At 36.3% G+C, this 72089-nt stretch overlaps 1 protein-coding gene across 1 annotated transcript; it reads left to right on the top strand.

Moving 5' to 3' along the window:
• The first annotated feature begins 20400 nt into the window (after nucleotides 1–20400).
• On the top strand, nucleotides 20401–37459 carry LOC142607343 (CBS domain-containing protein CBSX6). The gene is made up of 3 exons (XM_075778792.1): nucleotides 20401–21022; nucleotides 21111–21481; nucleotides 36295–37459. Exons 2-3 carry the CDS (start codon nucleotides 21132–21134, stop codon nucleotides 37235–37237), a joined length of 1293 nt encoding a protein of 430 aa, XP_075634907.1. The 5' UTR covers nucleotides 20401–21022; nucleotides 21111–21131; the 3' UTR covers nucleotides 37238–37459.
• The last annotated feature ends 34630 nt before the right edge of the window (nucleotides 37460–72089 follow it).

Here is a 72089-nt window from a genome sequence, read left to right on the forward strand (position 1 = left end):
GCCATGTGGTGCTTCCTAGTTGGTCATGTCATTTCAAATACCAAATTTCAATGCCTATAAATAGTGGAATTCCGCTTGTACCCTTCACATTTTTCAATTTTTCTTCTTTGACATTCCTCGTCCATTGCCTCGTCTAGAAGTACTCTAGCGTCATTAGTCCTTCCTCGTCTAGAGCCAGATATTCTCTCCATTTTCCTTATTAGGTTTTCCTTCAGATTTCAACATGTCTGAGATTGTCCTTTCTTTGTCTAGTAATAGCATTGACATGGCTATAAACGAGTATCACGATACTACTAATTCTAGTGGCTCTGGTAGCGATAATAGTAGTAGTAGTAATAGTAGTTCTGGGGGGTACTACTATAGACGAGTACATGTCGGGTGTTCCTGGGTTTCCCGTTGAGGTTTTACAGGTGTAGCTTAAGACGAGGATAGCGTCTGGGTCTAGGGCTGGTACCTCAAGCGCTCCTTCTTTTACCCTTCAAGACGAGGTTAAAACAATATATAGTTATGCTGTAGGGATCCACTCCAAGAGGGACGAAAAGAGGTTGACATCCCTTAGGAGTTGGTACCAAATTCTAGACGACCTAAGCCCTACGCTAAGTGTTCATGGGTAGTGGTGTTGTCAACCCTATTTTGGTGTAGGTTTATGAGACTTACCTTTTGCCCCCTATACTGGAGAGTTAGGAAACCTTCGTCCTGAAGGAATACTTATTATCATTATTTTATTATCATTATTATATATTTTATTTTTTTTTGCCTATAGTCATCTAACAATTTTTTATTCTTCTTTCTTTTCTTTTTTTTTTTATAGGTGTTAGACAACCAACCTTGAGTAGGTTCTATCTTGAACGCATCCAAAAGGCTCATCTATACATTGATAGGGCTTTTCACTCTTTAGTAAGCCTTCAGCATCTTGCCATCTAGGGACTTGGTCCTGAGCCGTCTAAAGAAGCCCTAGCTCACAAGCTCACTGTCCGCAGACGTAAGTTTTCTATCCCCATTTTTTTAAAGAGTTTATTTTTATCACTTCTTGGATGACTATAGTTTTTCCCTTCAGGGATGGCAACCATGAAAGAGAACAAAGGTAAGGACTGGTGGACGAGGCAACTAAGCAGGAGGTCCAAAATCAGCCTCGTCTGGCTGTTGGTGATAAAAGGAATTTATCAAAGGCTATTGACTTGGAGAATCTTCCAAGCCGCCGCAAGGAAAAGAGAGCAAAACATAGGGCATCCAAGAATGGGGTTGTCACGCCTGGTCTCCCTATTCCCCCTACCTCTCAACAGCCGTCCATTCAAATCTAGGACATAGACTCGTCCGAGCCTGCTCATGTTCCCTCGTCTAAAACTACCGTGCCTACCTCATCTCAGCCTCCTCAAAGGGTCCTTATGAACATTGTTGAAAATGAGGATTTGGCTTAGGAAAGATTTGAAAAGGCCATGACTAGCGAGGACATGGCTACATGCTATGACATGTCCTTAAGAGAATTTGAGAACTCAAGTGTTCACGATCTTTTCAAGGTAAGTAATTTTTTTTTACCTCGTCCTCGTCGTTATAGCACATACATACATTTTTGTTTTTTAACAAAAATTTCTATTCACTTGTGTAGGCAATGGCAAAGTTCATCGCTGCATCTAGGTAGGCCATAGAGCTAGACAAGACGAGGATCTTGCTTGAAAAGAGGATCTAGGAAATCAAGGACGATTGCAAGGGCTAGGCTAAAGTAGCAGCTAAGGCAAAGGACAAAGCCAAGGAGCTGCGAAATCTTATTGAAGAACTTAAAACTGATATTGTTAAAAAGAACACTCGTCTTGACCACCTTCAAAAAAGGAATAATGAGCTGAGCAGTCCCCTTAAGAAGGCCAAAAAGGATGCAATGGAGGAGTTCAGAGCTTCCAAGCAATTTATTAATTTACTAGACGCCAACTATGCAGCTAGGTTTGAAGATTTTCATATGGATGCTAAGGAAAACTTTCCTAGAAGTTGACTTTAGCTCTATCAAACTTCAATTTGGTGGTGCTGCCAGCTCTCTCCTCCAGACGAGTTCTGAAGACATCAATATTGAAGACGATGCATATGGTGGAAATATGCATGTATGCAGCGAAAAAATAACGGATCTACTTTATTCATAAAAGTCAACATGTACTATATAAGTTTCAGAATTTGAGAACAAGAGAGTGTACCTTGGAGCGGTGAATTTTAAAACCGAAGATCAGAAGCACTTGGAAAGACTTTCAATCTTCACTCCAATTCCACTAACGCCCAAGATGTGTGGTCTCTCAATCAGTTCCAAAGGGAGAATGTCAAAAATGTCTAACACTTCTTACACCACTTTGCAATAGTGTTCTTACAATTCTCTTGAGAAAATTCTGTATGTTGTTCCCTTTGTATCTAACTGATTATCTAATTGGGTTGGCATTTTAGGCCTTTCCAATTGGGCTTAAGTGTGTGGCTTGGAGTGGGATTAAAAGGGACCAATAAGACATTAGCTCCAATGGGCCTTGGCTTTTCTGTCAACTCTTGACAAGTCCAAAGTTACCGTTAACTATATTTAATATCACTATATTAATTTAGCTGCACTCTAGGCCTTATATATTAAATTATATCCCAAGACTTTATTGTACATGCAACCCCTTTATAAAATATTCGTAGTAATACAATGTTATGAAAGAAGACTGTCACTTTGTAGATTACTACATCTTAATTTCTTGAGTGCCCAATTTAATCCTTTAAGTTATTCATCATATATTTATGGAATCCAATTCCATAAATATATACTTTAATAACTACTTACTGAAGTAGTTAGGCCTAACTCTCTGAATAACAAACCCATTAAACTTATCTCAATGGAATATTTTGTATCTCCGTTAAGAGACTATGAATTCCATCTTGAGAATATATGTTCCATCAACACTAAATGTGATTGCCAAACATAATGAGGTTTTGACCGTAAATATAGATCTCACTCCTGATATATCAAAATAACCTACACGTCATGATCAGGTCCATTTTCCTTTCAGGATTAAAAGTTCATGCAAATATAAGTCGTGACTTTATTATTCAATTGACTGTCGTTAGGAGAATAATAAATCTCACAGCGATCCAGTTCAATATGTTTTAACTCTTAAAACATATCAACATACCAACTAGAAATCTCAATTTCCATAATTAAGATAAATCATCTTAGTTGATATGTTATAGTCTTCGCAGATGAAATGCCCAATTTCACCACCGACTACGAACTACATTTTGAGTTTACAAGGAACTTGTAATTTACATCTTCTGTAACTAAATCACATACAATACATCTCATGGGTATATGATAATGTCCAAATATTCATGTTACCATTATTTTTAGATAATAATAAAACAAATTTATTAAACACAATATTAAGTCATACATCATGTCATACATAATGTCAAACATAATATCATACATAGCATCATACAATAGGATTTCAGGGCACTAATCCTAACAATTTCTCACTTGCCCTAAAGACTATTATGCACTAATCTAACTCCCATCTCCTTCAAATGTGACTCGAAAGTCCTTTGAGGCAAGGCTTTGGTTAAGGGATCCGCTAATTCTTTACACCATCAATCTTTGTTACAACCACATCTCCACGAACAACAATGTCTCGAATGATGTGGTACTTTCTTTCAATGTGCTTTCCTTTCTTGTGATTCCTTGGATCCTTGTATTGTGCAACAACTCCACTAATGTCGCAGAATAATGTAATAGGAACATGCTCAATTCTCACAACACCAAGATTAGAAAGGAATTTCTTGAGCCAAACAGCCTCCTTTGCTGCTTCACAAGCAGCAACATATTCGACTTCCATGGTGGAATCAACAATACAAGATTGCTTAACACTCCTCCAACTTATGGCTCCACCTCCCAAGGTGAAAAAACAACCCGACATGGATTTTCTGAAATCTAGATCCGACTAAAAATATGAATCTGTATAGCCAATGGGAATCAAATCCTTACAACGGTAAACAAGCATATAATCTCTTGTTCTCCGTAAATACTTGAGAATATGCTTTACAGCTTGCCAATGTTTTGGTCCTAGATTTGATTGATATCAGTTGACCATGCCAACTGAATATTAAATATCTGACCTAGTACAAAGCATGGCATACATGAGACTTCCTACCGCAGAAGCATAAGGAACCTGTCTCATCATGTTTTCTTCCTCTTGAGTCTTAGGCCTTTGGTCATCAGACAGAGGAACTTCATGTCTAAAAGGAAATAATCCTTTCTTGGAGTTTTGCATGCTAAACCGTTCTAGAACTTTATCTATATATCCAGCTTATGACAAACCTAACATCCTATTCTTTTGATCTCGCCAAAGCTTGATCCCTAGAATATAGTTAGCTTCGCCCAAGTCCTTCATATTAAATTGGCTTGACAACCAAACTTTAACTGATGACATTACTCCTACATCATTTCCAATGAGTAGAATGTCATCAACATAAAACACTAGGGACATTACTACTTTGTCTTGATGTTTCTTGTACACACATGGTTCATCAAGATTTTGTTCAAAACCAAATGATTTGATTGCCTGATCAAATCAGATGTTCCATGACCTAGATGCTTGTTTAAGTCCATAAATGGACCTTTTCAACTTGCATACCATATGCTCTTGGTTCTTTGCTATGAAATCTTCCGGTTGTAACATGTAGATTTCTTCTTCAAGATTGCCATTATGAAAAGCAGTCTTGACATCCATTTTTCAAATCTCATAATCGTAATGAGCAGCAATGGATAAGAGAATTCTAATAGATTTAAGCATGGCTACTGGCGAAAAAGTTTCATCATAGTCAATGCCTTCTTTTTGTGTATACCCTTTCGCCACTAGTCTTATTTTAAAGTGTAACAACCCAAGGAAAAGTGCGAGCCACATTTACGCTATACCTCAAAAGGACTAGTCACAATTAAGGCTCCTTGTAATTGTTAATAAAGCCCAGATCTACCTAGTAAATACCCGATGTGGGACTCATCACACACCCACACATATCACACAATCAATCAAATTGGGACATCACAATCTCCCCCGCTTAAATCCCTAACATCCTTGTTAGGGCCCACTTTGTGGGGTAATGTCTCTGAGCCCACACGGGGTTACCGGGCCGGCTCTGATACCATATAGAATGATCCAAGGAAAAGCGCTAGCCACATCTGTGCTATACCTCAAAAGGACTAGTCACAATTGAGGCTCCTTGCAATTGTTAATAAAGCCCAATTCATCCCAGTAAATACCCGATGTGGGACTCATCACACACCCACACACATCACACAATCAATCAAATTGGGGTATCACAATCTCTCCCACTTAAATCCCTAACGTCCTCGTTAAGGCCCACTTTGTGGGGTAGTGTCTCTGAGCCCACACGGGATTACCGGGTCGGCTCTGATACCATATGTAACAACCCAAGGAAAAGCGCGAGCCACATTTGCGCTATACCTCAAAAGGACTAGTCACAATTGAGGCTCCTTGTAATTGTTAATAGAGCCCAGATCTACCTAGTAAATACTCGATGTAGGACTCATCACACACCCACACACATCACACAATCAATCAAATTGGGACATCACATAAAGGTTTCAGCCTTTCTATCTATCCCTCTTTTCCTCTTGTAAACCCATTTGCAACCAACAGGTTTAATGCCGTTAGACACCTCTACAAGATCCCATACATCATTGGAATACATAGAATCCAATTCAGATTTCAAAGCTTGGACCCAATGATGTGCATCTATATTATTTATTACTTCATCACAAGTGTAGGTATCCGATTCAGCCTCTTCTAAGATAGCTTCATAAGTTTCTCCCAAACCTATAAATCTCACAAGAGGCCGAACAATTCTCCCACTACGATGAGGCACTTGTGGACTAGACATCTCATGTGTAGTATCTTGTGGTGTATCTAATACAACCACATCATCCTTAATTTTATCCAACGGTTGTTGATTTACAGATTCATTCATTTTAGCCAATACAACTCTACTTCTAGGAGTAAAATTACTCATATAGTCATTTTTCAAAAATCTAGCATTTGTACTAACAAAAACTTTGTTATCATTACAACTATAGAATAAATAACCCCTAGTTTCTTTTGGATAACTCACAAGCAAACATACTTCTGATTTTGGTTCCAACTTATCAGTCTTCCCCTTTAGCACATGCGCTGGACAACCCCAAATGTGGAGATACCTCATACTAGGCTTACGCCCACTCCACAATTTCATGGGTGTTTTGAGAACAAATTTTGATGGAACTAAATTCAAAAGATGTATTGCTGTATCTAAGGCATACCCTCAAAAAGAAATTGGTAAAGTTGAATAACTCATCATGGACCTAACCATCTCCAAAAGAGTCTTATTCCTTCTCTCCGCTACACCATTTTGTTGAGGAGTTCCAGGTGCAGTCAATTGGGATATAATCTCATTCTGAATTAGGTAATTCTTGAAATTCCCAAGAAGGTATTTGTCACCTCGATCAGATTGAATGGCCTTTATGCGTTTGCCTAATTGATTCTCAACTTCAACCCTAAACTCTTTGAACTTTTCAAAGGCTTCGGACTTCCATCTCATTCGGTACACATAACCATATCTTGAGTAATCATCCGTGAAATTGATAAAATACTCATAACCTCCTTTTGCTTGGGTTGACATAGGACCACATATATCTGTATGAACTAATTCAAGCAACTCTTGGGCTCTTTTACCTTTTGCATTAAAAGGTCGTTTGGTCATTTTACCTTCCAAACAAGATTCACAAACTGGAAATTCATCAAAGTCCATGGGCTCTAAGAGTCCATCTTTGATTAGTCTTTGAATTCTAATTGAATTAATATGACCTAAACGCAAGTGCCAAAGATATACATCACTAGAAGGAAACTTTCTCTTTAATGATTTTACATGAGAGTTACTATCTAATTCAGAATTGTATAATTCATGCTTATCAGGAGTTAAAATATAAAGACCATCTACAATATTGATAGAACAGATAAACATTTTATCCTTCTTTATTACAACATTGTCTTTCAAGATAATACAATACCCATGTTTACCTAAATAAGTTGCAGAAATTAAATTCCTAAGAACATTAGGTACAGACAGTCTTCCAATATTAAAACCCTAGAACTGAAACACAAATTAAGTACTCCAACAGATACAACTGGAACTCTACTCCCATCCGCTAAGGTAAGAAATAATTCTCCTTCATTCAGCTTTTTGGTCTCTTGGAACCCCTGCAAAGAATTGCAGATATAATTAGTACAACTTGAATCCACACACCAGGAATCCGTGGGATTCTGTACCAAACATAATTCAAGAAGAAAAGAACTTTTCATACCCTTGTTCTTGGCAGCCTTAAACTTTGGATAATTTCTCTTCCAATGACCTTTCTCACCATAATGGAAACACTTTCCTTTGAGCTTCTTTCCTTTTTCGGCAACTCCCAAGGCAATTTGCTTACCTTCTTGCTTAATGAAGTCATTCTTCTTCTTTTTCTTACCCTTGCCTTTCGACTTAGGTTGAGAAGTAGAAGCTTCATTCATATTGACTTCAACACTAGAAGTACCAAGGATGCCTTCCGCCGCCACTAACTCATTTATTAATTTAGACAAAGAATAAACCTTCTTGTTCATATTATAATTTAGTCTGAATTCCTTGAATGATTCCGGTAGTGACTGGAGTATTATATCCACTTGGGATTCTCCATCAATATCGGAACCTAAAACCCCTAATGTATTCAGATTAGAGATCATTGTAAGACAATGCTCTCTCACTGAAGTACCTTCAGCCATTTTGGTATTACAAATTTGCCTCATGGTTTCTTGCCTTGCAGAACAGCCTTACTCACCAAACATCTCCTTCAGACTATGCATAATGTCCGAAGCTAGTTCTACATCCTACATTTGATACTGTAGAACATTTGAGATAGATGTTAGGATATAGCACTTGGCCATTTCATTAGATTTCTGCCAACGATCATATCGCTGTTTTTCCTCAAGAGGAGTATCTAATGAAGGAAAGCTAGGACATGGTTGAGTAAGCATGTATTTGTGCTCTTCAGGAGTTAAAACAATGTCTAAATTTTTTTTCCAATCAACATAGTTAGATCCGGTCAGTTTGTTTTGATTAAGAATAGAAACATATGGGCTAAATGATGCCATATTCAAATCTGAAGACAATAAACATGAATATAATAAGTAACTAAATATTATCAATTTAGCATATAAGCATATAATATAGAACCTTAATAAAACCATAAAATAATATATGCAATGACAACTCAATCTCATGTTTAAAATTCCTTGGAAGCAAGTAAATTATAAATATTATGATTGATTGAGAACTATTCTCATTATTAGTGCTATCATGATAACTCTTATCAAACACTAATAATATGTCATTTTTCCTTTAGCCTCTAAGTAATAATGACATAGCTCCGAAGGGAGGTTAACATTAAACTTAGTCTAGTGTACACCATTGACTGAATTCTACGTGAGTTATTAAGTAATTCCACAGTAGCGTGGTCGTTCTTAATGTAAAAACACATATTATTCATCATTAAGAAGTTTAACTTGTAGTACCATGAATTAAACATCCTCTGAAGGGAGCAAGGCATATACGCCAAGGCGAGGTGCTTAATCACGCTACTATAAACTGACAATGGAGGCCGTGAGATACAACCTTTGTATCTCTCTCCCACTAAATGTTTTAAAATAAAGGCTTTTAAATTTAAAACATGCATAAACAAATTACACATGGCCTTACTCTTTTATATATGTAAAAACACTTAGGGAAAATTCAGATCCACAGTCCTCGATCGATCCTCGACAGATGCTCGATCGATCGAGAAAAGTTTTGGATACTCGATCGATCCTCGACAGATTCTCGATCAATCGAGAAAAAGTTCTATGAAGGTCGATCGATTCTCGACAGATCCTCGATCGATCAAGAAATCTTCTATCAGCTTGATAGATGCTCGACAGATTCTCGATCGATCGAGCTTCGCAAATTTTGAATTTTCCAGAATTTTTTCTAAGACAGTTTTTAAATGTTTTCGTGTACAAAACAACCAACATACGATCATAATGAACATAAATTGATATCAAAACTGAATTACATTGATGATATAGCCTTAAAGTTCAGTTTAGCATACTTAAACTAAAATTTAAACAACATCATAACATCAATATCAGTTTTTATCAAACAATAATTTCAACAATCATGCAGAAAACTATTTTCTAACAAAATGAAACCATTGTTATCAATTCCAAAACTCAAAACATGTTAAACAGATATGAGAATGAAGACCACTCTAATACTATTTGATGGAAATATGCATGTACGCAGTGGAAAAATAACGGATCTACTTCATTCATAAAAGTCAACATGTACTATATAAGTTTCAGAATTTGAGAACAAAAGAGTGTACCTTGGAGTGGTGAATTTTAAAACCGAAGATCAGAAGCACTTGGGAAGACTTTCAATCTTCACTCCAATTCCACTAACGCCCAAGATGTGTGGTCTTTCAATCAGTTCCAAAGAGAGAATGTCAAAAATGTCTAACACTTCTTACACCACTTCGCAATAGTGTTCTTACAATTCTCTTCAGAAAATTCTGTATGTTTTTCCTTTTGTATCTAACTGATTATCTAGTTGGGTTGGCCTTTTAGGCCTTTTTAATTGGGCTTAAGTGTGTGGCTTGAAGTGGGACCAAAAGGGACCAATAAGACACTAGCTCCAATGGGCCTTGGGCTTTTCTGTCAACTCTTGGCAAGTCCAAAGTTACCATTAACTATATTTAATACCACTATATTAATATAGCTGCACTCTAAGCCTTATCTATTAAATTATATCCTAAGACTTTATTGTACATGCAACCCCTTCATAAAATATTTATAGTAATACAAAGTCATGAAAGAAGACTGTCACTTTGTAGATTACTACATCTTAATTCCTTGAGTGTCCGATTTAATCCTTTAAGTTATTCATCATATATTTATGGAATCCAATTCCGTAAATAAATACTTTAGTAATTACTTACTAAAGTGGTTAGGCCTAACTCTCTAAAAAACAAACCTATTAAACTTATCTCAATGGAATATTTTGTATTTCCGTTAAAAGACTATGAATTCCATCTTGAGAATATATGTTCCATCAATACTAAATGTGATTGCCCAACATACTGAGGTTTTGACTGTAAATATAGATCTCACTCCTGATATATCAAAACAACCTACACATCATGATCAGGTCCATTATCCTCTCAAGATTAAGAGTTCATGCAAATATAAGTCGTGAGTTTATTATTTAATTGACTGTCGTTAAGAGAATAATAAATCTCACAGCGGTCCAATTCAATATGTTTTAACTCTTAAAATATATCAACATACCAACTATAAATCTCCATTTCCATGATCAAGATAAATCATCTTAGTTGATATGTTATAGTCTTCGCAGATGAAATGTCCAATTTTATCACCGACTACGAACTACATTTTTGAGTTTACAAGTAACTTGTGATTTACATCTTCTATGACTAAATCACATACAATGCATCTCTTGGGCTATATGATAATGTCCTAATATTCATGTTACCATTATTTTTAGATAATAATAAAACAAATTTATTAAACAAAATATTAAGTCATACATCATGTCATACATAATGTCAAACATAATATCATACATAGCATCATGTAATAGGATTTAAGGACACTAATCCTAACAGCATCCACTCAGCCAGCTCAAGACGAGCCCAAGACCGGAGAGAATCCATCAGGAAAAGTAAAAAAATTTGATCAATTTACTTTCTCCTCGCTTTTTTTTTTTTTTAAGTAGAAGGTCTGTTGTTTTGGACCATCCAAGTTTATTCAAGTACATTTGTCTTGTCTATAGTTTTTAAGACGAGCTTCCAAACAATTGTCTTCTGGGCTTTAACTTACAAGGGTTTTTGGACGGTGGTCGTCTACCCTTTTTAAACTTTGATGAATGAATGAATGTTTGTTTTCGTTACTTTTTTATCCATTATTGATTGTTATTGTATGGACGAGTTCATCTCTTGCTTACACCATTCATGTTATATTGGTTTTTAAGTGGCCCGTCCACTCATGGTGTTTTGTTCATTTATATTCAACAATTTATTCGTATTCAATGAATGATGTTGCATTTTCCAGCTTTATTCATCCAGAAACTTAGCTAGTTTTTTCCTCGTCCATAAGCTGGATATTTCACTCTTGTCCTTGAGTGCCACACTTCCAGCATTTACTCGTCCATAAATTGTACTGTTTTGGCTAGTTATATTTATCCATGGATTTCAAGTATTCTTATACGCATGCTTTTCCTTGTCCATTTCTTGGACGCTTACGCTTAAGGTTTTATCTCGTCCTTTGGACGAGCATGCATCTTCTTGTCCATTGTTTTGGACCAGTATGCCTTAAGCTTATTTTTCTTTACTTTATTCTCATCTTAAGGAAAGCCCATAGACGTCACATCCCTGCGTCCAAGGATTTTTCTTGTCTTGGGATTAGGCCTATTACAGAAGACTTTATGGGAGTTAGACTTATGTATCACATACATTGGAGATTTAAACTGCATATACATAGTATAAAACATCATCCACAAGCATGGCACATGCTTAGAAGCCAGTGCCTTAGGGAAATGAAAATACTTATACAAACAGATAGACTAAGTACGTAACTGTTGGGGTTTATGCCCTAAAATCCAATTTGTTGGCATGTCATTAATAATTAAATTGTTTAATTATATGAGACTATTTATAAATGAACTAATGGGACATTATCTTAGTCTAGGAGATGAATTGTATCTGATTTATGTGATTTAGTCACAGAAGATGTAAATCACAAGTTCCTTGTAAACTCAAAATATAGTTCGTAGTCGGTGATGAAATTGGGTTTTTCATCTGCGAAGATTATAACATATCAATTAAGATGATTTGTCTTGATCATGGAAATACAAATTTCTAGTTGGTATGTTCTAAGAGTTAAGACATATTGAACTGGACCGCTGTGAGATTTATTATTCTCCTAACGACTGTCAAATGAATAATAAATCTCACAACCTTTTTTTACATGAACTCTTAATACTAAGAGAATAATGGACCTGATCATGAGATGTAGGTTGCTTTGATATATTAGGAGTGAGATCTATTAGTCATGGTCAAAACCTCAGTATGTTGGGCAGCTATATTTAGTGTTGATGGAACATATATTCTCAAGATGGAATTCATAATCTCTTAACAAAGATACAAAATATTCTCTTGAGATAAGTTTAATGGGTTTGGTTATTTAGAGATTTGAGCCCAATCACTTTAGTAAGGAGTTACTAAAGTATATATTTATGGAATTGGATTTCATAAATATATAATGAATAACATAAAGGATTAACCGGGTATTCAAGGATTAAGATGTAGTAATCTTCAAAGTGGCAGTCTATATTCATGACTTTGTATTACTACGAATATTTTATGAATGAGTTGCATGTAAAATAAAGTTTTGAGATATAATTTATAGATAAGGCCTAGAGTGCAACTATATTTATATAGTGGTATTAAATATAGTTAATGGTAACTTTGAACTTGTCAAGAGTTGATAGAAAAGCCCAAGGCCCATTGGAGCTAATGTCTTATTGGTCCCTTTTGGTCCCACTCCAAGCCATACATAAGAGCCCAATTGAAATAGCCCAATTGAAATAGCCCAAAAGGCTAGCCCAATTAGATAATCAGTTATATATAAGGAGAGAAACATACAGAATTTCATTAAGGTTTTGATGAGACATTTTCATAAGAGTTTTCATACAAGGAATGAAATGGATTGTATGTGAGTGTTGGACACTCTCCTATTCTTTCTTTGATGAAAACTGATTGAGAGACCATACATCTTGGGCATTAAGTGGAGTTGGAGTGAAGATTAAAAGTCTTCCCAAGTGCTTCTGATCTTCGGTTTTGAATTTCACCACACCAAGATACGCTCTCTTGTTCTTAAATTCTAAAACTTACATAGTGCATGTTATCGATTGTGTATGAAGTAAATCCGTTAAATTTCCGCTGCGCATGTTTTGTATGCGATACAAACACGTGATTTTCCAACAGTAACTTTGTCCACCATAAACTTGTCCTTAGACAATGCATAAGTTAGAGTCTAACACACTTAGGAGATAAAAACACTCAAAACACACAATAGTAGTTATAAACGTAGAGTAGTAAACATGGATAAAGACGAGGAAAACACTTCAACTTCACCTATGGTGCTGCTCGTCCAGGTTGCCCCTTCATTGATAGTACCTTATCAGATGCTTAACGTTCCAAGGGTGCTCCAGCTTCCGTCCGTCCAAGGCTTCCAAGTAGTACGATCCTTGTCTTTTTCAATTAATGACCCTATATGGTCCTTCTCAATTAGGCCCCAGTTTTCCTTGAGTTGGGTTCTTGGTTGCCAAAGAGACCCTTTTAAGGATGAGGTCCCCAATGTTGAAGCACTTGGGTTTCACCATCGCATCATATTGCCTAGCCATAAGATTTTTGTACCTTGCTGTCCTTTCTTCTGCATCCATCCTTACCTCGTCTATCAGATCAAGGCTAAGACGAAGTTGCTCTTCATTATCCTCATCTTAATACTTCATCACCCTATGATTTGCCATGCGCACTTCTACAGGTATCACTACTTCACTTCCATATGCTAACTTAAAAGGAGTTTCCCTTATGAGGATTCTCATAGTTGTCTTATAAGCCCATAAAACACCTGGTAACTCATCTGGCCATACTCCCTTTGCCTCCTCAAGCCAGGTCTTAATGATCTTCAATAAGGACTGGTTTACAAACTTCTACTTGTCCGTTCGCCTATTGGTTGGAAGGTGAGGAGTAATGATTCCTGATTTCAAGTTGCTTACAAAAGTCCCTGAAAGGTGTGTTGTTAAACTGTCATCCGTTGTCAGACACCAGTACCCTAGGTGCCCCGAACCTGCATACAATGCTCTTCTAAACAAAGTTTTTGACATTTTGTTGAGTAATTTTTGCTAAGGGTTCGATTTCCACCCACTTAGTGAAGTAATCGATCCCTATTACCAAAAACTTCATCTGCCTGGTTCCATGCGGGAAGGGACCTAAAATGTCTAGTCCCCATTACGCAAATGGCCATGAGGCTGTCATCGAGGTCAAATACTCCGATGGTTGTCTAGGGATGTTGCTGAAACACTAGCACTGGTCACACACCTTAACGTAAGCCTTAGCATCTGCTTGAATAGTTGGCCAGTAGTAGCTTGCACGGACAAACTTATGAACTAGTGCTCTTGTTCTTGAGTGATTTCCGCATGCTCCTTCATGAACTTCCTTCAATACATAATTCGACTCGTCTGGAGTTAAGCATCTTAAGTAAAGTTGAGAGAAGCTTCGCTTATACAGTACCTTGTCCATGAGGACGTACTTGGTAGCTCTGATCCTCAACTTCCTAGCTTCGTCTCTGTCTTCCAGAAGTCTTCCATCTTTGAGATAAACTATTATTGGAGTCATCCAATTTTTTTTCCCCTTCTATTTGTTGTACCTCTAGAAAGTCTATGCTCAGCATGTATTGGACTTTGTCATACTCGTCCATAACTCCTCCTGCCAAAGCTGCTTTGCTAAAGCGTCCACTTCCATGTTTTTCTCCCTCGGGAGTTGAACAATACAGGACTCTTTAAAATTTTGGACTTACTTTGTTGAGATATTTTTTCATCTGATCTTCCTTAGCTTCACACATTCTGTTCACTTAATTGATAACCAACTGAGAGTCTCCTTGGACGATTACTGACTCCGCTTCTAAGAACTTAGCCAATTATAATCCTTTAAGGAGGGTTTCATACTTAGCTTCGTTGTTGTTGGACTGGTATTGTAGACGGGGAGCGTATTCCAACTTATATCCCTCCGGAGACCTGAGTATAACTCCAATCCCCCTTGCATGTATTGTGGATAAACCATCCACATTGATGACCCATCTTTGTGCCCCTTCTTCTTTGTTTAACTCGTCCTAACTAGGAGTGAACTCCGCGATAAAATCTGCCAATGCTTGTGCTTTTATCACGCTTCTTGGTAGGTAATTGACATCAAACTCACTAACCTCTAAAGGCCATTGGACTAGTCGTCCAGTGGCTTCCAACTTGTTCATTGCCTTCTTTAGGGGGTGATCTGTCAAGACGTTGATGACATGAGCCTAAAAATAATGCCTCAGCTTTCTAGAGCAGTCATACTCCTCTATGGTAGGAACTAAGTCCTCATCTCCGATGGTGACATACCACAAAGGAAGGTCATAACAAATGGCTATGGCCTCCAGTAGACTCCAATCAAGAGAAGTGTGAATAGTGCAGTGGCCTCCGATGAACCCTTAGATGAAATCTTGGTCCTTAAAAGAGAATGAAGACCACCACCTCATGAGTTCCCTCTTAAGGAACATGTCGATGCCTAGCAGCAGTCGACCACCTTATGCAATGATACTCGCGCCTTGTTGTGGAGCTCGAGTGCTATGAAAGAGGGTTAGAAAAAGGGTGAACCTCTGGTGTGTGACTGAATTAAGTCAATTTTAATCTATTATTACCAAAGGTAGTGAAGCCGCCGCTAATCATTGAGTTTTTTCTAAGCTGTGATTGGTCACCTAAGTCTATTTTATTTTATTACCAATCCTAGGCTAAGAAAAATAGTTTTTTTTCCTAATCTAATATGGATGGTAAAAAAAATTGATTTTTGAGTTTGAAAGTCTAGTTACGGATGGGGAAGGTGTTAGGCATGGATGTATAGCTTCCATAACACTTGACATTTTGGAAATTCAACGGTTAGATCAAAAGTTATGGTCTCGAGAAGCAAGCTAATGCACCTAGTATGATTTTCAAGATCTCAACCGTTTTAACTGTTTCAACCTTGATTTTCAAGGGAATTCAATTGTCTTCGTAATGACATTGGTTCCAACCCATTCTAACAATCGGATCAAAATTAGGGTTTTAGGTCAAACTTGGTCAAAGTTAACAAAAAACTATAATAACCTTGGGTTTGATGTAAAAACATGGAAAACGTTGTTTTAGAGTGGTTTTGACCAATTTTGATCTTTGGTCAACCCTAGGTTGACTAGGGGAATTTTGGTCATTTTGACCTAAAATGGCACCTTAAATGCTCCAATGTCCAAACGGATTGTACCATGTCAATCTAGATGTTCCCACAGTCCTTTAGTGAAAAATTGATATTTTTGGAATTTTCGGGGTCTAACATGCAAATCAAGGGTGGACAAAATATGGTATCTACATCGACCCCTTCTTTATCTAGCATCTCGATTGCAATGAGAGGTGTTGGATAAATAATGTAATTCCGCATTTTGTTGCCCCCAAATTTCTTGTGGAAAACAACACTGTTTATAGGCCAAAATTAGTCTTACCCTCATAAGGCTGAGCTACTGTAGAGGATCTAAAAATCTTTTTCTTGATCTAGCATCTTTGGCACTAAGAAAAGCTTCCCTCTTATTTATTTATTTATTTATTATTATTTTGGCTAGTCAACACTGACCCGATTAGCTAAGCTACCCCTGAAGGTGTGCTAGCCAGCTTGTTCCAATGAATAGCTATAAATGGGCCCCAAACTCTCATTTTGATCATTTCAAACTCATTTCTCACTTTCTCACCAATAATCCTCTCTTCTTGGAGGTGAGTCTTGGTCTAGCGAGTCCAGTTCTTGTCTTTAAACTCCTACTCTGCATTTGAGGTGAGTGTCCATTTCTTTTTCTTTCTCATTAATTCTTGCAAATATGTTCGTAGCAATGCGACTAGGAAATAATGCTAGAATTTATTTTATATTTGGTTTTTATTTTCGGCATTTGTATTTTTGTTTTTATCATTTACGCTATGATGATGCTGGAAAATATTTTTTGTTCCTATGCATAAGTAGATTTGTAAACATAAACATATTTGTATGCTTTCATATGTGCATACATGCATGCACAAAGATATACATTGATACATATACATGCGAATTGCATACATGTATATCTAGGTTTATGCAACTCTTACACTTGGGAAAATTTTAATTTTTAGGCAACCTAGATGAACATGTAAATGCGGGATGTTATGAAAACATGGGTAAAAGCTTTGATAACTATGAAAAATGTTTGGTAAACATAATTAATGCTATGCATGATGAAATAGAACATTTAGAAAATTTTAAAAATGATGATTAGAATACTTTTGATTTAAAGGGGAGACTTTTAAATGGGAGTAGTTTTGAAAATGTGGGATTAAATGAGCACGGCTGAATTAAATCCCGGGAGAGAAATTTTGGATTAAGATAGGATTAAACTAGCACAGCCGATTCAAATCCTAGGAAGATAAATTTTTTAGAGGGGTTTCTACACCGTGGAAGTGGGGAAAGATTACTACGCTGGGAAAGCGTGGAGAGGTTCCTACACTGTGGAAGTGTGGAAAAGGTTTCTATGCTGGGAAAGCGTGTAGAGGTTTCTACCCTATGGAAGTATGGAAAGGTTTCTACACCGAGAAAGCATGGAGAATGAAGTTGCTTGATTTGCAAAGGAGATGGGACAAACCCTTTCAGGTGGACGTTAATATAGGGTAGACGCTCATCACTAGCCTTGATCAAGTCTTGGCCTTTTTGAAAGCAGGGGTATGAGGGCCAGTACTCGAGGATAAGATGGTTGCTTGAAGTTAACCGTCCTTGTGTACGTAGATCTTAGAGTGAAGGAGCTTGTTGAGATTTTTCACCTCTATAAGGCTTTCTTGCTTCTGAATTGCGCTTGGATCTGCAAAAGCACATACCTTATATTAGAATCCCATTAATAAACAAAGGTAAATAAGTACAAGTTAAACCCTATAGACCTAGGTAACCCACGGTTGTGGAACAAAGGAGGGATGCCATTTTCCCGAGACCATGAGGTAGCTACCATCCGTCACCTTGTTGGATATGAAATTGATGTCGTGATGGGTAAAGCTTAGCCCTATCCTTTTGTTCAACTTATCCACACAACTCACTACTCAGAAAATGTTTTGGGAACACTGGTTAGGTCCCAATTTAAAGTGTTTAAGGAATCTGATGAGGAAGTCGCTCATTGGAATCTGAACTTGGCCCTTTAAAAAGGCAATTAAAGGTATAACGACTCTTTTGTGGCCCCTATTTTCTGCTACCTCCTCATCCCCATAGTGTCTTATGTCTACATCGTTAAGAATCCTATATTTAGCCCTAAAAGATGCTAGCCTATCAGGGGTGTTAACTAAACTAAAGAACTTCCCCCATGGTATTTTTTGAATTAGTAAGAAGCAAAGGAAAAGAAGGAAGAAGAAAAAGAACCTAAAAAGATAAAGATAAGGAGACTTACAGGAGACGGAGAGTTATGCACTTGGGCAAAGCTTCAAAGGGTAGCAAGTCTTCAAAGTGAATAGAGAAACAGGGTAAAGAAAAAGCCAAGGAACCTAAAGCACCTTAAGTAGTGGGAGAGATAGGCGGGAAAAGGTAACTCCACCCTTTGGGATTCCCGCTTTTTGACACTATCTTGAGGCAATCATCACCCTGGGTGCTAGAAAGTGTCGTCGTTGCTTGGAAGTCTACGAGTCATGCCCCACCCATTAAATGGCCTGATGTCTACTCTCCCATCAATGTCAGGAAAATACAGCTTATAAGTGGCTCCTTGGAACTCTACCACAATCCCCTCCCACGAAGTAAGTGGGCATGAGATCGTGGGGGGCTATTGTGCTGAAATGGCCATAATTTAGGAAAGTGTTAGGCTTTATGAGGGGACAAGCCCATTTCTTGCCAGCCTAAGCCTAATGATGGGCCCCTTTGAAAGAATTTGACCTCGGAACATGGAAGATGATCAAATACTTTCTTCCTTATATGGGTCGGAGATTTATTAGCCAAGGGCACGATTGCTTCCAAGCTTCCAAGGAAGAACACAGAGAAATGCAGAAGTTTCTGAGGAGACATACTGAAGTTTCCTGATAAAGCAACAACCACCTCTACATTAATTAGATTTACCTGCCTGGCACAGTTCCATTTATTAATGAATGATTGGCCTGAACCATACTTATGTCCCCAAAAGTCTTCCTTTATCATGAAAATAGTGAAGCAAATGCCTAATAGGACAATCAACCTGCCAACTGTGTGAGGATGGCAGATTCTAAAGGATAAGGGCAGAGGAAGTATAAAAAAAGACTAGAAAAGAGTAGAGGGGGGCACACATAGAAAAAAAATAGAGAGAAATATAGGGAGAAAAGCTAGAGAGTGTTTGTAAACTTGTTCTTTAGCACTTGGCATCAATACAATATATTTAAATCTAATTGTTTGGGACTAATTTTTGTTTTTGTTCAAATCTCCCATTGTGGAACCTTTGTAACTCATATCAATCAAATTTTAGATTTTTCAACTCCCACAATAATCATAGTTAAATTTGATTAACTCAAAGATTTTTGTTACTCAATTAGCACATTTTGGTATTTGATGCTTAAAATCAAATCTATTCCTCTATAAAAAAAAAACTCTTACCCTATGGAATTCCTTAAAAAAAATGTAAAAAAAAAAAACTACAAATATGGAAATACTGGGGGAAAATGGGCTTTTGCTCTTAATTTTTAAATTATGCAGCAATTTGTCATTGTTTTTAAACTATTTAGGTGAATGTCTCTGTTTTGGAACTTGATTTTCTGAGAATCGAGTTTCCCTTACAACTCAATTTTCTAAAAATCGAGTTCTACTTATAACTCAAGTTTTCTTATTACCAATCCAATTATTACCGATTAGTATTTCGAATTTTCTTATTAGTGCCGATCGGTATTAATTGGGAAATTATTAGTACTAATCAGTACTAATTGAAATCTGATTAATATCAATCGGTATTAATTGGAACCTAAATAATACCAATCAATATTAATATGATTTTCCTTTAGAAAATGCTCAAAAACCGTCACAATTTTTCAATAGCGACTTGAATCACATTTTCAAATATTGAAATTTGGTTTTCTCTATTTCTAGAAAAGTTGTCGAGAATTATATTTTCGTTTGAAAGATACTAATCCTGAATCAATTGGAATTATGAGTAGAAAGTTATAGCCAAAACACCAAATAGGTGTAGAAAATAACTAAAAATGGTAAAGCTAAGTTATGAGAGGAACTCGATTTCAAGTTCCAAAAAAGGGACGCGCTACCATATAGTTTTAAAAGTAAAAATAAATTGCTAGATAATTTAAAAATTAAAGTCAAGGATGTATCACCACCGCACATTTTTGATGCAATGTTTGTAGAGCGTAGAATTAAACACAAGGTGTATTTTCTCCGAAAATACCAAATCACATACTTCTTTTTTCGTTTTCGGTGAATAATCATATAAAGGTAGTCTAGTCCAACAAAATTTTGACTCCCCCCACCTTTTATTCTCATCCACACTCTTCCCTTCCCCCCAGACGCCTCTCTCGCTCTCTCTCTCTCTCGCCAAAAGGCCACCTAAATTTCTTCATTTTGAGACAGAGTCGAGACGCACGCACAAAGATTGGTAGATAGTTGGGTAGATAGATAGAGATTAAAGAGAGAGAAAGTGTTGGAGAGAGATCTCTTCTTTCATGGGCCTAAACCTTAGGGAGTTTGCTATTACTTTTCTTCAGTTACTTCTTGTTCATCAATGGCCAATCCTCACAGCCTCTTAGCTCCTCTGATCCTTCACAGACGTCTACCCATTACTGGCTTTCATCTTCTCCTCATCTTTCTTCATTCCCTTTTATAGCTCTCGCTCTCTTTACCGGTTCTTCCGGTATCCCATCTCTCTTCTCTCTCCTCCTCTCTCTGTGCTTTGTTCCTGAGAAAACTACACTCAAGAGGAAAGTAAATTAATAGCTTATTGCTGGATTTTCTCGAGCAAAAATCGAGCTTTTGTCTTGTTCTAGTATTTCATTGATACCATTCTTTTTTCTCAGAGAAAAAGAAAATCTGCCAAAAGGGTTTTCTTATAACTGCCCATTATCCAAAACAGAGTGATTTAAGGTAAAATAATTTTTTTTTTTTGGAAAAACAAAAATTTGATTTCACTTTCTATCTTATTCAACATTTTCTTTGCTTTTTTTCTTGGCAGCCAAACAAGGACTTATTGAGAATGGCATCGGTGTTTCTGTACCATGTGGTGGGGGATCTGACGGTGGGGAAGCCAGAGATGGTGGAGTTTCTGGAGACCGAGACGGTGGAATCTGCCATACGTGCTATTGGAGAGTCTACTGAAGGTGGAATACCTGTGTGGAAGAGGAGACCATCACAGCATGTTGGTGTGTTTGAGAATGGGGAGATGAGGCAACAAAGGTTTGTGGGTATTCTCAATTCTCTTGACATTGTTGCATTCTTGGCAAGGAGTGAGTGTTTGGAGGATCAGGACAAAGCCATGAAGACACCTGTTTCTGAGGTTGTTGGGCCTAATAATACCTTGTTGAGGCAGGTTGATCCTGGGACAAGGTTAGTTTTTCATTATCTTTTTTGACATTTTAGTATCATGGTTTTATTGTGAGCATACTTTGGCTAATCTTATAAAAACATTATCTCTTCTAGAATGGTAAGATATGTTATCTTCCTTTCAAATAAGGAAGTAACAGAGAGCATTTCTTCAGATATAATAGAATGGTGGAAAAGAATACGTGGCCGGTCCTGACTAGTTTATTGAGGATTAATAGCCGACTCCAAAATTTTTGAACTAAGACTTGGTTGTTGTTTGTTATTTTTGTGTATTGGTAACTATTTGAACAGAATTTTAGATTTGATTGTCATAATGTTGCTATTTATTGGTAATGCTATAAGATTAGATGATCTTGCGCTGGAATGTAAAAGAATTATGATTAGCGCTGTTATATTATTGTGTTTGGTGTACTTTACTTCCAATTTGGCTAATTGGATCTGAAGAGTTTTGGATTACTTGTTTGATGGTTGTGTTGAATTTGGTAATTTTTTTTGGGTCTTGTAAATTGTGGTGTGTAGTTTTATGTGAAAAGTTCCCAATTGTTTCTAGAACCTATTTATGAAACACAGTTTTGTTACATTTGCTTACTTTATCTGTCCGTTCTTCATTGTTTTCTTATTAGTGGTCTTTATGATATTTATCATAAGTTTTATAGTAATTTTTACCCAAACAGTTCTCTTGGATGTGGTTTCCTTCGTTATTAACATCGTTGTGCAAGTGTGTGCACATCTTCTTCATGCGTGATCATACATGTAACATCTTGGAAGTGTAACATGTTCGTTTGGCTGGAAATTTATTCTTGCTGTGCATCCTTATCTCCAATTGGTAAGAGTTTGACCAATGACCTACCCCCTTCCCCTACCCACCATTTGCCATAGCCTAGGCCTTGTCCAACTGATGTTCTGTGGTCATATTAATAGTTTTATTTCATTTGTTGTTAGAACTTCAAGCAAAAGTAGAGTAAAAAAGAATTACGTATCCCTAATTTTATATGGAATTTTTTTAACTCGGAATGTGCCATTTCTAATTTTCAAATTTAAAGAAGGCTTTTGTATGATAGAAGGCTTTTGGCTTAGGCACTTATTCTCTTTAGTGTTTGTTTGGCATCAACTTATTAGGCTTTTTGCTGAAAGTAGGCTAAAATATACTTGTACTTAAAAAAAATGAGGTTTTAAAAGCTCTATACATTTGACAAAATATATATGAAATTTTTTTAACTCGGAATGTGCCATTTCTAATTTTCAAATTTAAAGAAGGCTTTTGTATGATAGAAGGCTTTTGGCTTAGGCACTTATTCGCTTTAGTGTTTGTTTGGCATCAACTTATTAGGCTTTTTGCTAAAAGTAGGCTAAAATATATTTGTACCTAGAAAAGTGAGGTTTTAAAAGCTCTATACATTTAATAAAATAAGCTAAAAGCTAGACAAAAAAGCTGCTGGTGTTTGGGAGTTCATTTCATTGGCTTATTTTGTTTAAAAAATGTGATCATGTTATGCTCTTGTTTTTCTAGTCTTATACTCTTATTCAAAAACCAAAAAGAAGAAAAAAAAAAAAAAACTGTTATAGAGCACATTTGTTCTTAAAAGCACAATAAAACTGATCAAATTGGAGCTCATATTATTGGGCACTTGAAGTTTAGTTGAAACTTCTATAATTACGGATGTACATAACCTAATAGGTCTTCTACATGTGTGCATAACCTAAAAATGTCTTAGTTTTTATTATATATATATATATATATATATATATATTCTTTACTCTATTAGAGTGGATGGAATTGTTAAACTGTGGAATCGTAGGAGTTTAATTGGCTTGAGATAGTTTCTATAAAATGGCATGCTTCATGTTGTTTTGTATCTATGTTAGAGGAAATTATTGTGGAAGGAAATCTGTGTGTTGAAGGCTAGTATTAGAACAAAGGTCTGCATCTATAATTAATACTACCTTCTATTTTATAATCTGAAGGCCTGCTGTATTTCTTTGCTACTTATAACACGGAAAAGCAGAGTATGCAAATTTCTATTCTTGGTTTGTGGGAGCTAGAGCTGCATCTGGAAAGCTCTTAATATGATCTGTTGAGTTCTTGCCAAGAACCTGAAATCAATTTATTTCAATCAACCTGTTAATGAAGCTATATCTGAAATTGATAAAAAGAAAATGGTTCTAGTGGTTATAAATAACTTTCTTGGTTTTTTATTTTATTTTATTTATTTATTTAAATTTTTTAAAATCATTTTTACTTGAATTGGATTTGGCTAATTTACAAGAAGGCAAAAATGCAAAATTGACCCTCTAACTTTCACTCTTTTTCATTTCAGTTCTCTAACTTTCAATTTTTGTTAATATAGGATTCCGTTAAATCCTAGTTATGGGCTGCCGTTAATGTCATTGAAACAACGCCATTTTGCCTCTTTTTTTTTTTTTTTTTTTTAAAAAAAAAAAAAAATTCGGAATTAAAAGAAAAAAAGAAAAATCTGTAAAAAAAAAAAAAACATTTAAGGGGAACGATCGTTAGAAAAAAAGATGAGCTGATCTTATGAGTTTTTGCCGTAATAGAAAAAAGATGAAACTGGTTTCTGCTTTGGTTTTGGATGGAGCTGATCTGATGCTTTTTGTTTTCAGCTGAGCTTTTGATTTCAGCTTTTAGAAATGAATTGTTGATAATATTTTTTTCCGATCATTTCTTGAAAACCAAAAAAGAGAGAAGGAAAATAGTTTGGCGGAGAAAGACAATGAAGACGCCGGCGAATGGTGCCGGAGCTGCCTCCGCCACGTCAGCATCCAATTCCAGCGAAGGCCATCTCTCTCCCTCTCTCTCTCTCTCTCTCTCTCTCTAGCATTGAAAGAATTGGTGGACCTTGGATCAGATAGTATTTAGTTTGTTTTTGTACGGACTATCTAAGCTATAAAAACAATCGATTCATAAATTTTCTCTTTTTTGATTTTCTTGGGAAACAAACGGGAAGCTGGTAATACAAAGAGTTAATTAATAAAGGATGAGTGCAAAAAAACAAAAAAGGAACGGTGACATTAATGGCAGCCCATAACTGGGGTTCACGGAATCCTGCATCGACAAAAATTGAAAGTTAGAGGACTGAATTGATAAAACTGAAAGTTAGAGAACTGAAATGAAAGAGTGAAAGTTAAAGGGTCAGTTTTGCATTTTTGCCTTACAAGAATCTTGTGTTTCATGCTTTTGATATATTCATTTTTCTGTATGCCTTAACATGTTTGCTCAATCTTTTGTCTCTATCGGCTTGTAAATTGAGAACACATGTTCACCATGTGATCTATAGTCTCTCTCTTTAGAATCTTGACAATTACCATTTGAATAATGTACAAGTGAATTAAATTTCAGGTCTGATTTGTTTTGAGGGTTTGAAAGATCAAGTTACCATTTTAAAGGAACTACAAAATTGCTCATTAAACTATGCTCTCATGATGAGATTTTTCTAGTTTAAGCTTGTCCTTGAATGTAAGTGTAATTATGTGGATTGCAGCAATGATGGAGACCTTGTTTGTTGCTATAAGGAGATACAATTTATTTAACTTCTTTATATCACTGCAATTACAGTGAGCAATCTATGTTGGATTAGCTTTGATGCATATTAGGCATTGTGTGCTTCAAATGGCCTTTTGAAAAAATAGTAGACAGAATAACATTGCAGTACCAAAAAACATGAGAAGAACAACAATGTGATAACTGATAATAAATATAATTTTCTGCCCTTTTATTTTTTTTTGGAGAAGTTAGAGATTTAAGTTGATTAGATGATACTTGATCCAGCTTGAAATATTTTATTTGTCCATGTAGCAGAAAACAAAACTGCAATTCTTGCAATTTTTGTTTGAAACAGAGATGAACCCAGCCTTATAACGTTGGTGGCAATTACATGGATCATAATTTGTGCTCCCCTCACCCCCCCCCCCCCCCCTCTCCCCTTTCCAAAAGAAACTCTCCCCAATATATCAGAAAGGATTAGGAGAATTCCTTTGGCTGAAAAGTATGCATAATTTTATGGTTTTATGTTGTTTTCTGTATTTCGTACTTGTTTTACATATTAGATGTGAAATAATTATTAGTTGGTAAAAGAAGTTATATATAAAATTCTTGTGTGAAAGTTCGGATTTGTGTTAAAAACACGAGCTGTTTAGATTCCAAATTAATAAATTACGGCTCGGTTGATTTTACTCTAACTTAAACTAAGTGCGGAATAGAGTAAATGCGAGTGAACAAACAATAAAACTACTTTAAGCTATATTCAACAAATAACAGCAGTTAAATGAAAGCTAAGAGTAGGGAAGAAAAATGCAAATACTAGATAATACGCCGATGTGTTATCGAAGAGGAAACCGAAGAACTCGACGAAAAACCTTTTTGCCTCTCTCCAAGCGGTAAATCGATCCACTAGACAATAAGTTGGGATACACAAATAGCAAGAGACCTTCCAAGCCTAATCTACCTAGTGCACCTAAGCCCTCCAAGCTCTTACTTCAACAAGGCTTTTTGGAACCGTGTCTTGTCTAGCTTTCTAGATCCTACAATGCGCCCGATTGCATCCGCCAAAGCTTAGCTTCTTCCAATACTTCTCAGCAGCACCAAAACCTCACTTGACATTTAGTATGGGTGTGGTAAGTGTTTGAGCTATAAACCTCAATGATTTGGAAATAGAGAGGTAGGAGTAGAGGAAAACCACAATGGATGGTGTAGAGAATTGTGAGTATGACAATCTCTCTCTCGAGGGTTTGTGGCTAGGGTTTTCTCTTTGAAAAGCTCTCTACTCAATATGTGGGTAATGATGGTATATATAGTGTGTATGAGGAGGTAGTGAAGCAGATATGACAAAATAGCAAAACAGACTGTTTTGCGGGTATCTTGCGAGAAGGCCTTAACCGCGACACTCTCAAAAACCAGTTGTCACCATCTGTCTTGCCTCTTCGCATTCCAGTTATGTGCTGAGTACATGCCTCACTTCGCGGGAAAGCTACTCGCGAGCTACCTGCGAAAACTTCTTTTATCTTCAATAGTTGCCTTGAGTCTTCACACACTATCTCTCTTACACAACCTTTACAAATAAGTCCCATATGAAATACAGGGTACAAAAGATTGAACAAAATTACAATCAAATTTGGCACGGAATTAAAGCCAACACAAAATAGTTGTAAATTACAACTTTACAATCTCCCCATTTGGCTATTCCGTGACAAAACACCCTATAACAGACTCTAGACTTAAACGTGAGTTTGGGAACAATGGCAAAACTCACTCACACTTAATCTAGAAGTTGTGAAGCACTTGCACAACTACACCTGTATCCTGAAACACTCGCACACAAACAAAACTTTCATTAAGCTCATAACAAGTTGAATACAAGGAACGTATAGGAGCAAGTATAATGCGATCAAAGTAAACAACAAGATATAAACTATGAAGCATAACTTCATCATATAAGAACAATCATTAAAGGATGACTACAATGATCATCTAACTAGTAAACGAACCTTGTATACTAACAAGGCCATTCCTCATTGTTTGTTATGGTGTATTTGGAAGGAGAGAAATAGTAGATGTTTTGAAGACATCGAGAGTTCCATGCCTGATCTTAAGTATCTTTTTTTCCGAACCTTACTTGATTGGTTCTCTGTGTGGAGAAGCCATCATTTTCTTTCTATTTTGGATTTTCTTGACTTTTGTAATGTTCGTCTTTGATTTGTTCTCCCTTGTATACTCCCTGTGTACTTGGGTGACTCTCTTTTTTATATCAATGAAATTATCTTTATTACTTATAAAAAAAAAAAAGTAAACGATCATCCGGACACGCAAGGCAAGAATCAATTGCATGTCCAAACGCACAACCAATGCAAAATACCAAAGTATTTGCATTAAGGATACAAGATCCAACAAGGGCACAAGTGTGTAGTACTCAAGATAAACTAAAAGTACTAAAAAAATGCTACAAAGCAATGAGATAAACACAAAGTTCTGAATATTAAACTGGAATTTAAACCAAAGTACTTAAAGCTTTAAAAGAAAGCAATGTAAATAAGCATGTTCTAGAAACTATGGCAAAAGAAAGTAAACAACTAAACCACCAAAAATTAACCAAAATGTCTATGAAGTGCATGTGCTACGCTATGCTCCCCCTTAAAATGTGCAACTCCCCCTCAAAACTTTCTCCCCCTTTTTGACTAGAATGACCAAAGGAGCTAGAATTGCTCAGATTCTGAATCGGATCCTTGCGCCATCTCCATATCCTCAATCTGCGATGATAATGCAGTGATTTGACCTAGAATGTAAGCAAACTAATTCGTTGTGTGCTGCACATGAGATTCGAGCATGCCATACATTTGTTCTACCCTTGCAATAAGGCAATCAAGACGATTGGGTCCCTTTGGTTGTGTTTGGGAAGATGGCTGTGTAGAACTCTCTGGGGCTAAGGTGAATCTGTCAATCTCATCCTCTCTGTCCCCATGTTCTGCTTCAACATTAGCCCTTGGGATTTGAGAAAAACCGGTTTTTGATCCGGTGATGTGGGCTTGGCTCTGGGTCATTGTATGAGGACCAATGGGATAAGTCCCTTTGCACGATGGTAAGTCTGCTTGGTACCTTCAGCTTTGTCTTTGCAATGAGACCCATGATGAGAGAAGGAAATGGCAATACTGTCCTTGAATTCCTTTTGGTGATGCTCTTTGTTAGGAGGTGATAGATATGACCACATATGTCGATCTCCTTATGTGTGAAGAGATTATGCAGGAAGATAGTTCTTGGTGCGGACAATGTTGTCAAGTTCGTCACTAGGTAGAGATTGTAGATCATTACATAAGCCAATGTCCTCATTTCCGCATTGAAGGGAATGGTATTCATTGACCTCTTTGTGAGAGAACCACCGAGGAGCTCTGCCATTGGCTCAAGAGAGTCCAATTGATCATCATATTGCACGGTAATTGGCTGAGAGGGTGGAAGAACTTTGAGGAATTCTTGGATTGAGTCCCTTGTAATCACAAATTCCTTGTGACGCACCCAGTAGTTAATGTGGTCTCCTTCCACTAGGGCATTAGCGAAGAATTCCTTGATGAGTTCAGCATACACATTTCCACTTGGATTCAACAGCTTTGTCCAAGTTATCTCATTGAATATTTCAGGAATTGCAGTGTTTTCAAGGGTCTCCATTCGAACAACCCTCTCCATAATGATTGTTGCCTTTTTGTAAAAGTCATTGTAGGCCATGTCTGTCTCAATGGAGCGGAAATTTGTTGAGTCCGTGCGAGCACGCTTTAAGGATTTCTTGATGGCAGAATGTTTTGTAGGAGACATCTGCACAACAGACATAAAGCACAAAGAGAAAACAAGTGCAAAAACATAGACAAGAACACAAACTTAATTAGTGTCAAGTTAGTTCATAAGAAATAAGCACAAAAACTAAAAACAGAGCACAACAATGTCAAATGAACATGCTTTAAGTGCTAAAACATGTGAATATCACTAAAATACAAAAAAAAATTCACGCGTGTGCATGAGGTGTGCATGGTGTGCCTAGGAGATGCATTGGCAAGGCATGGTGAGGCACATGTGGGTCAAATTGTGTAAAACACACACCCAAAGATCAAAACATGTTAAACACGTTCAATCAAGGGTAAACCCAAGATTTGGAACTCATTTGAGTCTAGACAACTCAAAATGCCACTTGAGCATTTTATCAAACACATGGAATGCAACACTACACTACACAAATGAGCAATGCATGAACAAATGAGAATATGCCTAAATACAAGATCAAATTGCCAGAAGGGGCCAACACAGATACAAACAAGACGAGGGGCAAAGCCCAATAAAAAATTTGAATTTTTTTTTCCCAAAATCATAGTTCCCAACCCCTTTTTTGAAAATCTCCAATTTAAGAACCCTAAACCAAATTCTGCATTATCTAAAACGAAAAGTTGAAAAGAATGTTAAGAAACATACCTTTGAAGAGATTTTGCAGAGATTTGGACTTGAAATTGGAGGGTTTTGAGTGAAAATCAAATATGGGTTCAGAGAGGTTCGAGTGAGGTGAAGGAGGGAACTCAAAAGTGTTTTAAAAAATCAGTCACATCAGCCCTATTAAAACTGGAACACGTGTTTTTCGTTGGTTAGATAGTCGCGAAATTACTCTCGAAAAACACATCTGAAGCACAAGATCTTTCGTGGGAAGCCTTTAGTCGCGAAGCAGTCGCGAAAGTCTCTGTATGAAATTTGTGTTTTCTAGTTTTTGCCTTAACCTCTTTTCGTGAGAAGTGCTTAGTCGCAAGCTTCTCGCGAAAAGGTCTCTAAACAAGTTTTTGAAGAACAACAAAAACAATGCATTTTGAACAAAAACTTAAATCACGAAAGTATAAAAACACTTTCAAAAACATATAAAATACTCAAAAATCTTTTTGAGTTTGATCGGCAAGCAATTGAGCATAACATCAAATTTGATCATGTACAATCATACAAATGAAATAAGCATTCATTGAACAAAGTCTTCTGTGTTGTGTGCGAGTATCAAAAATGGAATAGTCTTTAATCTAGAGTGAAGCTTCAATAATCAATTCAATCAAGTCATACATAACTAGTACTAAGTCAAGTGGACTATCTCAATTATAGAAATGAACATATATGATCTCCCACAAGAAAATGATTACATCTCTTTGAAGCTTTTCATTTGGCTTCTTTATAAATCATAACATTTGATAATTTTTGAACAATACATCTCATTTTGAGATCGATGCTTGAAATTTGGAATATTTTAATTTTGAGAGTAAGCTTTTGGCTATTTGAGGCACCATACATTTCAATACAAGTCGCTTTCCCTTTTTCTTAGTCAAATACTAGCATGTGCGACGACTTTTGCAACTCAATTTATCTTTTCGAGATTAGACATATGATGATCTATAAACAAAAATATAAAAACGTGGGAAAAAATATAGGCATAAGTCTATGCATGTATTAAGACTAACAAGACTATTGACTAATCATTCATGACAAGTTTGAAGATCGATTTACAACATCACACATAAATTTCAAGATTTTTATCACAAAGATAGATGTGCATACAAAACAAGCTAAGCTCGTAAATGTACTACGCTATTAGTACGAAGGTACTAGACCAAATTCATATGTGATATACACAAAACAAGCGATCAAACTTCTCAGAGATTTTTCAATTTTTATTGGTTTTTGAATTTTTCAACACACTAAAAAACATAACAAGAAAAGTAAAATCAACAAAAACAAGAACAAAACGCAACTTGCAAAAGAAACATGCTATGAACCGGAAGCAATAACACAAGAATATTTTGCATGAAATGATGCATGAACTTATGACTCTAAACATTGGAAGAATTAATGCATGGACATAGGGAGTAATCATGCATGAGTACCCTTCTTTACCCACACTTTGCGAGTGTTTTGGGTGAGAACCTTGGATGGAGGGGTACGACCAACATAGCTTTCCAACCTCGGAGTGTAGCTAGCAAGGCATAGGGAGATGTTCTTCAACATTTCCATGACATCGCCAATGAGATGTCCTTCATTCTCTTCTTTAGGTTGTGCTTACTTTGACCTTTTCTTTGGACTTTCTTGACCACGCATGGAGTTAGCCTTCTTGAGTGCATGAAGTTTGAAACAATTGGGTCTTGTGTGCCCTTGAATGCCACAATGATGACACACATGCTTCACTTGAGACCCCTTTTGGTTTTTGTGTAATGACTTCCCTTTATCTTTTGGTTTTGCACTAGTGGTTCTCTTCTCAACAGCAGAGGTCTCAGTCTCAGGCTTCACTTCTTTAAGTTTCTCAACACTCTTGGCTGAAACAAACCTCTCTTCCTTCTTGGGTTTGCTGTTGGAGCTTCTTTCTCCGGTATAACCCAAACTGGTCTTGTCATGTGACGATTTTTGTAAGGATAACACGCTGTCAAGTTTCTTGGTGGAGATACGCTCAACCTTGACATTAGCTTGGATTATTTCAAGTTCGAGAAACTTGATCTTAAAGTAAGCTTCAACCAGCTCTCCCTTGAGTCCTACTTCACATTTTGCCTCTTTAAGTTGCACAAGAGTACATTTATGCCCTTCTTCATCTTTCTCACAGCATGGTTAGCAACCTTGGCATATTTTCCAGAATCTTCTAGCAAAGAATCATATGCTTCTTGAAGGTTGTTTTCACCTTCATTTTGACATACATCTGCATCTTCCGATTCTTCAACTTCCTCTCCCTCGGAATGCTTACCAAGTTCATTTACCAAATTGCTCAATTCATCCCTAGAATCAACGGAGGTAATCGCCATGAAAGCCCTGTAGTTCCCGTTACTGTCACACTTTTCTTCCGTGTCTGAGTTTGAGTTTTCAGAGTCGCTAAGAGTAGTGGCAAACACCTTACCCTTTCCTCTCAAGTAATTAGGACATTTTTTCTTGATGTGTCCATGGCCGTTGCATTCGTAGCGCACAACTCCTTGGGGGGAGTTGAGTCCTTCCCATCTTTCTTCCTGAACTCCTTCCTACCACATTTGGATGATGAAAACTTTTCTTTGCTGAAAGACTTCCTATTGTTCTTCATGTTTAGAAATTTCCAAAAGTTCTTCGCAAGGAATGCTACTTCCTTCTCCACATCATCTTCTTTGGAGGAGTCATCCATTCTCTCATTAATGGTTTTGAGAGCAAGTGATTTTCTTGGCTTGAGAGAAGGCAGTCCAAGCTCATATGTTTGGAGAGATCCAATAAGCTCTTGAATCTTGATTTCATCCAAATTTTTGTTTTCTTCTATAGCAGTGACCTTTGCACGGTAGCTCTCCGGTAATGACCTTAAAATCTTTCTCACCACCTTAGCGTCCTAAATATTTTCACCGAGATTGAGCTTGGCAATCACGATTTCATTGAGCTTCCCATAGAATGAGTCAAATGACTCATCGTCACTCATCTTGAGTTCTTTAAATCGGGTGGTAAGCATTTGGAGCTTTGTGTCCTCGATTTTCTTGGTATCTTCATAGGTAGTCTCAAGAATCGTCCAAGCTTCCTTGGCGGTCTTCACATGCGATATCTTGTGAAATTCATTAGTAGACACACCACAAAAGATAACATTAATTGCTTTTGCTACTGACATTTGCCAACACAAGAGCTGCCTTGTCCCATTCGGACTTGGCTGTTGTGGGTCTAACATATCCATTCTCAACGGAATCCCATACAGACTCATCTATAGCACAAAGGAATGCCCTCATACGAACTTTCCAAAAAGCATAGTTGCTCCCATCAAAGTATGGTCAAGCATTGAGAGATTGTGACTGATCCATCACAAAAGGGGTCTTGGGTCGCACTTAGGTAATGAAACCACAATAAGTGCACCTGCTCTAATACCAATTGAAAGCTCGGATTTGTGTTAAAAATACAAGAATTGTTTAGACCCCAAATTAATAAATTACGGCTCGGTTGATTTTACTATAACTTAAATTCAGTGCGGAAATAGAGTATATGCGAGCGAACAAACAATAAAACTACTCTAAGCCATATTCAACGAATTACAGCAGTAAAATGAAAGCTAAAAGAGTAGGGAAGAAAAATGCAAACACAAAATAACACGCCGATGTGTTATCGAAGAGTAAACCGAAGAACTCGGCGAAAAACCTCACTGCTACCCTCCAAGCGGTAAATTGATCTACTAGACAATAAGTTGGGATACACGAATAGCAAGAGACCCTTCAAGCCTAATCTATCCAGTGCACCTAAGCTCTCTAAGCTCCTACTCCAACAAGGCTTCTTGGAATCGTGTCTTGTCTAGCTTTCCGGATCCGGCAATGCGCCCAATTGCATCCGCCAAAGCTTGACTTCTTCCAATACTTCCCAGTAGCACCAAAATCTCACTTTTGACACTCAGTATGGGTGTGGTAAGTGTTTGAGCTATCAACCTCTCAAGGATTTGGAAATAGAGAGGTAGAATTAGAGGAAAACTACAATGGATGATGTAGAGAATTGTGGGTATGACAATCTCTCTCTCAAGGGTTTGTGGTTAGGGTTTTCTCTCTGAAAAACTCTATTCAATATGTGGGTAATGATGGTATATATAGTATGTATGAGGTGGTAGTGGAGCAGATATGACAAAATAGTAAAATAGATTGTTTCGCGGGTATCTCGCAGGAAGGCTTTACCCGCGAGACACTCGCGAAAACCAGCTGTCACAATTTGTCTTGACTCTTCGCATTCCAATCATGTGCTGAGCACATGCCTCACTTCGCGAGAATGCTACTCGCGAGCTACTCATGAAAACTTCTTTTATCTTCAATAGTTGCCTTGAGTCTTCACAGTCTCTCTCTCTCACACAACCCTTAAAAATAAATCCCACATGAAATACAAGGTACAAAAGATTGAACAAAATTACAATCAAATTTGACACGGAATTAAAGCCAACAAAAAATAGTTATAAATTACAGCTTTACATTGTGAATCCTGTGGATGTGGGTGTTGCTTTGAAAATGTAGAGGGATAAGTAGCTAAGTTTGAAGTTTGTGTATTGTCTTTCTTCATGTTTACTTCAGAGAATACTATGCAAGTATGCTTTTGTATACATAATAGGAAGTTTGACCCTAATATAACATGCATTTAAGTACAATTAACTACCATCAAAATGCAAAAATTCCCAATGATAATCATAATATATTAACTTTTGATTTGGAAGACAATAACAGGTACCAGAACATTTAAAAAAATTAAAAATTAAAACTAATATTCAAGCAATTATACATATGAAATTAGCATATATGTAAGAGTATAAAGTAACCATCTCCAATGTTTAGTGCAGGGGGTACTTAAGCACGAAGGCCTCTTGGAGCCTAGGCACAAAGCACAAGCATGTCTGATGAAGTGAAGCATATATTTTTAAAAGTATAATATAATAAATTTGAAATTAACTTTAATTGATTTATATAACAATCAAGCAATCAGCTCATCACGTTGAAATTAAGATTTGACTGCTACATATCACATTTGGTTTATTATTAGTATTATCTTTAAAAAGCTCCAAAAAGTGCGCTTCAAGCTTGTTGAAAAAACTACAAAAAAAAAAAAAAAGTGTGCCTAAGGCGTGTTCCTGCAAATGCACCTTGCTTTATGTGCAGAAAGTGCTGAACTTCTGGTACTTTGCCTAAAGTGCTTAAAAGTGCACTTTTAGCAACAGTTCCTTAATGTACTCTATTCCTAAATCCCTAAAGTAACATTAATCAATTTGCTATTTTGTCCTTCAAATATAATTCAACTTTATATTCCTTTTAATGAGATTTTATCCCAGATAGTTTTAAAATAGCATTAAGTTTTTATTAAGGGAATTTTATTTCGACCTTAGCCATGTCCCAACCGTATACCAGCTGTGTCCCAACATATCTGACTTTAAAATTTAATTTAATATTTTTTAAATTCATGGACGCATATCCCAGCTGTATGGTATCCATATCAGACACGGATATATGAGCACTTCTGAAGTATCCGTGATTCCTAGACCTGGACTTTGAATGCTCCAGTAACTCTGATCTTCACCCTTATAATCATGATTTTTTTCCCCTCCAGTTTACATGTTCATTGGTGTGTTCACCTGTCACAGAACTACCAATTTCAATGTAGTGGCTTTGTTTTTGGATGTTTTTTACTTCTTTCAAATGTGGTTCAAGTCATGGTTAATTGAACAAAGGAATTCCTCTGGTTTAAATTTGAGATTGTTTTCGTTTTTTTTGTTAATGTAGCGGTACACCATTACAATCACTGGTGCTATACGGAGAATGTGTAGTAATCATACCAATGGTTTGATGTGACAGAACATTGGGAAAAAGGTTCTTTCTTGTTTGGCATCTACCAAACAATGGAGATTTTGTGGAAATCTAAAATGTACTGGAATTATTATTATGTTTTTACAAGTTATGCTTAATTTATTAATTAAAGAGACACCCTAGTACACAGGCAGGGTATGTAAGGTTTTTCTTAGGAATTACAATCTGCTGAAAGAATCAATGAAGTTTACAAAAGAATTGAAAAAAACATTTCCAAAAGCCCATGCCCTCCTGAATAGGGAATGTTGGAAAAGTGATTATTTACTGGTAGTTAGGAAGAATGTAGGTTCCCCTTATTATGATACCCAGATTATGTGGATTGGATTAAATAAGCGTGTGTTGTGCAGGTGTGTGCTGAGTGCCTGAGTCTCACATTGAGTGTTTACTGAGTTGAATGGAGGCAATGTAAGTGACTATGAGGAGTTCCAATTGTAACTTAACTAGTTCTTTTAGGGCATAGTGTACATGTGACCAACGCTTCCTCAGGCTATTACTAATAGTATTAGCGCAAACCTCGTACTTCCATGTGATTTGGGGGTATGCTACACGTGGAACTTGATGAGAACATCAAGAATTTAAGTGGGGGAGATTGTGCTTGCATTATGTGGATTAGATTGAATAAATGCGTTATGCGGGCATGTGCTGAGTGTCAATTGTAACTTAACTCTTCCTTTCGAGGTATAATGCAAATGTGGTAGCGCTTCCTCGAGTCATTACACTTCTAATTTGTTATGTGAAAAAAAATTGGTGAGATATTCATCATGGGTATTTAGCAAGCCTTTATTTTTAAATAACACCTGGAGCATATGCTTTTCTTTGATCTTGACATCTATGGGAACCTATTATCTTTTAGTTGGATACTGACTAAATGAGAAACAAGAAAGCACATCTTTTAAGTTTCTGTTTGTGATCCAGTTTTTCTTTAACATGTCATATGATGCTCCTTCTCTACCTGTATCTTGATTTTCCCCCCTTTTTATTTCTGATGCAAGATTGATTGATGCACTGGAGATGATGAAGCAAGGTGTGAAGCGTCTTCTTGTTGCGAAAAGTGTAGTATGGAAAGGCATGAGCAAGCGATTCTCTATTCTCTACAATGGTAAGTGGCTCAAGAATATTGATACTGCTACTGGCAGCAGTAATAACCTCAGTGCAAACACCAATCGGCCATCCTCGTCTTCCACCCCCATTCGTGATAAGTTTTGCTGTCTCTCAAGAGAAGATGTCATTCGTTTCCTTATTGGTTGCCTTGGTGCTCTTGCTCCTCTCCCTCTCTCCTCCATCTCCTCTCTTGGAGTCATTAACCCAAACTACTACTGTATTGAAGCCTCCCTGCCAGCCATCGAAGCAATTCAAAAATTTCCCAAAGACCCCAGTGCAGTTGCTGTTGTGGAGCGCATGCCAGATGGTCAGTGTAAGATCATTGGGGATATTTCTGCCACAAAACTATGGAAATGTGATTACTTAGCAGCAGCATGGGCTTTAGCCAATCTTTCAGCTGGACAGTTTGTGATGGGAGTTGAAGATAATGTGACCTCAAGGTCATTGCCTGATTTTGATGTAAATTCAACAGTTGGTGGCGATGACAAGTTAGGTAACGGAGGCGGTGGGTTGGCAAGATTGAAGAAATTCAGTAGTAGGAGTATTGGGTTCTTTAGCAACAATACTAGCCCCAGTTTTGGTGTCAGTAGGAGCATGTATAGGGGCAGAAGTGCACCCTTGACATGTAAGGTTACTAGTTCATTGGCTGCAGTCATGGCTCAGATGCTGTCTCACAGGGCTACTCATGTTTGGGTGATTGAGGATGAAAGTGATGATGTTTTAGTTGGGGTGTTGGGTTACGCGGACATTTTGGTTGCAGTGACCAAACTGCCTGCTGCGCCTATTCCTTCCAATAGGTCATCTGAGGCATTTGGCAGTGAAATTCAAACTTGAATTCTTTAATTTATTATTATTATTTTTATTTCATAGTAGTTGTATTCTCAGCAATAGTGTCCCTTTTGCAATTGTCCTCTCAGGATGTCTTAGAAACTTGGGCTTGCGAGACTCGTATGTTTGTCAAGATTATGTATAATTTTGTTGTGAAAAATGAAAATGTAGTAGTTTATCCAAAAAAAGAAAAAGAAAAAAGAAAATGTAATAATGAAATCATTCAGTTGTGATCCTGTACTATATATGCTTTAAATTTACTATTGGGGTACACAAACAAAGAGAATATTCAAATATATCTGAGGATTTGTTTGGTAGAGGAGTTTGAGTGATGTTGTTTGGGTGTTTTTGATATACGTGTGGGTGAAAAAGTGTGTTGAAATATGTGTAAAGTTGTTTAAAATGTGAAAATGTGTGTTAGAACCACACAACCAAAATGGCCTCAATCTTTATGAATGTTTCATCTTTTTGTACGAAACGACTTGATGTTCTCCTTGTCATATTCTTGATGGGGAAGCTTCAAGTCGTTTATCATCATCCTTTAACAGTTTTCGCTCCAATTTGCTTGTCGATTTTACCCTTCTCAAAACAAGAGCTGATGTAGGGATAGCCAAAACAATTGGACTAGATTGGAGTTAGCACCAAACCAAAGGTCATTTTTATCATTCATCAAAATATCAATTAATTCCAAAATGAGTACAATAGTTTACTTATAAAGGACTGTTAAACCCCATTTCTAATTGGCGTAAGAAACCCTAGTATTATTACAAAAATAATAATTCTTTCAAATATTAAAATGCTAATAGCTTAATAAACTATTAGGTCTTAAAATGTAAAAGGTAAATTTCACAAAACTACCTTGAGGTTGGAGGTATATTTTAAAATGGATAACACTTGTTTTTTGTCATCTACAAATATCTGAAGCTGAGAGAGAAGAGAGAGGTTTGAGAGTGAGAGAGACGAGAGAGAATAGAGAGTTTATATGTTTAGGGACAAAGTTGTCTTTTGAGGACCAAATTTGTGGGTTTTAAAATGTTTTGGACCTAGTTGGTATTATCACAAATCTCAGGGTAGGTCTGTGAAATTTACCCAATATAAAAATATGTAAAGTTGTGATTTACAACTATATTTTATACTAGCTTTATTCCATGACAAAAAGTGTTGTAATTGCTTTAATTTTGTTCCTTGTATTTTGTGAAATTTTTATTGTATTGGGTTTAGTATTAAGTTGGTGAAGAATCAAGCTTGAAATGAAGAATCAGTGCATTTTTGCGATTGGCTTGTGAGTATCTCGCGAGAAGAGTATCCCACGAAAAGGGCACATGAGAAGCACATGCTAGAAGCTGAAGAGTCGTGCCAGTTTAGAGGATTTCGCGAGTGTCTCGCGGGTAAGGCCTTCCCATGAGATACTCGTGAGATACTCGCAAAACTCTCTGCCTAGAGGTTTTTTATGTGTGACTGTCTTACCCTTCACCCATACTATATATACCCTTATTACCCACAAATGTGTAAAGAGGCCATTCAAAGAGAGAAACCCTAGATAGGTTTTCTACAACACACACACACACCCATCTTTTAGAGAGAGAGCTACCCATCCTTAGTGAGAAATCATTGTAACCTCTTCTCCTTCCCTCTCCCATTGTCATACCTTGAGAGGAGATTTGTACCCAAACACAACCCACACATTTTCAAAGTGTAGAGAGTGTTTTGGATCTTGGGAAGTTTTGGAGATTTGCCAAAAGAAGCCGGTGAGGCTTGGCAGAAGCAATTGGGTGTATTGTGGGATCCAGAAAGCTAAAGAAGACATGACTCCGAGAAGTCAATTGGTAGCAAGAGCTTGGAGGGCTCAAGTACATTGGGTAGACTAGGCTTGGAGAGTCTTTTGTTATTCGTGTACTCTAACTTTATTCTCTAGTGGATCGATTTACCACTTGGAGGGCGGCGGAGAGGTTTTTTGTCGAGTTCTTCGGCTTCCTCTTTGATAACACATCGCGGTGTTATCTTGTGTTTGCATCTCTCTTCCCTTACTCTTGTGCTTTACTTTTATTGTTTGTTGTCCATGTTTATGCACTAGAGTAGTATCGGTTCATTGCACATATTTACCCTTGTTTCCGCACTTTGATTAAGTAAGAGTAAAATCAACCGAGCGTAATTTTTAATTTGGGGTCTAAACAAGCTCTTGTATTTTAACACAAATCCGAGCTTTCAAAATACAATTGACTTAATACCTCTGTAACACCAATCTGAACCTAAACTTGGAATTGGATGGTGATTTCAATGTTGTGATTTGATCAAGGAGCTCGACTAGTATGGCTACAACCCATCTAATTTACCAAATGTGATGTGCTAAAGCATCAAGTAATGGACATGGAGGATGAAATATGCACTAGTACTATTAGACGAGTAGGGTCATGAAGAAGAGCAGATAAGGGAGGAAAAGGAAGACAAGAAGTGGGGAAGAGAAAAAAATAAATAAAACATCAAGTTGAAATTTAAATAGAATAAAAAGTAGAGCTTTGTACATAACTCCAAGGCAAACTTGGGTGCTGACGTGGATAGAATTAGACCTTACACGAGGGCCAACTGTGAGGAATGGGGGAAGAATGTTGGCTGAAGGCCACTTTCATCCCATGTCAACGGCATGACTATCTTGGGGAAGAGTGAAATATGCTCCTAGAATGGACACCCAATACTAGCGTAAAAGGGAGATAGTAACCTCCTATGGCTAGAAGCTATAAAACACCTCTCATTGGCTGAACTTGTGCTAGAACATTGCTAAGGACATGTGCATCACTCCTAACCTCCTTGAGGTCCCTTTCCTTGTTTATGCCTTTGGCCCCCTATGTTGTAGCAGAGCCACTCTTCATCCCACTACCCTGATATTGGCGTGTCTTCTCTCTCCTCTAGCCATAGTATACTACAATAGCTGTATTAGGGTAAAAATGGGCGAATGAGGGCCTGACACCTATCCTAATGTACCTAACAACATTCCTTTTACTATAAGAGGAACATGTTGCTGAACAATGAGGGTAAAAACATAGAAAAATAGAGAGAAAGAGGCAAAAGTTTGGGTAGGAAAGTGAGATAAAAAGAGAGGCTCTCTTTGGAAGAAGATGACCATTGTGTAAAAACCTAAACTTTCATATAATAGAAAGCTTTAAGGAGTGAAGGATATTCTATCCTTCACTCAATCATGGTTTTGCATCCCTTCTCAAGGGTTTTCCATGTATGTTACACATCCTCTTTACTTTCTTTGCTTTGCCTTTACATTTATCTAGACATTAGAGTGTTAGAGTTTCCATTTTTATTGTTCATGAGCTCTTGCACTTAAATGTACTGTTAGATCCATAGCTTATTTTCTTTTACAAGCTTGATAGTCTAACTTGCACATACATATTTAGCAACTCCACTGGGGAGAATCTCTAGCTGTTTTCCCTTTATTATATTCTGGTTATTCTCTCTTTGTTATATGTCTAGTTATCTTTCTCTTTGGTTGTTCAATGCCTCCGAGAAAGAAGAACGCAGTGGCATAGACAAGTTTAGGTGAAGAGCAACAGGTCAAAGTAAGCATGGATCATGTTTCCATGCACACTGAAGGTATAGAATCCTCTAAAGTGGTCAAACAACCCAACAACCGAGATCTCGTGGCAGCTATAGAGGACCTTCAACATTCTCAAGCCACTATGTGGGCAGAGTTTCAGTCCTTGTGCCAGAGGACATCCACTCCTTATACGCCACAAGGAGGCTAACCATCTCAGGGAGAAACCGAGAGGTCAAATGCAGTTCCACCTCTAAACCAAAAGCAGAGGGCACCATAACAGCCCAATGAGCCTCAAGCATCTCCATACTTGAGTAGGGAGGATATTGTGGCCATTTTACTTGAGGGTAGAAAGGTGGAGAGTTTTGCTTACAAGACCTCCTTTTCTTGAGGAGATGGCTAGAAAGCCTTATCTCGCTAACTACACACCCTTTATCTTTCCTAAATATGATGGTATGATTGGGAATGCCAAAGAGCATACTAAGAGGTATGTAGATGCTTTGGCAGCTCACTCTCATAACCATGAGTTGAGACTTGGGTAGTTTTCTAAATCCCTGGAAGGCCGGGCTTTTACTTGGTATACCAACATTTTACTGAGGTCGGTCTTAAACTAGAATGATATGGCTACTTAGTTCACGAAAAAGTTATTTGCTTTGGATGAAAAGCTTATTCTACCAGATTTGCAATAGGAGAGGTAGAGGATCTCTTGGGAGTTATTGGACTACCTTTGTAGATTTAATGACCTCTCTCTATATGTTATGACCCCATAGAGGAAGAAAGATTAGTGGATATCTGCATTGCTGGGATGTTGCATGAATACTGCCCTTATTTAGAGAACTTGTAGATCCTAAGTTTCACAAGGCTGATGGAGGCTTCCAGAAGAACCAGCATGTCAGTGAGAAAGCCTTCCAAGAGCTCAACTTCACATACCACAAGTGCTCCTAAACAATCATTAAAGCGAGAGAGTAAAAAGATAGAAGAAGCTGTGGTTGAAAATGATGGAAAATACATGTTTGCATCACATACAAAACATACACAGCGGAAAATTAATAGATCTACTTCATTTGCAATTGATAACATGTACTATGTAAATTTTAGAATTCTAGAACAAGAGAGCGTACCTTGGTGCAGTGAAATTCAAAACCGAAATCAGAAGTACTTGGGAATACTTTTAATCTTCACTCCAATTCCACTTTACGCCCAAGAAGTGTGGTCTCTCAATTAGTTTCAAAGGGAGAATGATAGAGTGTCTCACTCTCTTTTTCACACATATAAATTCTGTATGTTTCTCTCCTTATAACTAATTATCTAATTGGGCTAACCTTTTGGGCATTTCCAATTGGGCTTTAGTGTGTGGCTTGGAGTGGGACCAAAATGGACCAATAAGACACTAGCTCCAATGGGCCTTGGACTTTTCTGTTAACTCTTGACAAGTCCAAAGTTACCATTAACTATATTTAATACCACTATATAAATATAGTTGCACTCTAGACCTTATTTATAAATTATATCCCAATACTTTATTATACATGCAACCCCTTCATAAAATATTCGCAGTAATACAAAGTCATGAATGTAGACTGCCACTTTGTAAATTACTGCATCTTGTCCTTGAGTACCCGGTTTAATCCTTTAAAGTTATTCATCATATATTTATGAAATCCAATTTCATAAATATATACTTTAGTAACTTCTTACCAAAGTGGTTAGGCTTAACTCTTTGAATAACTTATCTCAAGGGAATATTTTATATCTCCGTTAAGAGACTATGAATTCCATCTTGAGAACATATGTTCCATCAACACAAAATGTGGCTGCCTAATATACTGAGGTTTTGACTGTTACTTTAGATCTCACTCTTGATATATCAAAGCAACCTACAGTTCATGATCAGGTCCATTATCCTTTCAGGATTAAAAGTTCATGTAAATAGAAGTCGTGAGATTTATTATTCATTTGACAGTTGTTAGGAGAATAATAAATCTTACAGCGGTTCAGTTCGATATGTTTTAACTCTTAAAACATATCAACACATTAACTAGAAGTCTCCACTTCCATGATCAAGACAAATCATCTTAGTTGATATGTTATAGTCTTTGTAGATGAAATGCCCAATTTCATCACCGACTATGAACTATAATTTTGAGTTTACAAAGAACTTGTGATTTATATCTTCTATGACTTTTCACATAAATCACATACTATGCATCTCATGGACTATATGATAATGTCCCATATTCATGTTACTATTATTTTAGATAATAATAAAACAACTTTATCAATCAAAATATTAAGTCATACATCATGTCATACATAATATCACACATAATATCATACATAGCATTATACAATAGGACTTAAGGGTTTAATCCTAACAGAAAAAAAAGCAGGTTACCAAAGGCAAAAAGAGGGAGAAAAGTAGTATTCCTCCCCCCTTCTTTGTCTCAGCAGAAGAACTATATAGCATCCTAGATGCTTGGGTGAAGGATGGTGTGGTGGTCTTGCCTAACTATAAACATTAGCCAACAGAGAAAGAAAAATGAGGTGCGCTTTACTATAGGTATCACAGAAGAAATGACCATTACACCATAGATTGCTACGCTTTAAGAAATATTTTTCATGAGAAAGTGGCCAAGGGTGATTTGGTCATAAAAAATGGAAAGTGTACAAACCATAGAATGCACAGACTTGAGGTAGTTATGACCTTTTTCATAGGCTGTAAGGGTCCTATGGAAGAAGAAGCCGGGACTGTGGCCAGTAGTAGTTCTGTACCCCTACCTTGGTAGGATAAAGAAATGGCGTTACGGATCCAACAAGATGACAAAATTCATTCCTTTCTTAAAGGGATAGGCCTCAGACTATTGCCTAGGAGGGAGGCAGCATAGGCCTTGACCCGAGTGGTGGAAAGAAGCCAGAGAATGGCTGCTTCTGAGAGAAGTTTGTTGCAAGTAGCTTATCAAGAAACTAGGAATTGGTGATTTTCTCCTTAAGGGAATTAGGCAACCAATCTGTTGATGGAGAAAAACCCTTATATGTCACCACCTTCTTGAGAGCCTTTTAAATTAAATGGGCTTTGGTTGATACCTATGCTTCAACCAATATCTTGCCCTTCCTGACATTGGATGCCTTAGGTATTCACAAGAAAGAATCATCCGAGAGCAACTTCAAGTGGCAAGGATAACGGGCGTTACAACAATGCACTTTAGGGCATGTATCCTTGAATTTGAGGGTAGGGCCTATCAAGGCACATACTCTTGTGCGTGTAATGGATGGTGATACTTCATACCATATCATTTTGGGCCACCCTTGGCTTAAAGCACACAAAGCTGTAGATTCTACATATCACCAATGTGTGAAGGCTATTTAGAGAGGCAAACTTATGACTACTGAGGCCACTAGGATACCTTATGATAGGGTAGAACTCGACTTCCTTTCAATGTCACTATATTAGAGAGGGAGGAGGAAGATGATGGAGAAGTACTAGAACCTAAGAGGCCTTTTAAGATAAAGAGGATCACCAAGCCTGATGGCAAGCTGGTATACGAGTTCTAATGGTCAGAGGAAAGGGGTCCAAAGAATGGCAGGCCTAACCCCTTTAGCCTTACTCAACAGCCAGAAGAGGTGCATGTAGTTGAAGAACCCTTAAAAGAAGCCCCTGCATGTATGAATGATGTTGTCAAGAATGTTTAGGAAGAACTCATTGAGGTCAACTTAAATGATGGGGGAGAAGAAAGGTCAGTCAAGATAAGCAAAAGCCTACCAAAGGGAGAAAGGAGAATGCTGGTAGCTTTGTTGAAGGAATACAAAGATTTTTTTTCTTGGAATTATGGTTAGCCAACATAGTTCTTGTGAAGAAGAAAGGCGAGCAGATAAGAATATGTGTGGACTTCAAAGATCATAACAAGGCTTGTCCTAAAGATGAGTTCCCATTGCCTAGTGTCGACATTCTAGTGGATACAATTTCTAGTCACGAGCGCTTTTCCTTCATGGATGATTATAACAACCATATTTTCATAGAACCAACAAATATTTGGCAATGTCCAATGTCCAGCAACCATTTTCAGGACACCCTTTGGCAAATATTACCATAAAATGATGCCCTTTGGGTTGAATAATGTTGGTGCTACTTACCAAAGAACCATGACCTTGATATTTCGTGATATGTTGCATAAATAGGTGGAAGATTATGTTGATGACCTGGTGCTAAAAGCAAAGAACCCTGTTGAACATTTATTACACTTCAGACAAGTTTTTGAAAGATGCAGAGAGTATAATCTAAGGATGAACCCTTTAAAGTACGCCATTGGGGTGTCCTTAGGAAAGTTCTTAGGGTTCTTTATTCAAAAGAGAGGGATTGAATTAAATCCCACTAAAGCTAAGGCAATAGTTACGCTCACTTTGCCAACGACTTTAAAAGAGTTAAGGAGATTTGTGGGGAAGGCGTCTTACCTGAGAAGGTTTATCCCAGGGTTGGCTGAGATCTTAAAACCCTTGGTTGAGCAAACCAAGAAAGGGACAGCTTTTATGCGGTGTGATCAATGCGAGAGAGCATTTAAGAAGATATAGTCTATTCTAATTGATTCTCATACAATGTTTGCTCCATCACCTAGCAAGCCTCTTTTGTTGTATATAGCCAACAAAGAGCTATCAATGGAGGCCCTTTTAGCCTAGGAGCAGTAAGGTGTAGGAAAGCCAGTGTACTACATCAGCAGGTTCATGAAGAGATCAGAGCTAAGGTATTCCACAACGGAAAAAGATATGTTCATCCCTAGCTTTCGTTGTGTCAAAGTTCAATCATTACTTTCTAGGGCATCCTATACAACTGGTGAAGAAGAGTGATCTCGTGAAGTACCTCCTAACCCGCTTTCAATTATTGGGGAGACTAGCTTAATGGGTCATCTTGACATTGTGCCATGATATTGAGTGCATAAGACCATCTGCCATTAGAGGGCAAATAGTGGCTGACTTGCTAGCCAACTTCCCAAGGACTAGTGATTTCTCACTTCCCCAACAGGAGTTCTGGTGACAGAGGAGCAAGAATGGTCTATGCACTTTGATGACTCTTCTACTGCCACGGAGGGGGAATAAGAGTGGTGTTGAAGTCACCAAGGGAGAAACACATGTTTGCCTACAAGCTACATTTGCCCTGTTTAAACAATGAAGTAGAGTGTGAAGCCCTAGTGGTGGGATTGAAGGCTGCCAAGAGACTTGGCATAAATTGGTTAAAAGTATTTGGGGATTTCAAGTTAGTCATTAAGCAGATAGAAGGACCTATGGGGTGAAGAATCCTAGCTTGGCCCCTTAGGCCGTGTATAAGGCCATAGGACAGGAACTCATGAAACAAGTCACCTCCATAGAATGCAAAGTGATTAACTGGAAGGAAAACAAGTCGACTGACTCAGTGGCCACCCTAGCCACCAGATATGTGATGAAGAAAGAGAAGATGATACTTCGGGTAAAGAAACAACCTAACCTAATCAAAGGCAGTTTGTGCCTTCTAGAAGATTGGTGAGAACCTTTTTTGAAAGCTATAACCCAAGGTAGGGATGTTGGGTTAACTTTATCACCTAATATGAAAGACTTCCTCAAGATCAATGGGGACTTTTTTTTCAGAGGAGAAAAAGGATTAATGATGAAATGTATCTTAAGACAAGAAGGGCTAACACAACTACATAGGTTACACCATGATATTTGTGGGGTGAACCTTGATGTCAACATATACATAAGACTATAGAGGCTAGGGGTCTTTTGGCCAGAGATGGCTAGTGACACCAAAGAAAAGCAGAGAGATTACAAGACTTTTTTTATGATACCCCCAGATCAAGCAGAGTGCTAAATGACGAAATTCAAGAAGAATATGGGTAGGATCCATACCTGAGATACCTCTTAGAAGGTGTACTACCTGCTGATTGGTTGAAAATGGAAAAGCTAAAGAGATATGCAATAAAATTCAAGGTGGTGAATGGGAAGTTGTTTAAGAGGAGCTTCCAAGGGAAATGGTTGGTCTGCATTTCTAGCAAGGAAGTAAAGGGTATTCTCTCAGACTGACATGAGGGAGAGCTAGTAGGACACCCTGGTAGCAAAAAGTTATGGCAAATGGCTTTGCACTAGGGATACTACTAGCCTACCATGCAAAGAGGTGCCCAGGATTTTGCAAAGAGATTTCAAGATTCCAAAGGTGGGGAGATGAGATACATACTAGCCATTAAAGCCTCCACCCAACAATGACTCCATATCCTTTTCACAGTTGGGGGCTAGATTTCATAAGTCCTATAAATCCCCTTTTCGAAGGATATATCTGGATCTTGGTAGCCACTGAGCTATTTACCAAGTTGGTGGAAGCTGTGGCCATGAAGAAAGCAACAAGTAGCTCAATGGCTAATTTTCTATGGGAGAATATAGTATGTCATTTTGGGTTTCCAAATAGAATGGCACACCATTCCTGAATAATGGCACACCATTCCTAAATAAGGATGTGCACCGTTTAACAGAGTGGTATTCCATCACTCACACGACCTCTACACCTTATTATTCCAAAGGAAATGGACAGGCTGGCCTCCAATGAAAGGTTACTAAAGATATTGGGAAATATGACTAAGGAGGATGGAAAAGGATGGAGAAAGTAACTTTCTACAACTCTGTGGGCTCATAGAATAGCCAAATCACAAGCTATAGGAGCCTCACCCTTTTCCCTAGTCTATGGCCTGGAGGCTGTCATGCTTAGGGGTGTTACGGTGATGATCTGTGATGCTGAATATTGAACTCTTGAAGTAAATTCTCCACCTCTCCTTTGAAATGCAGCCTATAATTTGAGTTTATTTCATGTGGTACCCCATATCGATAGATGATATTAGTTTGAATGAACTGGGCAACTTTCTTTGAGTTTAACACCTTGTATGAGGTAGCTTCAACCCATTTAGTAAAGTAATCAATGGCCACCAGTATGAATTCATGACCATTTTATGCTGTTAGGTGGATCTTCCCAATAATATCTATTCCCCATGTAGAAAACGACCATGGTGAAGTCATGGTATGTAACGACATTGGTGGCATGTGTTTCAAATCTCCATGAACTAGGCACTGATGACATTTCCGAACATGAGTTGCGTAGTTTGCTTCCATAATAATCCAATAATAACCCTATCTCATTATCTTCCTGAACAACATGTGTGCATTCATATGTGGCCCATAGCTCGACTCATGGACCTCTTCAATTTCTCTGCTATGCTTCCTTAGTAGTCATACAAAGGAGATGAATTTCGTCATATGACCTTTTATTCAACCTTTCACCACAAATAATGTAATTAGTGGACAACCTTCGGATGGTCAATTGGTCGTTCTTATCTGCAGACTTTGGGTATGTCCCCTCCTTGAGATACTGTAGGATATCTAAATACCATTCACCCTTCCCATTCAGTTCTTATTCTCCCTCTATTGACATACAGTACGCCGACTCTTCCTTTTGTTCTACCATTATTGGTTGTACTTGAACTTGCAATCTGGTTCTTTATTCTTGGCATATATTGGTATCGAATCTTCCTAAACTTTGATGCCAATTTCTAAAGGCTTTCATGATAAGGCATTAACTTCTCTTCCTTTATCTTCCACCTATTTTGAATCTGAAAAATTATCAAAGCTGAGTCTTCGTATACTTCCAATTCTTCAACTCCAAGACTGAGGGCTGCTTGGAATCCTATAATACAAGCTTCATATTCTGTGGTATTATTAGGGGCTAGAAAGTTAAACCTACCAGAAAATGGGATATGCGTCCCTTTGGAGGAATTAAGAGAACTCTAATGCCACTCCTATTTTGATTAGTTTTCCCATCAAAATACTGTTAGGGTTTGTGCCCTAAATCCAATTTATTGGCATGTCATAATTAATTAAATTGTTTAATTAAATGAGACTATTGATAAATGAACTAAAGGGACATTATCATAGTCCAAGAGATGCATTGTATGTGATTTATGTGATTTAGTCACAGAAGATGTAAATCACAAGTTCTCTGTAAACTCAAAATGTAGTTCGTAGTCGGTGATGAAATTGGGCGTTTCATCTGCGAAGACTATAACACATCTACTAAGATGATTTGTCTTGATCATGGAAGTGGAGACTTCTAGTTGATGTGTTGATGTGTCTTAAGAGTTAAGACATATTAAACTGGACCGCTGTGAGATTAATTATTCAATCAACAACTGTCACCAAAATAATTAATCTCACGACTTCTAATTTCATAGACTCTCAATCCTGAGAGGATAGTGGACCTGATCATGAAATGTAGGTTACTTTGATATATCAAGAGTGAGATCTAATATTCACGGTCAAAACCTCAGTATGTTGGGTAACTACACATAGTGTTGAGGCAATACATATTCTCAAGATGGAATCCATAATCTCTTTTAGTAGAGACATGAAATATCCCCTTGAGATAAGTTTAATGAGAACTGGTTATTCAGGGCGCCCACATTAGTAAGGAGTTACTAAAGCTTATATTTATTGAAATTAGATTTCAATAAATGTGAATAACTAAAAGATTAAACCGAGTACTCAAGGATAAAATAGTTGTTTACAAAGTGACAGTTTATTATAACTTCGTTCAACATGGATATTTCATGGAGGGGTCAAATGATATCATTAGAGTCTTGGGATATAATTTATTAATAAGGCCTAGAGTGCAATTATATTTATATAGTGGTATTAAATATAATTAATGATAACTTTGGACTTGTCAAGAGTTGACAGAAAAGCCCAAGGTCCGTTGGAGCTAGAGTCTTATTTGTTCCCTTTGGTCCCATCTCAAGCCACAAACTAAATCCGAATTGGGTAGGCCCAAAAGGCTAACCCAATTAGATAATCAGATTTTATTTAATAAGAGTTATTAAATAAAGTAACTACTAAGGTAGTTAGAATGTACGTATGATGAAAAGAAAGAAAACAGTTTTTCTCTACAAGGAAAAGAAGAAGGATTTTTCTTTTGAGAATCAACGTACATAAAGACTGATTGAGAGACCACACTTTTTGGGCACCACGTGGAATTGAGATGAAGATTAAAGGTATTCTCAAGTCTTGGTTTTGAATTTCACTACATCAAGGTACGCTTTCTATTCTTTGTTCTAGAATTCAAGGTTACATGTTATCTCTCATAAATGAAGTAGATCCGTGTTTGTTGTTTTCGTTGTGTGTTTTGTATGAGATGCAAAACCAATTTTCCAACAATTGGTATCAGAGTGGTCTTCAATATCATGCTTGTATAACATGTGATTGAGTTTTAGAATTAAAGAAAACTATTTCCATAGTTGTGAAAATTATGCAGTCATTTTTCTGCATATTTTAGTTTTGAAACTATTGTTTGATTAAAACTGATTTTGATGTTATGATGGTGTTTAAGTTTGATTATATATTATTCCTTGCCCTGCATTATATATTTTTATGATCAAACAGTATGTTAATGCTAGAATTAAAGTATTTTTGTTATTGGTTAAAAATCCTTTATTGAAATTTATTCCTAATGAGATTAGGATTATGTTTACAAGGGTTTCTAGCATTATTAGGGTTCTTGATAATAATCTTGAAAACCTTAATGTTTGATTTATGAATCTTCATTCATAAAATCAAAAAGGTGTTTTTGATGGAAGAACAATGAAGATGTCAAAATTAGTTACCTGAAAATTCTGAGAAAATTTAGTTTTGCATTTTTCGATTGATCGAGTAATAGGTTCGACCAATCAAAGGCACTGAATTTTGAAGTTTCACTTGTTTTTGACTAGGTGTTAAACTTTGATAAAAAGTAAGGTTGTGTGATTACTTTTATAGTCCTATAAAGTTAAGGACATACATTAATAATTTCAATACAATCCACTTGTTCTAAAATTTCTAGTGGGAGAGAGATACAAGGGTTGGATCTCACGGTTTCCATTATCGTTTCATAGTAGTGTGGGTAAGAACCTTGTCTTGGCGTATATGTCTCGCAATCCCAAAGGAGGGTGTTTACTTCATAGTACTACAAGATTGAACTACCCATTTAAAATAGTGTGAACAAACACCTCGTCTTGGCGTATATGCCTCGCGATCCCAAATGAGAGTGTTTTGTTTCATGGTACTACAAGTTTAAACATTATAAAGGGAGATGAAATGTGGCTACACATGATTCTAGATAATGGTGTACACTAGACTAAGTGTAATGTTAACCTCCCAAAGGAGATATGTCATTATTACTTAGAGGCTGAAGGAAAAGTGGAAAATTATTTTTGTTTGGTAAGAGTTACCATGATAGCATTAATAATGAGAATATTTCTCACTTGGTCATAGTGATTGGTATAAACTCACTACCGAGGAATATTAATTGCAAGATTAGGTTGTTATTGCACCTAATATAATATGGTTTTAGGGTTCCATATTATATGGTTATGGTTGCAAAATATAATGTCTTGGTATTTAAGTTCATAGTCTCAAAATGAAGTTGTCATAAATTTTTGTTCTCAAATTACTATTTTAATTGAATCACATTAACTAAGAAATAATTTTGGACATGGTGCTTAACGGAGTTGAAGTAGATAAATATGTTTCATTTTAGCATTGTCATAATTTCCTATACATTATGCATTTATGGAAGATAGCTTATGATGTGATCATAGTCTCCATTGAAATGCTAAAATGTTACATTGGCTTGTATCTTAATTGTACTATAGCATGAGATGCAAGAGTTAGTACTAGATTTAGACTTTATATTTGTTAGGATTTATGCCCTAAAAATCCAATTTATTGGTATGTAATAAACAATTAAATTGTTTAATTATACGAGACTATTTATAAATGAACTAATGAGACATTATATTAATCAATGAGATGCATTGTATGTGATTTAGTCACAGAAGATATAAATCACAAGTTCCTTGTAAACTCAAAATGTAGTTCGTAGTCGGTGATGAAATTGGGTATTTCATCTGCGAAGACTATAACATATCAACTAAGATGATTTGTCTTGATCATGGAAATGGAGATTTCTAGTTGGTAATTGATATGTTTTAAGAGTTAAGACATATTGAACTGGACTGCTGTGAAATTTATTATTCTCCTAACGACTGTCAAATGAATAATAAATCTCACAACTTCTATTTACATGAACTCTTAATCCTGAGAGAATAATGGACTTGATCATGAGGTGTAGGTTGCTTTGATATATCAAGAGTGAGATCTATTAGTTACGGTCAAAACCTCAGTATGTTGGGCAGTCACATTTAGTGTTGATGGAACATATATTCTCAAGATGGAATTCATAGTCTCTTAACAGAGATAAAAAATATATTCCCTTGAGATAAGTTTATTAGATTTGGTTATTCAGAGAGTTGGGCCCAACCACTTTAGTAAGGAGTTACTAAAGTATATATTTATGGAATTGGATTTCATAAATATATGATGAATAACATAAAAGATTAAACTGGGTACTCAAGGAATTAAGATGTAGTAATTTTCAAAGTGGCAGTCTATATTCATGACTTTGTATTACTATGAATATTTCATGAAGGGGTTGCATGTATAGTAAAGTCTTGGGATATAATTTATAGATAAGGCCTAGAGTGCAACTATATTTATATAGTAGTATTAAATATAGTTAATGGTAACTTTGGATTTGTCAAGAGTTGACAGAAAAGCCCAAGGTCCATTGGAGCTAGTGTCTTATTGGTCCCTTTTGGTCCCACTTCAAGCCACACCCAAGAGCCCAATTGGAATGGCCCAAAAGGCTAGCCCAATTAGATAATCAGTTATATATATAAGGAGAGAAACATACAGAAATAAATAGAGGTTTTCAGAAGTCTCTTTCATATAAGGTTTTCATTAAGAACATACAAGGAATGAAATGGTTTATATGTGAGTGTTGGACACTCTTCTATTCTCTCCTTGTAAATTGATTGAGAGACCACACATCTTGGCCATTAAGTGGAATTGGAGTGAAGATTAAAAGTGCTCCCAAGTACTTTTGATCTTCGGTTTTGAATTTCACCGCACCAAGGTACACTTTCTTGTTCTCTAATTCTGAAACTTACATAGTACATGTTATCAATTGCGAATGAAGTAGATCCATTTATTTTCCGCTTCGTACATCTATTTTTCTATCAATATTAAGTCTAAAGGAGATGTTTGGTATGAATCATATTGAGTGCCAAGAAAGGCTTAAGTAGTTCCAATTCTCTATCATTTTATGAAAATGTTTTATTTTTAAAATGAATTGGAATTCTTGGATGAAAAAATTAAATGTTAATATCATTTGGATATGATCCATAAGTCCTTGTTAGAATCATTTGATCAATTCAGATTGTTTTGAAAATAAATTCCTTTTATTATATGAATTGATGAGTGAGTTCTACGCAATGGAAGACATCCTAAAAGCTAAGGCTATGATCAATTTGATTTAATTCAAATTCTTAGTCTGAACCGAAAGGTAAGGGATGTAAGAATAAGAATTATAATACCAAACAGTTGAACAAGTTAGTTGCCCTAGTAGTTGTCAAAAGGAAATTAGACTTAAAAAAGTATGACCACAAGGAAAGTGTTTCCGTTTTGGTAAAGCTAAGCATTGTCCACGATTGTTTTCTAGATGGAAATTTACATGTTTTACTTTTTAAAGAGAAAATTTCATCCTTTGGTATTGTATGTTTTGGCACTTATGTCTAGATCTTATTAATCTAAATGATATTCAAGATTGGAAAGATGGGCTTTTAGAACCATTATTTTGTTATGTTCTCAGTCTATGAATTCTATTTAGAGGATAATAAGATCTAGGGCTCCTTTTCATAAGGGAATAAAGTTCCAATGACTTCTTTAAGTCAGTGCATACATAAAGGAGGAATAGGGCTTTTTTAAAGGTGGATTGTTCTAGAAGAAAAATGCCAGAATTTGTTGTAAGCCAACTATAAAATACATTTAGAAATGAGATGGTTGTATTAGATACACCACAAGACATTATTTTGTAGATAACTATTATACCGGTACAATATCGTAGTGGGAGGATTATCAAATAAATTCACACTTTTGGAATAAAATTTTGGAGTCATTCCACAAGGATATGAATTTTATCCTCGGTCGTACGTAAAGGTAATAGATGATATGAATATAAATTATTAGATCAAGGTTATGTGAATAGAATTAGATTCTATTTAAAGTCTAGAACTTGTAGAGGTACCTAGTGGCATTAAGCCTATTGTTTTCAAGTAGGTCTACAAGTAAATGAGATTGATAGATTTGAAGGTGCAAATCTTCAAAGTCCAGACTAGTGGCGAAAAGATTTATTTAGAAAGAAGTGGTTCGACTATGAAAAGATTTTTTCACCAATAGTCAAGTTTGACTCTATCTAGATTCTCTTATTCATTATATTTCATTTGGATGAAATATTGCAATGGATATCAAGAAAGCTTCTTTTAGTAGCAATCTTGAGGAAGACATCTATATGATGTAATTAGACTTGTTCATAGCAAAGAACTAGTAGTGTTTAGTATGAAAGTTGCTTAAAGTCCATTTATGGACTAAAGCAATCATCTAATTCATAAAATATCATCTTTGATCAAGCAATCAAATTGTTTGATTTTGATCAAGTATTTAAAAGCCTTATGTGTGTAAAAACTATATAGAATAATAAATTTCTTAATGTATGTTGATGACATTCTAATAATTTAGAATGATGTAGAGTTATTGTCATCAGTGGAGTTAATTGTTGTCTAGTCCCGTTTGATATAAAGTACTTGGGAAAGACTAGTCACATCCTAAGAATTAAACTTTGTTGAAATTCAGAAATCAGGATATTGGGTCTATCTCAAACTGCTTAAATAGATTATATTCTAGCCAAGTATAGCATGTAATACTTCATGAAAGGATTCTTTCCTTTTAAGTTTGAAGTTCCTTTATATAGGGTTATAGTCCTAAGACATATAAAATGAAGAACATATTAAGATGGTTCCTTATATCATATGAATAGGAAGTCTTTATACTATGCTATATACTAGGCTAAATATCTATTTTGCGGTGGGCATGATAAGAAAATATCAATTGAATCTAAGATCACTTAATTTAGTGGGAGTAAAGCATATACTCAAATATCTTAGGAAAATGAGGGATTATATGCTTGTCCACCAAAGTGAGGATTTGATGGTTACTGGTTGTACAAATACTGACTTATTGTTTGATTGTGATTCATGAAGTTGAACTTCAAGATATGTGTTCATTCTAGGTGGTGAAGATACACATTAAACGTAAGTATTGCCTTATTAGAGAGATATGATTACGTGATTTGTAGTAGTAGAAAAGATAATTTATGTAATAAATCTAGCTGAAACTTGTTTCCAAACCTTGCCTTAAAGTGATTATAAATTACTTTAAAAGGAAATAAGTGTCGGATATATGATAAATTGTCTTTGAGGGCAAGTGGGAGATTGTTAGGGTTTGTGCCCTAAAATCCAATTTATTGGCATGTCATAATTAATTAAATTGTTTAATTATATGAGACTATTTATAAATGAACTAATGAGACGTTATCATAGTCCATGTGATGAATTGTATGTGATTTAGTCACAGAAAATGTAAATCACAAGTTCCTTGTAAACTCAAAATGTAGTTCGTAGTCGGTGATGAAATTAGGCGTTTCATCTGCGAAGACTATAACACATCAATTAAGATGATTTGTCTTGATCATGAAAGTAGAGACTTCTAGTTGATGTGTAGATGTGTCCTAAGAGTTAAGACATATTGAACTGGATCGCTGTGAGATTAATTATTCAATCAACAACTGTCATCCAAATAATTAATCTCACGACTTCTAATTTCATAGACTCTTAATCCTGAGAGGGTAGTGGACCTGATCATGAAATGTAGGTTACTTTGATATATCAGGAGTGAGATCTAATATTCACGGTCAAAACCTCAGTATGTTGGGTAATCATACGTAGTGTTGAGGAAACACATATTCTCAAGATGGAATCCATAATCTCTTTTAGAATAGACACGAAATATCCCCTTGAGATAAGTTTAATGAGAACTGGTTATTCAGGGCGCCCACTTTAGTAAGGAGTTACTAAAGCTTATATTTTTTAAAATTGGATTTCAAAAAATGTGAATAACTTAAAGATTAAACCGGGTACTCAGGGATAAAATAGTTGTTTACAAAGTGACAGTTTATTATGACTTTGTTCACCATGGATATTCCATGGAGGGGTCAAATGATATCATTAGAGTCTTGGGATATAATTTATTAATAAGGCCTAGAGTGTAATTATATTTATATATTGGTATTAAATATAATTAATAGTAACTTTAGACTTGTCAAGAGTTGACAGAAAAGGCCAAGGCTCATTGGAGCTAGAGTCTTATTTGTTCTTTTTGGTCCCATCTCAAGCCACAAACTAAAGCCCAATTGGGTAGGCCCAAAAGGCTAACCCAATTAGATAATCAGATTTTATTTAATAAAAGTTATCAAATAAAGTAACTACCAAGGTAGTTAAAATGTACGTATGATGAAAAGAAAGAAAACAGTTTTTATCTACTAGGAGAAGAAGAAGGATTTTGCTTTTAAGAATCAACGTACATAAAGGATGATTGAGAGACCACACTTCTTGGGCACCACGTGGAATTTCGATGAAGATTAAAGGTATTCTCAAGTTTTGGTTTTGAATTTCACTGCATCAAGGTACGCTTTCTATTCTTTGTTCTAGAATTCAAGGTTACTTGTTATCTATCATGAATGAAATAGATTCGTGTTTGTTGCTTCCGCTGTGTATTTTGTATGAGATGCAAAACTAGATTTTCCAACAAATACATCTTCCATGGTTCAGATTCTATCATCATAATATCTTCATCTAGGAAATTTCCTCAAACCTCCTCGGCTTTTTCAGGTGTACAATAGGCTCAATGATTAGCACTTGCTCTTCCTTCTATGGACTTCTAAGTCACATACTTTATATCAAATTTTGAAAAAGGAAGAATCCATTTAGCTTTCTTCCCATCTTGCACCGGCTTTTCCATAAGATATTTCAAAGGATCCGTTTTGGCTAGCAACAAGACTTTGAAAGTAAGCATATAATGTCTAAGTTTTCTGGTAGCCCATACAAGTGCAACACAGGTCTTCTCAAGTGTTAAATATTTCTCTTCATAAGCCATCATCTTCTTGCTAATATAGTAAATTGTATTATCCTTCCTAGACTCCTCTAGATATAAGCAAGTAATGCCCCCATTGCAATATCTGTGGTTATGAAATAGAGCAATAGTGGCTTTTCAGGTACTGGTGAAACCTATATTGGTGGCTTCATCAAGTAATTGTTAATCTTCTCAAAAGCTTCTTGACATTGTTCATTCCATACTGTAGGGACTTCCTTCTTGAGTAATCGAAAGAGTGGTTCACATGTCATTGTGAGCTGGGCTATGGACCTACTTATGTATTGTATCCTCCCTAAAAATCCTCGGATCTCTTTTTTAGTCCTTGGAGATTTCATCTCTTCAATTGCCTTGACCTTTTTGGATCTACCTCAATTCCTCTCTGATTTACCATAAACCCTAACAACTTCCTTGATGTCACACCGAAAGTGCACTTTTTTGGATTCAACCGAAGCTTGTAGAATCGAATCCGCTCAAAAAACTTCTGTAAAACTAGAATGTGTCCTTCATGGTCTTTAGACTTCACTATTATGTCATCCACATAAACTTCCACTTCTTTGTGTATCAGAACATGTAACAGAGTAGTGGTCACCCACTGGTAAGTGGCACCAGCATTCTTAAGGCCAAATGGCATTACCTTGTAATAATAGGTCCCCTATTGAGTGATAAATGATGTTTCTTTCCATATCTTCTAGAGCCATCTTTATTTGATTGTATCCTAAAAAGCCGTCCATGAATGACAGCAATGCATGTCCTGTTGTATTATCAAACAAAATATCAATATGCGGCAATGGAAAGTCTTGGGGCTGGCTATGTTAAGGTCTCTGAAATCTAAGCACATCCTCACCTTCCCATCTCTCTTGGGTATTGGAACCGCATTAGCTAAACATTCTGCGTATTTTAACACCTTCAAGAATCTCGCATTGTACTGTTTCTCAACTTCTTCCTTAATCTTGAGAGTCCATTTTGGCTTCATCCTTCTCAGCTTCTGCTTGATCAGCTTCACGGTTAAGTCTGTAGGAATGCAATGTTGTAGTATATCTATATCAATCCCTGACATATCCTCGTATGACCATGCGAACATCTCCTTGAATTCTTTTAGCAATGTAACCAGTGTGTCTCTCTTAGTGGAACTTAGAGTGTTGCCAATCTAGACCATCTTAGGTTCATTATCGTTTCCCAAGTTAACAGACTGGGTTTTCTCTTTTACAGGTTCTAAATGCCCTTATTTTAATTCCTCACCATTAAGAGTTTCTTTGTAGATTTCCGTAATAAAATTATTCAAAGCCAACAAATAACCAGAATTAGAAATTATTTATGGGGGTAAATTTTTTGATAGACTCAACAGTATTTGACTCTATAGGAATGGACACATGATCACAAATGGACATAACATGAATAGCAATATTAGCAGAGAAAGACTCAACGGTTCAATGAGGATGGAAATAATGCATTTAGTAGCTGTAAATGGCTTGGTAGTCTTGGTCTTTTCCAGAAGGTCTTCCATGGGGTGGGCGTATCTCTCCCATGCCCAGTTCTTCAACTCTATTGTGGCCTTGGTGATGGCAGCTGGCCTCTAGTGGGTTCCTTCTTCTTTCAGCATCAACACTCTAGGGTCTTCATTCATATAATCTTGACCTTCCCCATCAACATTCATATCTACGGGTTTGCTAAATACATAATCCTTCAATCGTTCTACGCTATCCATCCACTCTCAAAATAAATCTTGCTCCCCTTCATTGCTTGGGCGAGCATATTGGGGTAAAACTTTAACTCACTACATCCCATTCCCTCATCATCTTCCTCAAGATTCTCTAAGGTCAAATTCTCGAAACTATGACTCATTAGGTTTCTATTGAGCACAACCAATCTATATCATCTTCTTCATCTATGTATGTAGTTAATGAGCCAAACTCTAAGTTATGAAATGAACCGAGTTCAAGAATCTCACAACCATACTTATCATATCGGGGGCCAAATTTTGGATTGACATCTGTAATGCAACTCCAATCTAAAGGGTGTCGATAAGTGTATCCATCATAATTTGCCTCTACATCTTCCTCATCATCTTCTATGTCTTCATCATAATATTCCACCGCTTCATAACAATTTTCTTCATTAAAAGCTTCCACATCCTCATCTTCTCTATTTCTATTCTCATCATTAGGGGCTTCTCCCCTATCATTGCTGCTGTCTTTGCTATCATAATCTTCACTGTCAATTCCTTCACTATCACTATCTTCACTGTATTGTCTCCACCATCACTGTCTTCACTGTTACTGTCACTATCTTCACTGCCATTGTTTTCACTATTACTGTCACTATCTTCACTATCACTGTCTTCATTGTTATCACTAGGAGCTTCTCCCTCTTCATCATCCATCCTTCCTTCGTAAGGATCCTTCAGCACATGTTGAATAGGCTTCCAAATATTCTTCCTCTTCTATGTTAAAAATAGCATCACCCAACAGTGTAGTCATAGTATCTGGATCCGTATAATCTGCCCAGTTAGTTGAGACCCAATCTGTGTTTCTCTCCTTTACTTCAGGAAGCTTTATGTCGCAATCAAGGAACAATTCAAATCCAGGCAACATCCTTTTCAACTTTGGATCATATCTTGGTTCAGGAAACCCCCAATAATGTTGGTGTTGGGTTAAAATGAATTGACTCCTTGAAAAATTAATTAATTAATTACCCAAGTTAATTAATTAGGTTCAATTACATGCAATGGCGTGGTAGCACAAACAAATCACCAACTAAACTAAATGCAAAGGAAAATAAATTCAACACAGGTGATTTGATTACGAATGGAGCAAACCACCGCGGCAAAACCCCACTGGGTGATTTTAAGGTCACCACTCCCAAGAATCCACTATTATCAATCACAAGCGGTTACAAGTATAAGGAATCTTATCAAACCCTTTGGTATTTCCCAAAATACCAACCTACAGTTGAACCTTTACCCCAATACCCTATTGAACTTGTATTGTAGCGACAATCTTTCCGTTTAATGCACGAATCCTTGTACGTGACTAACCAATGATGCACAGATCCCAGTACGTAACTAACTCCAGCAACTTGAAGAGGTTGTTTGCTCAAAGCAAAGTTCTTCACTTCATAAAAAATTAAGATCAAGAATCTCCTTGATCACAAAAGCCTTGGCATAAAGACGCAGTAGCTTCTTTAGAGAGAGTAATGAACTAGGGCACTATTTGCTTGCATAACGGCCTTTAAAATAAGTCTTATATATGTCTAGGGTTGTGAGAAAAGAAACCCTATACGAATATTTCGGCATGGGCCGAAAATTAGATCTGGAAATTATGATTTCGTAAGTCTCAACAGAAATAGCTTGTGCCAAGCTTCTGTTGAGTTTTAGTGGACAACTCTTTTTTCACTTGTTCTTGGTTAGATCTTCATGGCTTTAACACTTGACTTGAACTCATGTTTCTTGAACTACTAAACTTATCCTAGATCTACTTAATTACAAGTAAAGTGCATTTTGTCAAAGGATTAGTCAATTACATAAAATATGTCCCTAACAATCTCCCCTTTTGGCAATCCGTGACAAAACTACAACAAAACAAATAGTCATGACAGAAGTCTTAAATTACTAAACTCATAACCACTTGTTGTATTACAAGATAAATCTAACCCTAATATAAACTCTTGAAAAACTTTGCAAGAAGAGCGTTTATGGAAAGATAGACTTTCACAACCTGTCTTTTTGAAATACTTAAACAAAACTCATCAAGGCATCATGTATAGAATAGAAATAAAGATTACGTACATAAAAAAATGTGTATAAAGAGAGAAAAAAAACAGCACATGTAAAGGTAGGTGAAGGAAATGAACATACATCATCATCATATATAAGAAAATAAAGTACAATGTATGTCATAATAATAAAGGTCACAAGACCGATGTACAAGAATCTAATGTAACTAAAAAGAAAGAAATGTACATATAATCCTCACTAAAACCCTCAAACCAATACACACTCTCCCTAACAAAAATGTCCTATACTAACTCTCTCCCTAAGTACAAGACTACTCTCAAATGAAAACCACTCCCTTTTTGTGCCATGAGTGATAAAGGTAAAGTTACGGAGGGGTTTTCATCTAGTCATCACTAGAAGGGCCAGGATCATCCGCATCATTTATAGAAGGAGAGGCTACAAGACTCTCTGGAGAGGGTGAAGGAGCAAAGCCAGCCATGTGAGCCTATCTGCAAGCAATGCAACCGACTCGGTTGTTCATTTGACACATCTCATCTGTGAGATAGTCAAGATGAACACCAAAGTTAGCTTCCATCTGCTAAAGTTGCGCTATGATGGCCTCGAGGGTCACACCACCAGTTGTGGAGGTAGAAGGAGCCGAGGAAGAGGGTGGAATAGCAGAAGCTGCCGGCACCTATGACAATGAAGAGAGGAAAGATAGGAATGGGAATGTGAAAGTGTGAGTGGATAAGTGTGATAGCCAAAGGGATTATGAGCATATCACAGGTAGCAGTTTCCTAATACACATCTAGAATAGATGTGATGAAGTGAGAAGGAAAGTCCATAGAAAGACCCTTCATAAGAAACAAAAGAAATCGAGCACGAGGCTCGGTGATGGAGTTATAGTTGTTGGAGAAACACATGAAATACGTATTTGTATCTCATAAAAAACACGCGTAGCAAAAAATTAACGGATCTACTTCACTCACAATTGATACACATGTAATATATAAGTTTCAGAATTTAAGAGCAAGAAAGAGTACCTTGGTGTGGTGAAATTCAAAACTGAAGATCAGAAGTACTTGGAAACACTTTTAATCTTCACTCCAATTCCACTTAAAGCCCAAGAAGTGTGGTCTCTCAATCAGTTTTCAAGGAGAGAATAGGAGAGTGTCCAACACTCACATACAAAGCATTTCATACCTTGTATGTCGTTAATGAAAACACTTATCAAAAGGACTTATGAAAACCTTTTTTTTTTAAATTTTGTATGTTTCTCTCCTTATATATAACTGATTATCTAATTGGGCTAGTTTTGAGCCATTCCAATTGGGCTCTTATGTGTGGCTTGGAGTGGGACCAAAAGGGACCAATAAAACACTAGCTCCAATGGGCCTTGGGCTTTTCTGTCAACTTTTGACAAGTTTAAAGTTACCATTAATTATATTCAATACCACTATATGAATATAATTGCACTCTAGGCCTTATCTATAAATTATATCCCAAGACTTTATTGTACATGCAACCCCTTCATAAAAATTCGTAGTAATACAATGTCATAAATGTAGACTGCCACTTTAAAGATTACTACATCTTAATCCTTGAGTACCCGGTTTAATCCTTTATGTTATTCGTCATGTATTTATGAAATCCAATTTCATAAATATATACTTTAGTAACTCCTTACTAAAGTGGTTGGGCTCAACTCTATGAATAACCAAACCCATTAAACTTATCTCAAAGGAATATTTTGTATCTTCGTTAAGAGACTATGAATTCCATCTTGAGAATATGTTCCATCAACACTAAATGTGACTGCCCAACATACTGAGGTTTTGATCGTAACTTTTAGATCTCACTCCTGATATATCAAAGCAACCTACACCTTAGGATCAAATCCATTATTCTCTCAGAATTAAGAGTTCATATAAATAAAAGTTGTGAGATTTATTATTCATTTGACAGTCATTAGGAAAATAATAAATCTCACAGCGGTCCAGTTCAATATTTTTTAACTCTTAAAACATATCAACATACCAACTAGAAGTCTCCACTTCCATGATCAAGACAAATCATCTTAGTTGATATGTTATAGTATTCGTAGATGAAATGTCCATTTTCATCACCGACTACAAACAAAAATTCTGAGTTTACAAAGAACTTGTGATTTATATCTTCCGTGACTTTTCATAAATCACATACTATGCATCTCATGGACTAAGATAATGTCCCATTAGTTCATTTATAGATAGTCTCATATAATTAAACAATTTAATTATTTATGACATGCCAATAAATTGGATTTTAGGGCATAAACCCCAACAATCTCCCACTTTCCCTCAACGATAATTTAAAATATATCCAACAGTTATCTCCCTTTAGAGTAATTCATAATTACTCTAAGGCAAGGTGTGGAAACAAGTTATAGCCAAATTTATTGCATAAATTATCTTTTTTACTACTATTTCTCATGTATTCATATCTCTCTAATAAGATGATACTATTTACACTTAATGTGTATCTTCATCACCTAGGGTGAACACATATCTTGAAGTCCAACTTCATGATGTGTGTCTTCACCACCTAGGATGAACACATATCTTGAAGTCCAATTTCATGAATCACAATTAAACTACAAATCAGTATTTGTACATCCAGTAACTATCAAAACTTCACTTCTGTGGACAAGCATATAATCCCTCATTCTCCTAAGATATTTGAGTATATGCTTTACTCCCACTAAATTAAGTGATCTTTGATTCAATTGATATTTACTTACCATGCCCACTGCAGAATAGATATTTAGCCTAATATGTAGCATAGCATAAAGACTTCCTATCGAATTAGTATAAGGATTCGTCTTAATATGCTCTTCCTTTTATATGTCTTAGGACCATAGTCCTTTATAAAGGAACTTCAAACTTAAAAGGAAAGAATCGTTTCTTGAAGTATTACATGCTATACTTGGCTAAAATCTTATCTATTTAAGCAATTTGAGATAGACTAAACATCCTAAATTCTGAATTTTAACAAAGTTTAATTCTTAGGATGTGACTAGTCTTTCCCAAGTACTTTATATCAAATTGGACTAGACAACCAAAAACTCCATTGATGACAATAACTCTACATCATTCTAAATGATTAGAATGTCATCAATAGACATTAAGAAATTTATTATTCTATATAGAATTTACACACATAAGGCCTTTTAATACTTGATCAAAATCAAACAATTTGATTTCTTGATCAAAGATGATATTTTATGATTCATATGCTTGCTTTAGTCCATAAATGGAATTTAAGCAACTTGCATACTAAACACTACTGATTCTTTGTTATGTACAAGTCTAGTTACATCATATAAATATCTTTCTCAAGATTGCTACTAAAATAAGCTTTCTTGACATCCATTGCCATATTTCATCCAAATGAAATATAATGGATAAGTGAATCTAGATAGTGTCAAACTTGACTATTGGTGAAAAAATCTTTTCATAGTCAAACCATTTCTTTTTGAACAAATCTTTTCACCATTAGTCTTGACTTTGAAGGTTTGCACCTTCAAATCTATCAATCTCATTTTCTTGTAGACCTATTTGAGAACAATAGGCTTAATGCCGTTAGACACCTCTACAAGTTCTAGACTTTAAATAGAATCTAATTCTATTCACATAAACTTGATCCAGTAATCCATAGTCATATCATCTATTGCCTCTATGTAGGACTGAAGATCAAATTCATATCCTTATGGAATGACTTCAAAAGTTTATTCCAAAAGTATGAATTTATTTGATAATTGATAATCCTCCCACTACGATAGTGTATCGGTGTACTAGCTATATATATAGAATAATGCCTTATCGTGTATCTAATACAGCTATCTCATTTCTAAATGTATTTTATATTTGTCTTACAACAAATTTTGACATTTTTCTTCTAGAACAATTCTATGTATAGTTTTAAGATTATTCACATAATCAGCATCAAGAACTTTGTATTTGAACTTTACAAACATCTTGTCTTCTTTATAACTACCAAAACAATCTTCTGCAATTCCTTTTGGATACCCAACATAAACACACATTTTTCTATCTTTTGATTTCAATTTTTAGACTTCCTTTCAATCACAAGTGCTGGACATCCCCAAAAAGTGGAAGTATCATATACTAGGTTTTTACCCAATCCACAATTTGACAAATGTCCTAGGAACAAACTTTTGAAATCAGTTTTAGAAAATGTATAGTAATAATTGTAGTATATCTCCAAAAAAAAAAAATAAGCAAATGGAAATTATCATATACTTTACTATTTCTAAAAGAGTCTTATTCCTCCTTCATATATGCACTGACTTAAAGAAGTCAATGAAACTACATTCCTTTACAAAACAAGTCCTAGATCATATTATCCTCTAAATAAAATTCATAGACTGAGAATATAACAAAATAATGGTTCTAAAAGCCCATCTTTCACCAATCTTTAATATCATTTAGATTAATAAGATCTAGACATACGTACCAAAACATACATTGCTAAAGGATGAAAACTTTCTCTTTAAAAGTAAAACATGTAAATTTTCATCTAGAAAATAATCATGGACAAAGCTTAGCTTTACCAAAACCGGAAACACTTTCTTTTTGGTCATGCTTTTGAGTCTAATTTCCTTTTGGCAATTACTAGGGCAACTAGCTTGTCCAACTGTTTGGTATTATAATTCCTCTTCTTACCACCCTTACCTTTCGGTTTAGGCTAAGAATTTGAATTAAATCATATTGATCGTAGCCTTAGCTTTTAGGATGTCTTTCATTGCGTAGAACTCACCCATCAATTCAGATAATATAAAAGAAATTCATTTACAAAACAATCTGAATTGATCAAATGATTCTAACAAGGACTTGTGGATCATATCCATATGAGATTAACATTTAATCTCTACATCCAAGAATTCCAATTCATTTTAAAAATAAAATATTTTCATTAAATGACATAAAATTGGAACTCCTTAAGCTTTTCTTAGCACTCAATATGATTCATACCAAAACTTTCATTTAGACTTAATATAAAGTCTAAGTCTAGTACTAACTCTTGCATCTCATGCTATAGTACAATTGAGATAGAAGCCAATGTTACATTTCTGCATTTCAATGGAGACTATGATCACATCATAAGCTATCTTCCATCAATGCATTATGCATAGGAAATTATGACAATGCTGAATCAAAACATATTTATGTAATTCAGCTCCTTTAAGCACCATGCCCAAAATTATTTCTTAGTTAATGTGATTCAGTTAAAATAGTAGCTAGAGAACAAAATTTATGACAACTTTATTTTGAGACTACGAACTTAATACCAGGACATTATATTTTGCAACTGTAACCATATAATATGGAACCCATTAAAACATATTATATTAGGTGCAACAACAACCCAATCCCATATTCAAGATCCCTCAGCATAGAGTGAACATTAAATATTATGATTGATTGAGAACTATTCTCATTATTAGTGCTAGCATGATAACTCTTATCAAACACTAATAATATGTCATTTTACATTTAGCCTCTAAGTAATAATAGTAAGAACTCAGTATAGAGGATACTATAATACTTAGTCTAGTGTATACCATTGTCTAGACCTATGTGTAGCCACATAACTCTACCCTTGTAAGGTTTAATCTTGCAGTACCATGACGCAAAATACCCTCCGCATGGAATGCAAGACTCGAAGCCAAGACGAGGTGCTTGCCCACACCACTATAAACCAGGAAGTTCAATCTTGTAATACCATGAAATAAACATCCTCCACATGGAATGCAAGACTCGAGGCCAAGACAAGGTGTTTGATCAAACTATTATAAACCAAGAAATTCAAACCTATAGTACCATGAAATAGATACTCTCCGCAGGGAATGCTAAGCTCGAAGCAAAGACAAAGTATATATTTCACACTACTATGAACCAACGATGGAGGCCGTGAGATCCAACCCTTGTATCTCTCTCCCACTAGAAATTTTAAAACAAGTGGATAGTATTGAAATCATTGTGATCTCATCACAATTTTAACCCTACACATCAAATGTGTTTAATTGTTTAAATTCGATGCGATGTTGCTAAGTCATGTCACAATAGCGTAACGAACATTCGCGCAATCACAAAGAAGTTTAACCTTGTAATCCGTGAAGTAAATACCCTCCGCATGGAATGCAAGACTTGAAGTCAAGACAAGGTATCTATTCACATTACAATAAACTTAACAAAAGGGTTATTTAAGCACTCCCACTCGTTATTTGGGTTTTTCTTAAATACTTGTGATCCTATCATAACTTATAACCTTGCACTTGTTGAAGAATATAATCTCATTAGAGTCACTAACTAAAACGGAAGTCCTAAACAATTTAGGATTCCTTAAACACTAATGAATCAAAAAATTAGTTATATAGAACTTTATCCTTAATTTCCTAAATGATAAGTTCTAATCTCATTAGAAACTATATACATTTTAATTAAGCTTTAATCTCATTAAAACTTCTAATTAAAATAAATTAAGGACTTTTAAACATGCAACAATTCCAATCTCATTAGAATGTTTGTTAAAAGACAAGTCCCAAACTATTTTTGTTTCATGTGTCCAAAACCTTGACATCAAAAGCACTTTGGTCTAAAGGGAATAGTATACTGACCGCCATCCTTAGTGTCCTTCTTCCCTTCCCCATCAACATTCATATCTACGGGCTTGCCAAATACATAATCCTTCAATCGTTCTATGCTATCCATCCACTCTCCAAATAAATCCTGCTTCCCTTTATAGCTTGGGTGAGCATATTGGGGTAAAACTCCAACTCACTACATCCCATTCCCTCATCATCTTCCTCAAGACTCTCTCAGGTCAAATTCTTGGAAGCTATGAATCATTAGATTTCTATCGAGCACAACCAATCTATATCATCTTCTTCATCAATGTATGTAGTTAATGAGCCAAACTTTAAGTTATGAAATGAATCGAGTTCAAGAATCTCACGACCATACTTATCATATCGGGGGCCAAATTTTGGACTGACATCTGTAATGCAACTCCAATTTGAAGGGCGTCCATAAGAGTATCCATCATAATCTGCCTCTACAGCTTCTTCATCATCTTCTATGTCTTCATCATAATATTCCACCGCTTCATAAGAATTGTCTTCATTAAAAGCTTCCACATCCTCATCTTCTCTATTTCTATTCTCATAACTAGGGTCTTCTCCCCTATCATTGCTATTGTCTTTACTATCATAGCCTTCACTGCCACTTCCTTCACTATCACTATCTTCGCTATATTGTCTCCACCATCACTGTCTTCACTATTATTACTATCATTGTCTTCATTGTCACTATTTTCACTAATACTGTCACTATCATCACTATTACGGTCTTCGCTGTCACTGTTTTCACTATTATTATCACTATTATAGTCTTCACTATCACTGTCTTCATTGTCATCACTAGGAGCTTCTCCTTCTTCATCATCCATCCTTCCTTCGTATGGATCCTTCAGCACATGCTGAATAGGGTTCCCAATATTCTTCCTCTTCTATGTTAAACATAGCATCACCCAACAGTGTAGTCATAGCATCTGGATCCATATATTCTGGCCAGTTAGTTGGGACCCAATCTATGTTTCTCTCCTTTACATTAGGAAGCTTTATGTCACAATCATGGAATAATTCAAATCCAAGCAACATCCTTTTCAACTTTGGATCATATCTTGGTCTAGGAAACCCCCAATAACATTGGTGTTAGGTTAAAATGAATTGACCCCTTGCAAATTAATTAATTAATTACCCAAGTTAATTAATTAGGTTCAATTACATGCAATGGCATGGTAGCACAAACAAATCACCAACTAAAGTAAATGCAGCACAAAATAAATTTGACACAAGTGATTTGTTTACGAATGGAGAAAACCAACGAGGCAAAACCCCACTGGGTGATTTTAAGGTCACCACTCCCAAGAATCCATTATTATCAATCACAAGCGGTTACAAGTATAAGGAGTCTTACTAAACCCTTTGGCCTATCCCAAAATATCGACTTATAGTTGAACCCTTACCCCAATACCCAATTGGACTTGTATTATAGTGGCAATCTTTCTGTTGAATGCATGAATCACAGTCCGTTACTAACCAATAATGTACGAATCCCAGTACGTGACTAACTCCAGCAACTTGAAAAGGTTGTTGGCTGCAAAATTTTGTTGTTCATCAACAATGAAGATCAGGAAGCTCCTTGGTCATAGAACCCTTGGTGTAAAGTTGAAGTAGCTTCTTCATAGAGAATAATGAACTAGGGCACTATCTGCATGTGCGACGACCTTTAAAATAAGCCATATATATGTCTAGGGTTGTGAGAAAAGAAACCCTATACCAATATTCCAGCATGGGCCGAAAATGAGATCTAGAAATTCTAATTTTGTAAGTCTCTACAGAAACAGCTTGTTTCGAGCTTGTGTTGAGCTTTAATATTAAATCTCGATAGAAAGGATTCTATTGAGACTTCTGTCGAGCTTTAGTGTACAACTCTTTCTTTACTTGTTTCTTGGTCAGATCTTCATGGTTTAAAAACTTGACTTGAACTCTTATTTCTTGAAGTACTAAACCCATCTTAGATTTACCCAATTACAAGTAAAGTGCATTTTGTCAAAGGATTAGCCAATTACATAAAATATGTCCCTAACAGTTGGCAATCTCCAGCTTTGTTAAATTTCCTATTCAGTGTAGGAGTGTATGGCTTTGAAGGCTCTAAAGGGCTTGGAAGTGCCTTTGTCTTAGCTTTTGCATGAGCTATCTTCTTCAATTCCATCTCAAGTAAGTCTTCATCTATAGGTTTATAGCCTAACCCAAAAGGTGGCGTGGTTGTGACAATTGTTGGGGATTTAACTGCTAGCCCTTTTATGGTCTTCCCTAAACTCATTCCTAGAAAATAACTCATCTTCCTCATCATTGCTACCAAATTATTGTTGCCATAGGGGTCAAAATCCATAGGAATCTTTTCAACTTCTTTTGCTATAAGCTTTGGGAGGCTTAAAGTGTCCCCATATATAGTAACTATAGCTCCTTCATGTGGAAATCGAACTTTTTGGTATAAAGATGAAGGCACTGCTTCTATATCATGAATCCATGGCCACCAAAAAAGCATGTTGAAGCATGAAGCTATGTTTAGCACTTGAAACTCCACTTTTGAACCATAGGCCATATGGTGAGCTCTAGTGTCACTGTCCCCAAAACTTCCATTTTGCTATTATCATATGCTCTTACATGTTCATCAGATGGAACAACATCTTCGATACTCAGACCCAGGCAACTCGTTGTTTTCAATGGATACACATTTAAAGCCTTTCCATCATCAATCAAAACCATTGGTATCCTCTTTCCCTTAGCATCCACGGTAATATGCAACGGATCATTATGGTGCTTCCCCTTTTTAGTAAAATCCTTGTTGGAATAGGAAATGGTAAGCTCTCTACCTACAGATACAATCATGGCATTCAAGTCTTAAGAGGTGGTTGGGGACTTGAATTTGATTAAAAAGATCCACCAAGATCTAGTGGTGTTTTTATGAGGCCATGAGCAAACCCCATAGAGATATGTTTGCTTGTGTCTTCAACAGTGGCTTCATCCTCTTCATTGGGTGTTTGCTGGGTTGTTATGTTCAGGCCTTCTCCAGGTTGTCTGTTTCTAAATATGGGGGTTTTAAGTGTTTCTGCCCTTGTGATGTGGGAAATTTTTGATGGGTCACTTGGTTCAATATTTTAGGGTTTGAAGTGTCTCTCCCCATATGTGGGTGTTGAATTATTTGAGTAGGGTTTAAATTGTCTCCCTTATGTGTAGGTGTTGAGTCATCTGGGTGGGGTTTGAAGAGTCACACCCCATATATGGGTGTTGAATCATTTGAGATTTTTGGATTGCCTTCATTCCATATGTCATATTCTGTTGTAGATAAAATCCATTAACTCTTCCCAATTTAGCATAAAGCATTTCGGAATGTCGTAGATCAAATCAGAAGGGTCCTTCTTCTTTTTCTCCTTATTCTTCAAGAAATAAAATGGTTGATCCTGGTCCCCTTTTGAAATTATGATTAGGCAAAGGATTGATGGTAATATTAGGCCTTGAAGGCGGTGCAATCACTTTTGTGTCTATTAAATCCTGAATTGAATGGTAGAGATTATAACACCTATCAGTTTCATATGTAGGCCTTGATGGTATGCACACCTCTTGTTCACATCAAATTTAGTGGGTAATGGGTTTAGGAGTGGTCTTGGGTCTAAGGGTTTTTATAACCCTTTTGCTCTCAACTTTTCAAACACCTGACTTGCTGGCATGTAAAGTTCATGGAATTCTCTCCTAGGCCTTGGGGGTAGTCCTTGTGATACCGGCACTAGGGGCAATGAGTTGGTATGGATCAATTTTATATATGTTGGATATTTCTTCAGTTTTAGAGTTAGAAGGCCCAAAATTCCTTTTAAATTTAGATGCTTCTTCATTTTTTTATAGTCCCATTGTTTATAGCATCTTCAATTTGAGTCCTAGCCATTATTAAGGCCTTAAAATTTGGAAAATATTGAGTCGATAAATACTTATGATATATAGGCAACAAATTCTTTACAACCATTGTTAGTTGTCCTCTTCATTATGCCTATTCATCATTTGGACAGCTTTAGACCTCCATTTAGTTATGAAGGCTGAGAACAACTCCTTAGGTTATTGCTTGGTAGTCTCCAAGTCATTTCTCGTCACATCTACCTCCATCTTGTACTTGTATTGATTGTGAAATTCCCTACATATATCTTCCCAATTCCAAGCTCTAGTATCTTCCATATTAAGGAACTATTAGAGGGCAACTCTGGTCAAAGTATTCCTAAACATTTGAGCTAACATCTCTTTAGTTTCTCCTAAAGGCCGCATGACCCTCATGTACATCTTCTAGTGAGACTTAGGGCAGCCAATGCCATCAAATTTGTCCAAGACTAGCATCTTAAACTTTAGAGGTAGCCCCACACCTGGAAAGAGAGAAAGTGATTGATAATTCATAAGATCATCCATCCTCCTTGCCCTCTTGATCATTTCTTCGATCTTGCTCATCTTCTCATTGATCCTCTTTTCATTTTTCGTGATGGGGGAGGTTTGATCGGTCTTGTCTCCTTCTTAACTATTCTTCATATTCTGGAATTGTTGCACCATGAGATCCATATCCTCCCTCAGTTGGATTTGGCTAGCCACCATTGTATTCAGAAGCTCTTGGGTACTCATTTGTTCTTCAGCATTTTGGTGTTCGTCTCTTTTTGCCATAGTGACAGAGTCTTCTAATATTTTGTTGCTTGGGCTGTCTTGTGAGTCAAACACTGGGTTGCAGTGCTAGAGTTGTAGGGTGCTTTCTATGCACAACAGTTTCAATACTGTAATGGGCTTGGAATTAGAAGTTGCTTAGATTTCA

The sequence above is a fragment of the Castanea sativa genome, chromosome 8 (genome assembly GCF_040712315.1).
Source record: "Castanea sativa cultivar Marrone di Chiusa Pesio chromosome 8, ASM4071231v1".
Lineage (NCBI taxonomy): Eukaryota > Viridiplantae > Streptophyta > Magnoliopsida > Fagales > Fagaceae > Castanea > Castanea sativa.

What these genes read in the sequence shown, in the direction of transcription:
- LOC142607343 (XM_075778792.1), top strand. Translation starts at nt 21,132, where the DNA reads ATGGCATCGGTGTTTCTGTACCATGTGGTGGGGGATCTGACGGTGGGG. An exon ending in CAGGTTGATCCTGGGACAAG is followed by an intron (nt 21,482 to 36,294) that starts GTTAGTTTTTCA and finishes TTCTGATGCAAG; the next exon opens with ATTGATTGATGCACTGGAGA.